The following is a 60948-nucleotide window of genomic DNA, read 5'->3' on the forward strand; positions in this document are numbered from 1 at the left end:
TGACTTACATCATATCTTATTGATCCATCCATTTCCAAGACCTCCTTTTTTTCTTCATTTTTTCCTCGGCACTCCAATCCTCGTTACACTCATTTGAATTCTTCTTTGCACTTACACTCATTCGAAAAGTTCCTCGTTGCACTTGCAATTGTGTTTAGAGAAAGAATTTGATAATATATGGAACGTCTCACATCACTACTTCACTGCTCAAGAGCCACTGAGCGAATGATCGTAAGTCAGAAACATTACGTGGTATTGTTTATATCGCCAAGGTTGACTATGTAAAGAAAGAATTTGATAATATATGACGTCACTACTTACTGCTTAAGGTTACTGTGCGAATGATAGTAAACCAAAAACATTCCCGCGATACTGTTTATATGGCCAAGGCCATACCATCGACTTATACTATGCTATAATTCGTTGAAATATTCTACGAGTAATTGCCGATTAAGAAAATTTAAAGCATTAGTCGAAATTGATTTAATTCTAATAAGTATCGTTAGGGAAATTATTATAATAAGCATCAATAATCGAAAGCTCATAATAAAATTAATTTCTTTATCCCCTTTTATATATCTCCTTTTTCAATTTTTATTCGCAGTAATTAATGATTGCGATTTGATAAAGATTTATTGTTGCGATAAATTTTCATATTGTTTATCATAAGTTAATTAGTTTTTAATTATTAGTAATTATATTAAATTATGTTTCGATACTAATCGTAATCGTGTTTAGAAAAAAAATTCGAAGCGTTTCGTATCACTACTTTATCGCTCGAGTATCACTGTGCGAATGATAATAAAGCCGTAACATATTAATAATAGCGCGCTATTGTTTATATTGCCAAAGTCGAACACCGTATTATCGATAATTGCCGAAATATTTTACGTACTATAACATGTACTGTTATACATGAAAATATTAAATTGTAGATGTTTTTTAATTTATAGAAGAATTAAACGATTATTTATTAAACAATTAATTAACATACAAAACATTTCATCATTGTTTTACTGTTCGAATGTCACCAAACAAATGGTAGCAAAACTGTAACGTATAAACAATAACACGCTATTGTTTACGTCGTCAAAGTCGAACATAATGTTATTCATAATTTATTGCCGAAATATTTTATATATTATAAAATATACACAAGCATAATATTAAATTATGGAAGTATTTTAATCTATTGATTAAAATTGATTTATTACATTAAACAATTTATCTATTTATTATATTAAACAATTTATCACGGAGCCTTTCTTTATGCTAATTATTTGCATCTATAATTCGATTATTTTACTTCGTGTTCTCTCACAATCCAAATTATATTTAGATTATCAAGTAGAACGATAAAGTAACGGATAAAATATATTTGTGATTCTAAATATTAAAATAATAATTATTGTCCGTAAAAATCGCAACAATCGAAGTGATTATTTAATATTTTGGATTCCTATAATTTAATCGATTTTTGATTAAATTGTATATTGTTTAAATAACAAGGATTAAGAAAATTTGAAGCATTGTTCGAAATATATTTAATTCTAATATTGTTAAAGAAATATAATTAGCATCAATGATCGAAAGATCATTATATAATTAATTCTCTTATCTTTTTTTATGTATCCCCTGTTTCAATTTTTAATCGCGGTAATGAAACATTACGATTTGATAAAGATTTATCTTTGCGATACGGTTTCATGTCGTTAATTATTTTTTAATTAATTAATTTTTATTAATATTTAAAGCAAATTATGTTTCAGTACTAATCATAGTTGTGTTTAGTAAAAAAATTACAATATTCAAAGCGTTTCTCACCACTACTTTATTATTCGAGAGTCACCGTGCGAATGATGATAAAGCGGTAACGTATAGCGCATTGTTTATATTTTATATTGCCAAAGTCGAACGCCGTATTATCGATAATTCGTTGCCGAAATATTTTATATATTATAAAATATACATTAACGTGGAATATTAAATTATGAAAGTATTTTAATTTATCGATTAAAATTGATTATTTAGTAATCAATTTATCACGGAGCTAATTATTTGAATTTATTCGATTATTTTACCGCGCATTTCCGAAATCAAATTCTATAATATTTAGTTTTGTATTTTAAAAGATTGACTTATAGCGAGCTAAATAAATAAATAAATGATGTTGAGAAAAAAAAGAAGACACATAAATAAATAAATAATATTGTGAAAAGAGAGAACATACTAATATTTTTATATAATAAATTATTATTAATTAAATTATTTATATTTTTATTTATATTATTTATATTATCAGAAAGACATATATGTTACCCTCTGAGAACATTCGTGGACATTGGCTTTGTAGTTCATGTTCATGTTTTTATGTTTATAGAGGATGCATCGCTTTCAGGGATCACCTAAATGCGGACCATGACATCTCCCGTTTTTCTCTGTCAGAACTCGCGCTGGTAGTCAATTCTACTTTTCACAATTTCTACTTTTTGCTCTTCTAATGTACTGCTTACACACTGCTTATTACCAGTGTGAATGCGCCTTAATGAATTCACAATTAGTTTGGAAGTGATTGGACATTTAAACGTACAAGGATTGCACTCTACGCATATATAAATTTCGTAATTTCTTTTTTATTTATACAGTTATTTAAATGTATATTAATATATTTTTGAATTTATTTTTTATCTATTTAAATTTATTGAGTCACTTTAACACGTACACACATACAACTCCGATTAATTTAATTAATTTCCTACCTCGAGTAACCTGCATTTTGTTGATCTTATCTTATTGAGATCTAGGTAGAATTATTAATTTTTCATTTCATACGTATTTCATACAGATAAGAAGATTAGATTAAAAATTAATTATATTTAGTTCTAAATAGATTGCTGTAATTTTATTAGTTGAATTAATCGCTCAAATTATACATGTAATTGAAATTTGATTAAATTGGTTCTGATTATAGAATGCAGGTGCGAAATTCAGAAAAATTCAAATGCGTATTTGATAGATGCCAAAATTTATTTAATGTATTGCAGTGAAAATTGGTGTTAAACGCACATTAATTAAACTCCAGCAATGTATTTAGCGTAGTTGAAAACGAGAAAAATATAAATTGAGCTCGTGGGAATTTTAACTGACTATTTTATCATAAAATGCAACGCGCGCAGCGTTAATAATCAAGCGGGATAATTAGGTCCGCAAGAATAACGCAACGAGGAAGGATAACATTATCGTCATTATATACCGCTGATACTCGCACGGATAACAGATAAAATGTTTCGCCGAGAAGAGATAAATGAGACGAGATATCAAATTGTGTGTGTGTTCCTGTGCTATTTCTCTCGTAATTTTGACCACGATTCGTACCTTTATACATGTATCAAATTATCAATTACATCCAAGTTGATTATAGCGTTAGCGTTTCTTTCAATCAGAGAGTCGATTATGTATCACACAACTTAGTAAAATGTACTAGAATATTTATAATTCCATCAATCTAATAAATTTACTCACTTTTGTAATTTTCACTTAATAATGTGATACACAATTGAGCCCCTGTATCAAAAGAAATGATCATTTATTCATATAACTCCATAAATTTGAATGTTAGATTAAGAAATTTTTTTTTTTAATTTATTCTTTTTTTAAATTAATTCTTTATATATAATTAATTTTTTTAATAATTATTAAAATTCAAGATTCGATTGGAAACTAGCTAGAATTTATTTTAATGATTTTATCAATTTATTTAATTTATTTTAAAGATTTATTTATTTTAATGATTTTTAAAAAATAACGAATTTTCCTTTTCATATAATTGTTTCTTATTAGATCCAATTAGATAGATAAAAATAGAAGGAAATATAAGGAAAATTATACTAGAAAGATGATTTTTAGTTTCAAAAATAAAAGAATTTATATATAAAATTCTTATCACACAAATTTTAATAATTTTAAATTTTATTTCTTTTTAAATTATGGAGAAAAATTATGATAATATAAAATTCGATAAAAATATTTGACATCTTATTGTGTATTTTTCAGAAAATCGACATTTTTTAAAGATTCCTTTAACAAATAAGACTCAACACTACCGAACACTGATGAAAGATGAAAGTGCCAGCTTTGGTGATGATAATAATGTTGTCGATGTCGAAGTAGTAGGAGAAAGATGATGAAGGAGTTGATTAAGAATGATGGAAGGTCGCCAGACAGGTAAAAGAGCCATACAAGCCATTATTACTATATCCAATTGCACTGGCTTCATTATTCGATTATTTGCGGTTTTTTCATTTCTGGTACGTTTTTACCATCTCTACCGTCTCGGTTAATTAATGCTTCGATTATTGGTTTGAATAACATATCGAATACATTTAATAAAATACTCGAGTCTACAATGTGCTCCGAATTTTTCGTAATTTCTGTCATTTCATTCATAAATCTTCAGCATAAAGTACACTTTAGTCTGAATCTCGAGAAATTAATCATTATTAAGTGTTATCAAGAATTATAAATTCAAAGAATATAAATAAAAACAAAACAATTATATAAGAAAATTAATACAAATAAAATTTAATCTTTATAAAATTGAGAAACTCTAATCAGATTTTTTTCAAAAAAAAAAAATTCTTTCTACTCTTTACGATTCGACCTTTTCTTTATCAAATTCACATGTAGATGCGAGAGAAAAAATGTCAAGAACAAAACTTGCAAATTTTCAAGTCATTAAAGTTTCTGCAAAAACTTTAAATTTTAATTCTTGAAGAAAAACCACAAATTTTCTCGAGGCTAATCGTCTTTTTCTCTTAATTCCGGCCATCGTTATGTCGAGTTTCTCCATTTCATTGATTGCAAATGCAGACCACGAAGTGTATGACGCATACGATAATAGACACTAAAAGGTGCGCGTAGAATGACGAAGAAAAAAAAATAGCGCGGCGCTTGACCCACGGGCGATTGCACCGATGCACGCGTCTGTAAAGGCGCAACGCAGAGCATTACACCGTGGGTTTCATGAATGTTTCATCGATGCGCGATGTGTATAACTGTATATCCCCACGGGCCCTTGGATATAACAGCCACCCGGCTGTTCCTCGCGCGTACAACACCTAATGAGATTTACGATTCGTCACGCCGCCGTATTTCACGGATCCGAACGCGACTTTTCGTAAGAACAACACAGAGTGACACTTTATTACCCCATCGTATTTACCTCATTGCGCATCTTGGTGGGCCCCGGGTTTCCCGTTACGAAATAACACGGTGCGTCTCGTTTCGTGGCCACTCACGTGGAATTTTCGAACGACGACGATAACGACGATGTGACGGCTGTGCGCGTAATACACGTTATTACAGATCAGCGACAACATGGAAAGCGGTATAAGCTATCATATAAAACCGCGTCGCGTTTTTTTCGCGATGTACGACTCGTTGATTCTTTGCGATTGTTCCTAGAAGTCTAATTCGATGGACAAATCTCGTATTATTCGGTATCAGAGCGACATAAACAAATGTTAAGAGCAAGAAATGATTATTTTTCACACTCAAAAATATACGTAGCAGGTGCGCCAAAATCTCAAGAAAATATTACTCTTAGTACTTTAATTATATATTATAAAAATAAAAAAATTTATATTCTATAATTTATAAATTTATATCACAGGATTCGAATCTTTATAAATTTTTTATATAAATTCTCATATATATCAATAATTTAAAGATTCGAACCTTTATAATTTAATTAATTTACTTCTAATATTTTAATTATATATTATAAAAATAAAAAAACTGACAAGACTTAGTGATTATTTTAATATGATCATGATTAGACTTCATGAAGTGACTAAAGACCTAGATTTAGATTAGAGGATCTCTAGAAGTGACAAGCACGTAGCTTTTATACAGCCCGTAAATCATCTGAAGCTAACTCCTGCGACGAGCGGATGGACGTTTGTCGCGAAATATCGAAAAAATGTGTGTGATAAAAAATATGAGGCGAACCAAGGCCATTAAGTCGTTTACGAGGATGTCGTCGGGATAAGAAACGGTAGCGTCCTGCGGTTCGCCTGGCTATTCGATTCGAGGCACCTGCTCAGCGGGCACTGAAGTTATGGGTGAAGAAAATTGCCGCGCGGAATGCCTATCCATTGAGAAGAAACTCTTCGAGATCGTTTTTCATGATTGCCGATTTTTCCCCGTTTTCTTTTTCTTTCTATAACGCAGGAGGCGATAGAGTTTTAATCAGGTACGGATCGGAAGCAGATGAGCGGTAATTGTCCCATCGGAGAAAGTCTCATTTTCTTAAAAACGTAAAGTAATCCTATTTTTAAATATTCTCTAAATAACAATCAAAAGGGCAGAAATAATTTCGGAAATAATTTTTCAATTTTTGTGATATCATTATCAGTTACTTAATGATTCTGTAATAGAGCAAATGCACGTTAATGAAAATAACTCTGGTTAAGGACTATTTATATAAAGTAATTTCTTTTCTGAATGGAAAAATATAAATAATTTTTCGTACCGTGTAACATGTAGATTATTAGATGCGAAGTTTACTAAATTAGTAATAAAATGACTATTAGATTTAATAAATGACAGCTTTTTAAAAAATTTAACTAATATAAAATCATCAACTGAGATAGAGTATCATATCTTCATTTGAGAAAACTCCACTTTTATTATTTTATGTCATAGAGATACGAAAGGATACAAGAGCTATTCGCTAATCCCTGTTAAAATATTACTTAGAAGTATAAATTAATAAAAAAGTGTAAAGGTTAAAATCTTTTTTAGATTTCGCGTAATGTCAAAGAATTTTCATTTCACTGTTTAACATACGGTACCTTCTCACTTCTTCATATTTACTTTATTAACGGGCAATCGATTCCGAGACGAAATGATACAGTAGAGATGCGGCACGGTATGGCACACAAACGGGAGAGTGGAAAATGGGGGAGGAAGGGGTAGGGAAGATAGACTGAAATCAAAATGTAATGGACTGAACGGTACAAGATATTAATACCACGAGCAGAGGTAAAAATATTTTCCATTAGCGCTCATTGAGAGCGCAGGACAACCGCCGCCGATCGTGATGCATCGCATCCTGTGCACGCGCCGTGATGACGATTCGCATTAAATGGGAGTACGTGTTTCGTCAGCTCGCAAAATCATCTGACCACGAACATGACCGGGGTAACAGTCGGAAGTGCCGTCTGGCTGACTGACTGGCTGCTGGAGAATAACATTTGTTTGAAATCGTAACGGTGTTTACGGCCGTGTATGTAACGCCGTGCAAACCGCAGGCTACTGCGTCCATCGGGGGGCTGTTATTATCCGCATCGAGCGATCCAAGGATTAGCCTGGATTCGGCGCCGTCGCGAATTATAATGAGAGATTAAGAGAGATTGATGAGTCCTCAAGACTGGAAGATCAGACGCGGCATTGAAGACGCGACAGCGACAAGAAACGATTAATTCGCATTTGCGTGACAGAGATTCGTAGCAAATGCTTTTGCTCTTCTCGAGATTATTTGCCGAAGAATCGATCGGCTCCAGGGGGCTCCCTGTCCTTTTGCAGCCCCAAGTTTACCGTAATTGTTATCATGCCGAGATAAGAATCGCCCGCGAGAAGGAATTCGATGGAATCGGGACTGGTGCTTTTATTGGCGCTAAAAACGACTTGTTTAGAGATTACGCATACCTAACCGGCAATAGGACCGAGATAACCGTTTATTTATCTTATGCGTAATGAATTGGTTTCGTTTGATACGTATCCCGAGGTAAGGATTATCGGGGCAACGTCCTGGAACCTGGTCAACGATCCGCCACTGATGATCCGCACCAAGATTCGTTGACGGGATAGATCGCGATCGATGACGATGATAACCGTAAGATTCATCAAAGATCTATGCCTTAAGACGAGATTGCCAGTCAGCCCCGCGCCAACTCTTTCCCGAGCGATTTATCGATCAATTTTGCAAACGCATTTCCTTGCGCGCTCTTGGCTGTTTTGTCCCTCTATTTCTTGCGGCACATTCTCGCAATCCGATTCTCCATTTACATTCCGACGTAGTCCATACCGCGTCACTTCCTGTTCGCCAAGGCGACGTTTCTTCGCCTTCCTTTCCACGCCTTTTCGATCGCCGTCTCCTCGCAACGCTTCGTAAAAAATCAGCGTTCAAAAGACCATCGGCTTTTTTTCGCCATCTTCCGCGGTTCTGTGTCAATCTTCTTGCGCTCTCGAGCAACGGTTATCATTAAAACGGATTAGATCTCACCGACTTTCCAAGCGCAACGGCTATATTTAGTATTTCTCAAAACGCGCGATATGTTTACCTATGTAAATAAATAAAAGATAGTTTTGCTCTGTTTGTTATTGTGAAAAAACAAAAAATGCGAAAGAAATTACCTATATAATTAAAAAGAAGATACGAGAGATTGTGTTGGTCTGTTTGTCACAATGCAAAAAATAGATTGCAAAGGAGGAAAAATAGATTGAAAAAAAATCAAAGAAGAAATAGTATGGAAAAAAAACAAATTTTTGACGCAATAAACTACATATATTTCCAGAAGATTTATTATAAAATTGTACACAGAAAAAAAGAAGTCAAATCAAAACTTATATACTTAAACTAACGCGTTCATTGTTTCGTATATAGGCAACAATTTATAGTCTTCTTAGGAGAATTTAATAATTTTAAATTTCAACGATATTATAGTCTTATTTTAATATTGTAATTGTCACCTTAAGAATATATAATTATTTAATTCTACTTTAAAAAAATTATAATCTTTGATTTAAAAATATTATTTTCTATTTAACATTGTTTCTTTTCCATTCAAAAAAATTAAATCTTGAATCATAAGAATATATTTTTCTCGATCAAACTGTATACAATGGCTTTCAAGTAAGCAATTGTTCAAGCAATTATATTTTTCTTTAATTAACGCGATATAATCTCATTTCAAGATTTCCATGTTAAAACTAAATATATTTTCAAAACAAGACTGTCCTTTTTTTCTGTGTATAATTATAATTTTAATTATATCTCCAGATGTTAAATTATAAAAGAAATATTTGTATAGTTTAATTTAATAATTAGAATATTTAAAAAATTTGTCATTCGAGAGGCTGATAAACGTTACCCTATTGACAGCTGATGAAACTTTAAAGAAACAGAAAGAAAGAAAAATGGAGAGGTAAGAAAGCTGAAGAAAAGTGTGCAAAAACTGATCAAACTAAATCAGTAAGTAAACTATTCATTTAAATATCTCTATGCGAATTACTTGAAAAATATGTCAGAACAAAGTATCTATCGCCACGTGACTCTAAAGGATTGCTCTGGCAACAGCTTCTTCGCTCGATTGAAGAAAGAGAATCAAAGAAGAAGAAGAAGAAGAAGAAGAAGAAGAAGAAGAAGAAGAAGAAGAAGAAGAAGAAAACACGGGGAGTCTAAGACCGTGGCGAAGAGAAGGTGGGGGCCCCACGCTTTTGCTCCGTTCCAGCTCCCGCGCCAAAAGCCAGACCGCCGGGGGTCCGTTTCAGTCTTGTTTCAGTCATCCTCATGTACGCGTAGACGCACCGCGGAGGAGGCGTTCGCCGCAGCTCGTTTACATCCTCTGCCGTCGTCACGCAACCCCCGACGCGCAACGCTAACGATCGCGCTTGTTACATCGGCGCGCGCTGTGATACATATACGGTCAATATATATATATATATATATATATATATATATATATATATATACGGACGCAGGTGAAGCAGGAAATCGACTCGACGGAGGAGGCCGCGTGGCCAGCAAAGCGGAAATAATGCGCGGAAGTCGTGGGACGATCCTCGTCCTGTGCACGATGATGAATTGCCTGGTGAGTCTAAATCGCTTCGTAATGAATCATTCCACGAGAGTGTCCCCTCTTGGATTTTAGCGCGGATCCTTCCTCGTGATATAAACACGAGCGAGCGCCGAAGCGTGGGCGACTTTCCTTTGACATGTGGATACGACTCGCATGACGATATGATGATTTTAATATAGATGTATATCTCGTGTGTAACATGACGCTATAATCTCTTTGCGTGAATCCCATTTCGAGATAATTAATGGGTTATTCAGAGAGAAGGCATAATCGGCATACAATCAGTAAATGTCACGAAGGTCTCAAGGACAAAAAATATAATTATTATATATATGAAACCGATTAAAATACTTATTATATTATTAACATTAGATTTACGAGATCAGATTCACGAGAAAATTACAGAAATTATTACTATTATTTCCTAGCAATTTTTGCTGACTTTTATTAATGGGATAATACGAAATATATACATATATTTAACATTAATAAAAGTCAGCAAAAATTGCTACGAAATAATAGTAATGGTTTCTGTAACTTTATTCGTGAAATCCGTCAAATTAATTCCATAAATCTAGTATTAATATTAATCTCTTATATCAATGGAAACTTATATTACACAAGTGTGTCTTAAATTATCGCACGTAATGTCACGTGCAACATTTTCTTTGAGCCAAAGTTTGAATAAATGAAACGATTAAATTGCAATGTTAAAGAAAGGTCAGTTTTGCTCTTGGAAAAAATTATATTCGGAAGTTTAACTTTACACATTTTTTTAACTACTATCACAGTTCTCAAACCTGTTTCAATATATCCTCCTATTTATTTTCTACGCGACGTATTATTCTCTTTTTGCTGGTGCGTGAAATAATTATTTCCCGTTTACGGTGATCGACAGCTTAAACGAATCATCATTATCATTCTTATACATATTCATTCACGCGTGGGCCGTGTATCGAACCGTTGTAGATTCTTATTAATACACAAGCCACGTAATAAACACACACAGGTGGAAGTCCTTTTCGTGCTACCGGTAGCTTTACCCTTCACCGAGTCAAGGTCATGCCTCTCGGACAGCCTCAAATTAAAATTCTATCAATGTCTATACCGTCGAAGGATAAAATTCTTTTTCTAGGAAGCTCGACTAGAAATGTCGACCGTCAATTGTATAATTTTAGGAGCTTGTCGGCATGAAGTCGCATCTTCCGGCAGAACATTAATTTTATTGGCGTCATCTTTTACGTAAGTAGAATCACGATAATTCTTCCGCCCGACCATCGTCCAGGTCGTTGGACTCTGACTTCATCCAACGGCTGACATCGTCGAGGTGTCATTCGTTGAATATGCGAGTGGCGTTAAAGAGGAATGCATTCCGGACCGGCATAATCCCCCGTTGGATTATCGCGCTTGAACCTCCCTCCTCCGACGAGAAGTAAATATTTTACCTTAAACGCGCGCGGCTAAAAGCAAAACGTAGCGTCGTCTAAATGCTTAAACCCCCTTAACTACCGTCATAAAATATCGCGCGTATTGATGGCCGCGTATGGCGTCATAAAGCCGCGATTATGTCTCGCGTTAAGGTGTCACGCCCTTTTATATATCGCATGCTTTTCCCGCGAGAAATGGACAAATTGAAAAAATCTCCAGGAATTTGTTTCGAACAACTCGATCTTTGATACCTTTTCTATGTAATAATAAAATTATAATCCAAATTTATGACTTTTGGAAAAAGTAGACAATATGCTACATCGTTCATTTTTTATAAATTTTAGATTATGATTTTATTATTATATAGAAAAGATATTATTTTTAGGATCTAAATCTCTTAATTAAAGATTTAAAAGGAAAATTTACATCCATAATTATTTACTAGAAGCTGTTGCCTATCGGAATATCACAGTTTTACTTTGGTGTTTTTTTTTCAAACAAATGGCTTTTAAAAAAGCGAAAAAAATTGAAACATTAGTTTTCAATTAACATATAAATGCAACGAACTTTATGCTTTTCGATCAGGTGCCTCCAATATATTATTTTATATTTCTATTAATGCAACGTGTGCATATGCGATTCATTTGCGATTCGGTGTACCGTGTGGAATATTGAATTAAACATTAGCCGTTCTTTTATTAAATCGTGAGGGACGGAGCAGGAAAGAGAAGCGTTCGTGCGTGACTCGACGAAATTTAACCGATGAAAGAGCACGATCAATTCCGTTTTTCCGCATCGTGAAGAAAAGTTCAAAGGCAATTGCTTCCAACGAGGGTCTATCTTTTCAATTGCGTATTTTTGTTTAAAATGCACCAAATGTATAGCGCCAGTCTTTTGAAGGAAAAACGAAAGAGAAACAAATTTTGAAAAAAAGAGAAAGGTGTGTCTCTGAGAAGCGACAAAAATAGTGACTTTATAAGACTTGAATAATTTTCAGGTATATTACTCTGCACAGTACTATAGAATATTCGAGCAAACAGACGTTAAAAGGTTCTGTGCCTCTCATATCCTAAATAAATAAAACACGTAATGTGTGTGAACAGAACTATCACATACAGATCAGAATGTACTTTGACTTTCCTTCTCGTTTAGAAAAAATTTACAACTGAAATTTTATGCTAATGTTTTTATACCGAAATTAATTACAATTTGATTTATATTATAACACGTTATATTTACTAAAAAATATACTTTTCAAAATTTACATTATTTTAATAAAATTCTGAATTTTATTTAAATAAAATTCAAAATTTTATTAAAATAAAATTCTGTCATAATTGATATCGAAATTAATCATAATCCGATTTAAATTAAATTCTCTATATCTTATATCTTACTAAAGAGCATATAACAACGTATGAATACACATTTTATAACAACATATACATATGACCTTTATCTTGCAATTCAGAATCAAAGATCTCATTGTCAGAAATACAATCGTTTCAATATCGCATTCTCGACTTCTTATTGAACAAAATTATTCTGTGATGCTTCTCCGACCTCGTGCTCATTGAACTCGAGTTTCATTAGTTTCCCGCTCTCACTAACAAGAAGAGATCTATTGTTTTCGTGGACGAGGTCGAGGAAAATAGATCAGCCACGACGACCATGGAGGCCAATTTGCAGGCAAACAGAACCCGCCCCTTCCTCCCATCGCAGGTTTGCATGCGGCTATAGTTGCAATCCTATCTGCAGTGTCGATACAGCTCGTGTCCTTCCTTTTTCCAACATTATGCAGCATATACCTTCGCCTTTCGAGTCTTTCTTGCTGTCGCGGCATCTCCGTTATTGCGAGCGACTTCATTCTACGTTCGAGAGAGAGCGATTTCACGAGATTAATGTCGGATATGCTCGAGGATGTTCGAGAAAATGTCTATGTAGAAAGTGTAAATAAGTAAGATATAGTTTTTTAGAAACTTTGTCCATAAAATTTATCGACAAACATGAAATCAAATCATTTTCTCGAAGGCTATCTCTCTACACCAAGTCTATGTTTTTGACATTAAGAGATTAAAATTTTGTTGAAATGAAAATTATTTCCAATAGAGATTAAATTTGCAAAAAGTTGCACACTTTTACTTGTTTATAATTCGGAAATTGTTCTTAGCCTTTTGTTTTATTTTTGTGACAAAATATATAAGTCAAAAGATCTCTAAAAGATCAATCAAATAACCCTAAGATGAAAAATATGTGATAAGATTTTATTCTGATACAGATCTCGAAATATCCTGTATAAATGGAGAATAATTTTCAGATAAACATGAATTTAATAAGAGAAACATACAGTACGATTTGCATGCGGAAAGTATTGACAGGAATGTGAATGATTAGTACAAGAAGATTAACGTTCGTTTCGAAGAGATTGCAGATGTACGAGCAGCAACTACTAAGAGTATCGCGAGTTGCTCGCTCTCGTAAATTTTTGCGGTTTTTCTTGCTGACGGGTTTTTCCCAAGTGCGCAAGTCTGCTCTTTCCATCACGTCTTTCGTTTTACTCTGCATATAATTCACGTACATATAGGGCGCAATTCCCGTGAGTCGAGAGCAGATGACCGGAAAATGTTCGAGTTTCTGATATACTATGTGAGAATATACATGTATATCTCCTATAGAATAATTATGACCGGTTCGATATTTTTATGGAGAAAATATCGTGACACCTTGTAATAATTAATGCTCAGTAATTACTCTCGCGGCAACGATTCGATTTTTCGACGCGATCTGCGACGAGAGCGCACTAATGACCGCTAAATTGATAGATGCGCGTCACGGAAAATTAACGTTGTCACGGGCCACAGTTATCCGAAATCGATAATCGATACGTTATGTGTAAAAATATCTCACGCTATTCGTTTAGGAAAATATCTGTTACACAGTTCGATAAAAAAAATAATGTTTTTTCCATATCCTGAATAATCCTAGTAATTGATCGATTCTAATTATTTCTCTAACTTTTTATAATCGTAAATTTTTTTAAATACAATCCTATTTTCATCGCATTGCAGTTCTCAGAAATTTAAGATTCAAGTTGCACATTAAAGATTATTCAACATACTACAAATATGGCATAACGCGTTGAAAAAGAATAAAATAAAATTTCTCTAAGAAAAACACATCACATGTATTATAGGAGATATAGCGTAGTAAATTGTTATTTCTTGAAATTGCTTTTTTTACGTAACTTCAATCTCAAGTTTTTTAAAATTATGATACTAGTATGCAGTTGTGAGAAAATCGTATTGAACATTGAGAAATGATTATAAGAATAATGTTATTCTCTTTTGGAAAATTTTTATTTTTAGAACTGTATATTAAAATATTAAAAATAATACATTAAAATCCTCTATTATTCTAAATACTTATAAAATAATATGAGTTATTAATCTGGAAAATTTTGAAATTCAAGTTTAATTCTACTTAAAAAACTTTACTGATTTCTTTAAATTCAACAAATGCAAAAGTGTCAAAAAAATATATTTTACGTTTACTAAATTTTTATTATAATAAGATATCAAGATATGCAGAATCGATGCAGATTTCAATCGGAATAATAAAAAGACATAATAGCGATGTGACGGTTCTTGCACACGAAAGATCGATCTCAAATAGAAAAATTGTGTGGGTGAAAGCTAGGACAAAGCTTTTATTAAATGGAACGATGATAATCAATCGATTCCAATTCCGCGTGCGAAACATCGCGGTCATCGCGACGTTTACATGCGGAATAAAACGTTATCGCGTGCGAAGGCCTCGAATCGTGAAAATTATTTCGCGCGTTGCCGACCGTGAAATCGTCAGCGTGACAGTTTGCAACACGTGCTCATAAATCCTATCACTCGGGACGTACGAGTATGTATATAGTACATTGTACATATCCCTCTCGATACGATGTATCGCGTGCGACGTGTCGCACGTGCAGCTGCGACAGAATTTACAGCGTCGCGTAATGTAACGTAACGTAACCGTGCACAGCGATAACTAACGATATCGCACCAGATTATTTCGCTCGATCCCTCGCTACCTCGCCGTATTCGATCGATTCATAAATTATCGCTCGCGATATACCCCGCGGCTCTTTACGATCGTACGAGATCTCGCCCATCGAGGCTCAAGTGATCGATCTTCTTCCTTGCAAAAAGATATTGCGAAATCGAATTGTGAATGCAGATATCGATCTTATACACGAGTGTTTTTTGATTTCTTTTGAAAAATCGAAACATAATAATTTATGCGATAAGAATAGATTAAGTAAATTTATAAATAAGTACTTATTTGTTTATGTATAGTCATCAACTTTAATTTTAAAAAAGAATTAATACTTTTTTTACTTTTATTTTTACTTTAAAATATTTTAAATTATTAAAATTGTAAAAATATATATATTTTTCTTTTATCGAAAATTGTAAAAATATATATATTTTTCTTTTATCGAAACTTTATAAAAATATTATTATAGATAGATTATATATAACAATTATTTCGCAATTTTTATACACAAAGTACAAAAATATAATAAACTGTTCGATGGAATGATATCAATATTGCATTTTAACTTAGAAGGATATCATCAACTTTTACACTCTTAGAAGGATATCATCAACTTTTACACTCGCTTCCTCTTTGAAGGAAAAAACATCTCTCGTATTTTTTTTCTATTAACGACTTCCTTTATTCGCGTTTTCTTATCAACGCGTTTCTCTCTGATACTTTACACGCGTTTACGATCGTTTTCAAGGAGAAAATTATTCGATATATAATATAGACCACACGCAAAGCAACCACACAAGAGAAAATATACTTCATGTACACGGGATTGTGCTTGTATGTGTGCGTGTGTGCGCATTTGTGTGCATACCGCAACAATGCGATCGCGGAGAAATAAGCAATTGTAACAATCTGCTTCGATGGAGAATATCAAGCGTATCTTGATAGTAGCGATTAATATGAAATATTGCAATTCCTTGTTATTATTATTACATTGTTAATTATATAAGATCATTTGTATGTGATTAACAAAAAACGCGGGCTTAATTGTATGTAATTAAAGGAAGAACACATGCGATAATACCAGCAAAATGAGAACGTTCAACGATTAAGTAATTTTATCACGATTAAATAATTTTAATCGAGATATCTTCCAATAACGCACCTCTTATTTTAGATCTCTCTTCCATTTTAGAAATTTACTTACATGAGACTATGGAAATATACTTCTGCTTCTATGTTTGCTCATCGACGACTGACTACTGTGTTGACACTTACTACTACCTACGTTTTGCTTCTTACCAATACGTGTCTATTGAAAACAAACACAGAAGATATTTAAACCATCTTACACGGATGAAAACATAGGGCGTTCTCCGGCCTGCGACACAGAGGACACAGTGTAACACAGTGAATCATTTCATCCTTGTTTACATTCGGCAACCAACAAGGATGAAGTGATACACTGTGTCCTCTGTGTCGCTAGCTAGAAAACGCCCATCACATTTTGTTCGTTTCATATAAAAACAAACATTACAATTATTCTATTTATTGAAATATCAGTTGAAAAGAAAGAGAAAGAGGAACAGAGAGACAGAGAGAGAGGGAGAGAGAAAGAAAGAGAGAGATGGGAATAATATTAAATTATTTTTGGATAGTTGAACCGATGTTGAAATTTAACATCGGTTTTATAAAATTATTCCGAGTAATAAATGACAATTATAAAATAATTACTATCATTACTAATCATTTTATATCATTGAAAAATTTACATAAAACATATTAATTTAGCGTTATTTAATTCAGAGAGAAAAAGATATTGAAAAAAATAAAAGATATTATATAATACATTTATATTATGTTTTTATATTAAATGTTTTTCTTGATTACATTCTTTTTATTAGACAAATAATAATATCATTGGTCCTGCATAATGCGCTTATAATAACATATGTTAAACGTATTTTAAAATATGAAAATTTAAAATATGAAAATTTTAAAATATAAAAACACAATATAAATGCATTACATAGCATCTTTTAAACACAAATATTTTTCCATGTAGAATATCATTTGTTATTATAATCTTATTGAATATCTAATGGAATATTTAATAAATATCATATATTATATCTATATGCAAGCTGCATGTGGCGATTAAACAGTTTACTCTTCTCACGCTCACTCTCTGTTGAAGGGAATCACGTTCGGAAGGAAGCATACAGACTCAGTTCCCATTTCCTATTGGAGCATCTATGCAATTATATCTGCAATTATAACTGAACTACGATTTAACTATCGTTGCAGGGAGACTCATGAGAAAATTGCAAAATCATTACGGCATCTGTAATACTACGTTTCATAAAAATCGCTTAAACTTATCTTTGCTCTTAAGGAACCGCCTTTTAAAAACCGCCTTTTTCCTAAAAATAAAAATTAAATAATTTCTTCTTCAATTTTAAACTTGAAAGAGAATTAAACTTTTTATTTGAAAAACAAAATAAATAAAACAAATATATTTTTATCTATCTGTACAAAATGAAAGATAATTGCAATTTTACTTTCCACCGTAATTAAAAGTGCGATTAATGTTAAATGCTCGTTTTACGTAATTTTTATCTATCTTGGCTGCTTAGATTATTTCTGGGACATATATACATTTTGCCCAAACGTATATGCTCACGTCCCGTCATCCTTCGAAGCCGATAAAAGCGCGAGCGGAATTTTGCAGGAAAAGCCGACGTCCTCGACGCGCTTCTTCTCGTAGCACGATCGAGCGCGGTTGTTCTATCCAACGTTTAAATTGGCTCGGCTCGTTAGACATAATTAAGAGCCGGCGGGAGGTGATGAATATAAAATTCCATCCTGCCGTCCCTCTGTGAAATTGCAGCGCAGTTTTGCGCGCGCTGGTCTCGTGCGCTGCGTTTCCACGTTGCGTGCAACACCCGATTAAGCTCGCCTCTCCCTCTCGAGAGTGGCGGATTAATTTTCTTTCTGCAATATATTCCGCATATGCGTGACTACGCAAACTGTGTAATGAAGATTTTGCCAGAAAAGAATGAAATGTATATGTGTATTTTGCATTTTTTTAAAGGAATTAATATAGATAACAGACAACATTTCTCGGAGATTAATGAATAATGACACGCACGCACCCTGGGAAAATCAAGCGTGACGCAAACATGTCTTCGCTTCGATTTTTCCTAAAGGCACTTTAAGCATCGTCGATACCGTGAAATGACGTGTCCATTCAAGAAAACTCATCTATTATTCATCAATGTACGAACGTCTGTTCGACGCGAGAATCTGCGGTTCCGCTCGAACGTTTACGGATTATCGTCGCCAAATGTAAGACGTGATTCAGAGTATACACGGTAATTTTGCTTCTCGGCTGCACACGAGACGCATCTCAGAAACGTATATCCCGGTTATGCGCAGACGCGTTCGATCGACCGCTTTATAGTTTGATTAGAAAATAATAAATTCTGTCACATGTAGGGCAAGAAGACGTAAAAGTTTTACTTGCGAAATCGTAATAAATTGAATCGTGATATTTTTGGGAATTTATTATATGATATTTACGTGAAAATTAAATACCCAAGACCGCATATCTGAAAATCTTAATGATAGCAAAAAATTTATCGTCATTTCTTAAAATCGTGCTTATAATCGTTTCTTAAAGAAAAATAGAGAATTTGGTATTTATTACATGTAAACAGATTTGCACGTCTTTATAAATAAAGACGTTTCTCTTAAAGGATTTATTAAAGAAATTCTTAATATTTTTATTAATATATAATAAAATTAAAATTGATCAATATAATTAATGTGATCAACATAATAGAGTAATAAGCTTTAAAATGTATAAATATACATACTATACACATATATGTACATTTCATTGAAAATGTAAATAGATAAAAAAAAACGCATTCACGCAATTTTTCGCTTCATATTTTATTCAGATAATTTATGTACAATTTTCTCTATCTTTTTCAAAGGAATAGCATCTCTACTCCTGGGAAAGCCCAGGAGATATGTTTTCTCTCGTACTTTACGTTTCCACTTGTAAGAAGAGCAGTAAAACGGAAGGAAAGACCAAAGATTCGAGCGAGATCGGTGGAACACAATAGTTTAGAAAAATGCGAGGAGTTAAAGAGCTCTTGGCGCGATTTTTTCTCTTCTTTTAGAACAGGATGCGTATCTTCTGGACGATAAAGTCTCGAATATCTCGATACATCAGCGATAAATCAGTTGTCTCCTCATAAAGGGGGCGATTTCGCGCTTCAACGTTCTCGTGCGCGACATCGCGCGCGTTATTTGTTCAAGTCTCTACCGTTGGTGCGAGATTCGCAGACGATTCTCCTCGAAATAAAATTGAGCGAGCCGAGATGCACAGTGCGCTAACGGTGCATACGCGCGCAACGGATGTCGTGTCACCTTGCGGTGCTTAAAGCGTGCAGCCGCGAATCTGCCGCGAGAGCGATTTCCATTTCCACTTCCACTTCCACACGTTTCTAGTGTCGTGGGTACGACTAGGGTCGACTGGGCGATTTAAGCGATGCGCTACGTTTCTCGCAGCGTCCGTGTATTTCCGCGTTCCCGCAAAAATAAACGTCGTGGAAGAGAGCAGGAAAAGAGAGCACGATCTTTTAATTATGTATCATTAGATGAAAGAGATTATATGTAAATTTTATGAAAATGTGAGAGGGGCAGGATCTTATCTTAATGGAAACTTTTTCAACGATAAGGTAAGATCCAGAAAGTTATGTATAAATTAAATTCATATTCTTAATATAAAAATAGATGAATTTGTTATTTCAAAAATTCTTGATGATTTACTTTATGTAAATTTCCGATCTAATTTCAAAATTAATTTTTTCTTAGAAATATCCGGGTTAAATTCAAATGTCCAGATTAAATTTCGTAATAAATAGATGATAAAATTTTAATCGTCGAGAGAGAAGGATCTAACAATATTTTATATATATATGTTGAAAAGATGCATTAATTTTTATAAGACATTAACGAAATAATCATGTTGCCTCAGCGCACCGGACTCGTGCATATACGCAAAAATGCACAGGCATTGTTTGCAAATCGTGAGAAACCGGGAAACGACTAGGCAGAGAAGAAGAGAGAGAGAGAAAGAGATGGGCAGAAGAGAAAAGCAATGAAACTATGTGCATACTTGTTGGGCATCCACCCAGCAATATACGTTCAGCGTGAAAGAATAGCAATGCACGGAAGCAGCTTCTGGAAGATCACGAGAACTCGCTAGTAAAGCGCGCCCACCTAGTGAAAAAAACCGCGATGCACACGAGGTGTTTCGATTTTGATACCATCAAAATCGAATAACTAATTTATTAGCGTTCTCAAGTGAAACAAATCTGATCGATTAATGATGACTGATTCTGAGAATGATCAACAATTTGATTTTATGAGTTCTGTTTACTAGGGGTACTTGGATTATTAAATTATTCAATGAAATACTTAAGCTGGTATTCATAGTCCGGTCTTACATTTAAGATCATCTTAAGCTCTCATTCCACCAATCAATAGCTGCATTGTAGCTATTTGACTGGTTGAATGAGTTCTTAAGATGATCTTAAATGTAAGACCGGACTATAAATACCGGCCTAAGCGTTTGATTGATTAATCAAAAGAAAAGGACAAAGAATTTTGTATTTTAAAGCCAAAATAGCATCGATATATTTTACGAGATATAATTATTATATCATTAATATATTATGTATTAATCAAATTCAAAACTAATCTTCGATCGAACATATGCAAATTGAATTTAATTGCTCTCAGATTAAACTTCACTCGTTTTATAAATTACGAATAATCGAGAAAATGAAAAAGCACAAGTTCATTAACTTGATAATTAAATATTCAAATTATGCATGTGAGATTAATCGATCGATTAAAAGAGAGAATAATGATATATCGTATAAAAAATTAAGTTTATTAATCTCAATATATCATGAGATGCATCAAGGTGTGTAAAGTTTATTGAAGAGAAAATTTTGGTTTTTATAAAAATATTATCTTTTCAATTCGCGAAAATATGCATTTGAGAAATCTATGAAGCATATATAATTTGAATTGGACAATATTGCAAATAAAAATTTGTAAAAAAAGTATATAAATCTTCCTATGAAATATAATACATCGTTATGCTTTGAAAATGTATTCTAATGACGAGAAAAATATTGAAATCGTCGTACTATTAATCGCAATCGATCATTGTACTATCTGATAATTTCTGAAGTTATTATATGATGACATTGTTAGATAGATTCGAAACGTATCATTCATCAACTTAATGCTGTGCTAAATAATTGATTTGAACATTCTATGGCAGCTTGACGTATTTGTGACATTTGAAAAAGTAGTATAAATACATATCCTCTTGAGTATTTATTAAGCATTCCTGAAGAAAAACATGTAATATAGCTTAGAATCGTAGCTATAACAGTAATCAAGCTAAGTATAAGGAATAAACTGTTGAAATTAAAATTCAAATTTATTCTCTTTTTTCGTAAAAAAGAAATTAAGGCTATGAAATTCAAGAATTAAGAAAAGAAATTTTTAATTAGGATCTTAGAATTAAAAAAAATGAATTTATTATCAAATTATTTTTTTGTATTATATAATTATTATTATATTAGATCTTTTCTCCCTTAAAATATATATACATGTATTATTATATATGTATATTTTTAATTTATTTAATTTTTATAGTGTTTTAAATTGTATAGTATTAAAAAATTTGCAAACCTGTAATACTCACTAAACTAAATAGAAAATGCTCAACAATTTATTATTTATTATTATTAGTTTTTTTTAATCAATAGCGATTTTCTATATTTAGATAAATAAATTACTTATTTACGTCTGTCCGTCGTCTTTAAGAATTCTAGTTACGCTACTGTCTAAAGAACTTGTGAAACTAGGTCATCCGAAGGCACAATTCATTCTCGATTTTCTTGTAGAGACTGACCTCATCCTCGCCCACTTCGACAAGTGTGCGACTTGGCGATGAATGCAACCGAAATCGGGACTGCGAAGCTGGCATCCCTAATAGCGAATGCCACTTAGGTTATTGCCAGTGTCAGCCCTTCTTGGCCGGCTACAATGGCACTCAATGTCTCGAATGTAAGTCCCGCTAAAGTATCCTCTTATCTTCTTCAACCATATAGCTCATTCTTACTGAAATAGATGCTCTTAAGACGTTCGCTTTTATGTCTGTTCTTGCAGGAAATATCAAAGTAAAAATAAAAAATTAAAAACTGGGATTGTGTGATGAATTCATACATGACTTGAACAGTTATTTGAAATGTATATAATGTGAAGCTAAAATCTAGCTAAAAAAAATTATCTTTGAAAACAGATCTTTTATTAATTTTGTTATTGTTTTTAATAAAAAAGAAAAATCATCATTATGCTATAGATAAAAGATTAAAGACTTGTTTAAATCTCTCTTTTAATTTTACAGCAACTCTATTGGGTTATGATTGCCTCGTGAAGGAACAATGTTCTCTGAAAGTGGCGAACAGTGACTGCCTCGAGGGCGTATGCAGATGTGAAGAGGGACACTTGCAGTTTCACAGTCACACTTGTCTGGGACGTAAGTGTATTTTACAATAATTAACACCTTGTAAAACTTATAACATACTTATAATTTATTATTCTAAAATAAGATTATACGATTATAAAAGTAAAAAGTTTGATTACGTATCACAAAATTATATAAAATGAAATCAATTAAAACGCGTATGCGCGCTTTTTTTTATGCGTCACATTTTTTTACCTTATTTTATTTATAAAAATATATTGATTAAATTAAATGCGTAAAAAATGTTATTATTTTATTCGTGATATGGAGAAATTTTAATCAAATTATGACCGATTTATTTCTGTAGATAACAAACTTAAAATCGTAAATTAAAATTGCAAATAAAAATCGACTTAATCATGACGATTGATAGCGAAGCAATGACATCATATTGTACTAAATACACTATATTAATACACCGCAATGCGGATACGATGGGTACCCATAAGCTAGTCGCTTGAGTTCCTCGAGGTTACCGCTGGAAGCTATCTTGGCATGACATTAAGGGGATCATTAGCGACGTGGAGCAACGCACATCGGTGAAAGGATCGATGATGAATAACCAGACGAAGCGTAGTTATAATATCACACGAAGAAAATTCTCATTTATACAGTCTTATTCTTCTCGGCTCATCGAACGCGCATATGTTATGATAGTTTGTCATGGAAATGATATCCTGAAAAAAATATATTCTTCTGCTGTCATTTAATTTATCGAGAATCATTTTCGATCATCGGCAACTGTTATTGTGCCGTTCCGATATCTGTGACTTCTTACACTAACAATCTTTATTATTATATATGCGAAAATATGTGGGAGAGGGAAGAGAAATTTTACGCGTAAATTACAACGTTTATAATTCAAATAATGATTTACATTATTTTATCTAGTTGTTCTTGTTTTTTTTGTAATAAGAAAAAATTACAAAATAATTATAAAACAGAAGAACAAAAATTACTAGGGTTGAAAACATTTCAAAGATTACGAGAATTACAAAAGAAATGATGGAAATTATGAAAAAATTATAATAATTAAGAAAAAAATGCAAACTATTTCTGATTAATATCTCTTATATACTTGTTAATCGAAACTACAATTTGTTATAACTTGAGAATTACGAATGTGGCTTGATTATATCCCATCTATCAAGAGGTAAAAAGTTTTATTGCTTCGGGGGAAGTTTGATAAACAGATGTGAAATTGACTCGCGATGTGTGTAAATGTTTCGTGAATCGAGAGACTAATTCAATTTGCAGCGGCAAAACTCGGCGAGATATGTTACGAGCACGCTCACTGTCGTCTCTGGGACCCCGAGTCGCATTGTGATTTTCTCATTCCGGATTTATTCGGTCGCTGCCAATGTACCGCGCCGATGCGCCGCGAAGGTGACGTATGTCGACCCGATAGTCTCGTGAGACCCGCGCTGCTTCCGGAACACCTGCCTCTTCCCCAGGAATCGATAATAGAGGACATCACCGAGAACGAGCATGATAAGGAAACTAGCACCGAAGCACAAAAAGGCGAGACTCAAGGAGAACATGATACAGGTATATATGTCTTCCAATTGAAATTCGATATCACTGAAATTCACTTAAATTAATATAAAAGTAGTTTTATGAATTCCTATGTTAATATGTATATGCAGATAATTATATAAATTAATATCTACAAATGCACAAGAAAATAAAGATAGAGATTTTTTCTCATGTTTGGGAGTCTTCTGTCCAAAAGTCGTTTTTTCATTAGACTGAATTTCACAAATTATGTGTTGGCAATAGCACATTATTTTAAATGTAAATTATTGAAATAAATTATTTCGTTTAAGTAAAATAAATTTTAAAATATTATTTCAAAATTTATTTTTCACAAAAATAATATAAGAGTACAATATGTAATTAACATTTTGCTTTTCCAAATAAATTAATATATTAATTATATTTTATATAACATTGTTTAATTACATGAAATACAAATATAAAATTATAAATATTTTATTTTATATAATTAGTTAATAAATCTCTCTCTAAGTAATACTTTTGTCAGGAGATTTATTCCTAGCACAAAAAAACACTCTATCACTACCTTTTTAAGAAAAAAAGCACTACGAGACTGTCGCAGAATTGGAACTGCGTCCTAAACTTCGTACTCTGTCGAGTGCGCAAACTTGTACCTGGTAACGAGCAAACATTTGGTACCTGACTTCTCCATAAGCCACTTAGCATTCCCGTAGAGTAATCCTCGAGCGTTGTATGGGAATTGTATCAGGCTGTATCATCGCTTCCCCCTCGCTTTTCCCCTTCCCTGTTTCACGCGTCTTTTATCCGGTAATCAGCTTTTCCGTGTGCACACGGTCGCAACGGGAATTTGCGGAGACCGTGTGCGATTTCCAGCCCGAATGCACTCGAGCGGATTAACGAGATGAGGCGATTCGCGCATTCTTAATTAGCGCGATCATTAGCGAAACACGAATGGCACTTCCCTGCGAACGTGAATATACAAAGAAAACTTGGTGCTTTGCTTGGAGTCTACACCGAATACGAATTGTACGATACAATCAAAGTGTTATTACCCCCCCTCCCCCTATTATCGCTTTTAAGGATTCTCTCATTCCAGCCTAAAATGCGTTAATTAGATAAAGACAATAAGCAATTGTTATGCATTAATCTCTAGATGAGATTCTTCGATATTGTCTCTGAACAGGCGTTCAAATATCCTGGCTGAAAAACGCATCGATGCTTCTATCAACGGAAGCTCCCAATCAATTGATACCGGTAAACCTGGTGACTAGGCCATCATTCAATATGAGACCCGGAACCAACGATCGTTTCGGACCGAATGAGCTCCCCGATGACGACGATAGCATCATCATCGAGGCAGAAGTCACCGAGTCCACTTATGTCACAACGTCCTCGACGTCTGGTAAGAAATAAGAGAGATTTTAACATTCTTATATTTTGAAACGTAACTTTTTTCGCGACAAATACCACAAGTTAACGCACACCAAGATGAGAATATTAAAAATTGACGGATCAAAGTGCTCGCGTTCTCCATCTGTGATACCGTAATTCGATCTAATTCCCGCTCAACCCCCGTCGCCTTCCAGCACCAATAAAGACGGATCGTCACGAGAGCACGATAATGACGGCCGTCAGCCTGGGATTGTCGTGCATCGCCGATCTCGAGTGCCGTATGGCCGATCCGATGTCGCGTTGCATCGGCGGCGTGTGCGACTGCACTTTTCCGACGAACAGCAGTTGCAACGCCCGTCGAACCGGCTGCGCGCCGGGCACGTTCCAGTGCCGATCGTCCGGCAGCTGCATCAGCTGGTTCTTCGTCTGCGACGGCCACGAGGATTGCGCCGACGGTTCCGACGAGGAATGCACCGGCCACCGCTGTCCGGTGCAGGCGTTCAGATGCAACGACAGCAACGTCTGTCTATCGAGGGCCGTGCTGTGCGACGGCAATCGCGATTGTCCTCGCGGCGAGGACGAAATCGGCTGCAACAATCGGCGAAGTCGGTATCCTCGCATTTGTCTTTGAAGAAATTTTTCTAATTTTACTCTATTGAAGTTTAATATTTTTTGTAAATATTGAATAATTTCAAGAGAGATGATCATTTTTTTAAAATCACAGAAAATGAAACACGAGCTTATTTGGGAATTTTTTTTTAAATCATAGAAAATGGAAATAAAAACCTTATTTCTATGTCATTTTTTTCAACATTTTTAAAATTAAAATTATAAATTTGCACAAGTGCTAAATTATTTAAAAAAGTAAAAAAAAATTATTATTTGTTATCAAATTAATCGCTATTCTATTATAAAGCTCTCGAAATTGAATATTTTTTGATATTTTCTTGAATATTGTTTTCTATTTTCAATATAGAAAATTATAATTTTTATTATATATAACTTATTTATTTAGAAATAAATAATTTAAGAAATATATCTTTTTTAAAAAAATTAAGTCCATCTATCCTTATCATAAAATTGGTTCAACTTTTGCATTCTCTCTTAATAAAGTTACTATGATCATTGCGATTATAATTATTATCGTATTCTTTTCCAAAAGGAATGAACAATTTTATACATTGATGCTTTAATTTCTGCTTTAATTTATACTCGAAATTTTTCCGATCCATGTTCGCAGAATGTCCCGAAGGTTCGTTTAGATGCAACAATGGTCAGTGCCTACCGGCGTACGAATTCTGTAACGCGGTGGTGTCCTGTAGGGACGGCAGCGACGAGCCCAGAGGTGCCTGCAGGACGCGAGATCGCTGGATTAGCGCGAGATTTTGCCCGTTCAGATGTGACAATGGTAGGTGTCGTTCCGACGCGATAACCTGCAGCGGCCGGGACGGATGCGGCGATGGTTCCGACGAGAAACACTGCAGCGTCTGCAGTAAGTAATCTCGACGTGAAAAATTAATGACATATAAAAAAATCACTCCAACTATAGGCGCCGCGTCTTCAAAAAATTATTTCTCATTGAAAAAACGTGGTAAAATCTCAAATGGAATATCATACATATTTATATAATCATCGACTTCTTTCCTCTCGATGTTTCCTATTTATAGCTGTTTTTCCGTCTAGTCTTTAATTTGCATTCGAGAGGCACGCTAGTAATCAGTTGGGAAAAATCACATATATTAAAGTTAATAGCCATTTATATAAGGATATTTCTCTTGGAAAGAACGTGAGAGGTATCTTTTTTCCGCGTTGTCGAATAAATAAAGCGTTGTTTGTACAAACGTTAGTTTATTTCTCTCCAAGATTTTTATTATTGGCAATTACCGTCCTGTCCATGTTGAAATTTTCAATGTACATACAACAAGGAGTAATCGTTTGCGATTCGATGCATCGAGCCGTCATGATCCGCGTGCTCCTTTGTTTCCTAGAACGCAAGACGGGGTTACGCTCGCGTGTAATTAGAGCAGGATGCATCGATTACGTTGCTATCTTCCGTAATAATCTCTTTCACGCGCATCCGGAAGAATGTACAGTGAGAAATTATATAAATGAATTAATCATAAACGAGAGCGTGCATATATCCCGAGACGGAAACAATTCGCGCGATTCGGAGGCACGGCCTCGTGGCGGGTTGTTTCACGCGACCGAGATAGGGGATGACCGTGCATTCTTGCGAACAATAGACGAAAGAATAGCGGAAAAAAGTGGAACGTTCGCAGAAAAAAGAAAGGAGACCAAAATGTGGGACGTTGCTTTCTTTCCGCTCTGTAAATAAGAAAAATAACTTCTTTTGTATCTTTATGAGCGAAAATGTTTCTTCTCAAAAGAACATAGTTATAATATATGAAATGTAAAATATTATTGTTCAAATCGATTCTAAAATTAGAGCAAAGATGAGTTAATTAGAGAGATGTGTTATATCTAAAACAGTAATATCCGCTCCATAGAATTTTTATTAAATTTGAAGTCTTATTAAATTTGAAGAATCTGGAGATGTTATTAAAAGCGCAATATTGATTTCAAAAATCTAATCCTCTTAGATTGAAGAATTTAAGTCAACATTGAGTGCTATTATTTAACAGATTTATTAGCACTATAAACATATTATATCAGAATATATGTGAAATTAGATAATGAAATTCTTTAAATTGTATTAATTTATCATTAGTTAAATTGTATTAATTTATCATTAGATTTTCAGTTTATTTCCTCGTAAATTCATCAAACTCGCGAGACAAATGATAATCTATTCTTTTTCGCAACTTATCATTCTCAGCGTAGGCACGATGTTCTACATTATTGTTTGCGATAAGACATTGATTATCAAGCTGGCATATTGCAGGATGCAGCGGAAGGATTTAATCTCGACCGGTCGGCCGATTTCTTCATCATTTCGCGTCGCATCGTCGGATAAGGAGAAGAAAAAGAGAGGGAGAGGAGAGCAAGTTACCACCTGGCTCGCGTCCATGGTTTCGCGAAACAAGTTGTGCTCGAATAGAAAGGCACAGAAAGTAAGTGTGACCAAAGATCGTTAAGCCGTATCGCGGTGCAATTTAAGCTTTCGATCGCTCCGCGGTTTCGAGACTGAAACACCGTTTTTACTCGGGCCGGCTACTCACCGACACGAACAAGGAGAGAGACAGAGAAGGAACCTATCGTCGCATCTTCTGCGATCTCGCTCGTTAAATCGAACCGGTCCAGTGACTGATGCCGAGTCGCGAGTAGCGAGTCGCGTACTCGGGAGAAATGATTGCGCTCGTGTAATAATGGAACTTAATCGCGTATAATGATACCATAAGAGACGGGGATAATTTGCGCCGAGGGATAGTCCTGGTTGCCCCGTGATGAGCACAGCATTCAGGACTGATCTTCTCAGTGTTTGAATTCGAGGCAAAGTACTGTGTCCGAGGTCTCTATTTTAACGGATAAAATTAATTGTCATAATCAAAGATTTAGATAAAAGATGTTAATTTATATTATTGAATTATTATATTATTCACGTTGTTGTTGGACACGTGTGCTGGTTTGCACAGAGTGTGATGTAAGACAAGCGTGAAATGTACGATTGCTGGGTATATTTCTAATAAAAGAGAATGGAAATATCAATATTAGTTTTGAATCTACGCTCATGCACCATGTTTGTAGCACGGAAGACGCAACATCACAAGTAAAATTTTATTAAAGAGTACCATATATGTATCGACACTGTATATTAGTATTAATTCAGTTCTCAACTTCTCTGTAAAACTTATCGCATATATTCAAATTTAATATTATCGACAAAATGGACGAGAGTGATAATGTCTTCCGTTGAATTTCAATGACGCACCTATTTATTAACCCCTAACCTCCTACGATTAAGTTCGACGGCGTGTGTCACTCAACAGCAAGGTCGAGCCATTTAACGGTTCGGCCGAGCGCTCAAAGTTGTATCAATCGCACACATTTCTTCTAATATTTTTAAGAAAATATATTTGAACGTGCGAATGTGGCAAGAATAACACATAACTGAGACAGAAAGACATTGGCGACAATTAATCATGAGTCTGATCCGTAGTTCTTATGTTTGGTCCGATTTCTTTACCACGACTCTCTACACGATATTGTAGGCGAAGGGGTTAAAGTAGCTATCAAAAGTCGTTTGGAGACAAGAGTAGATATCTTATAAACATTAAAAGTGTACAGATATTATAAAATTAACGAGATGTAATAAAATATGTAACAAAATATGAACAAATATTTTTGTACAATTTTGTATGACTATCAATTAGTTTTTTATCTGACGTTTTGTGTCCGATATATATCTAATTTATAATCTATATCTAGAAACATCAAATAAAAAAATGTAATTTAATAAATTTTAATAAAGTCTTAAATTATCTATATTATTATATTTTTATCTGCGTAATAAGAAACCACCTTCTCATCTGTAATTTTGTGCCGCTTGTTTTTTCTGGAATATGATAGTATATAATAGTATATAATAGTATATAAGATAGTATATAATAGTAAAGTAGCTGACTCGATATAATATATTTAAACGGACAAATACGTCACACAAATATGTTACATAACGAATGTATTTTGCAATATGTCATAAGTATAAATACCGCGTCTTGTTAGCGAATTATCGACGATATGCGATGCAAATCTTATTATCATCGACCTTGTGAGAGATTTATATTATAAATTATCCTATCTCTCAATAACGTCATATAAACTTTAGTACATCAAACTTCTTAAATTTCTCAATAATTGTAATATAATATAATCGAGCATATATTTTAGAAATTGAAATTATATTTATTATAAAAAGATTATACGTAAAAGGATGATAAAAGGATTATATATAAAAATGTGATTATTTTTTCTCCTAAATTAAAAAAAAATTTTATTGAATTGTGTAATAGATAAAGTAAAAAAATTTCTCTATATAATAGCAATAAATTATTATCGACATTTTTAAAGATTATTTATATTTTATTGATTATAAAGAGAGATAAATTTTGCTTTACTGGTTCACCAATTTTTGAAAAAAAAACGCATAAAAATTTATTGGACCGAATTATTGTACTAACAGTATAATATATCGGAGACTATATATTCGGGAGAATTATGGAGGTATATTTTAGGCGGGCGAAAGTAAAGGAACAAAAATTCCACAGTGCACCTCGTGCACCTCTACGCAATCCAATGTTTCCGCGGTATGGCATGCTTTGGTCCCGGGCAATTCCGCGACTGCGTGCCTGGCTTCGTCGGTGCTCGTCGATAACTGTCCGTACGATATATCCCAGAACAACGTGCACGTGCCGCAGCATCAGGTACCTCGTCCAAAAAGCGAACTCTAAACTCTAGAGAGAACGTGACACTGAGATTGAATAAATTCATCTGTCTCTTTAGAAACTTGGATGTGAAAAACTTCAACGCTGGACATTCCCTTCGCAAAATATTTTTCCGACATTTTCTCGAGTCTCCTCTTTGGTGAATAAACTCCCGAAAAAAAGAGAATTAAAACTCTCTATCAAAGTTGCTCCGAATTTATCGGATTCCAATACGATGTTCGAGAGTTAATCTTATCGCCGGAAATCGATGCCGTGCGTGCCCAAGTAGCACATTCGCGGTCTCTTCGAAAGACGGAAGTTAAATTAAGTTAAGGTTTAATTAACTTTTAGTCGTAATTGCACATTCGTGTCTTTCCTCGCCTCGTTCCGACTTTTAATCCGCAATCATTAGGGCGCGCATCGACGTTGAGGACTCATTTTTCATCCCTTTAACATCGGAAGTTCGGAACTCAGAAATTACCGTGACGTTTATTAATGGCACGACTGGAGGATTAATCGTGTGCTTCATGCGTGTGTTTTTCTATAATAGCGCTTTGTCTCCAGGCGCTTTTCATCAAGATGAAAAACATGGTTATTAGAATAATAGCGAGGAATTGATGTAAGAAAACAATTATAGGCAAGAAAAAATTGTATATAACATTAAGCAAATACAAAGACGTTAGTAATCGTTACTGATGTTAAAAAAAAAAATTAAATTTGAAAATTACAAAATAAAAAATAAAATAAAGACGCAAACGTTTCGATCCGCTTCGGATCATTTTCAATGCTTATAAATAAACGCTATAAATGTATACAAAAAAATTTGAAAATATCGAACGATAGCAAGGTATAAGCGCAAACACAAGAGACTTTTTATTATAATAGCAGACAAAAAACATTCTTTTAAAAGATGTTAACGCAAAAATTAGGGAATGCAATGGAAAGCATAAGGAGTGACGAGCCACTTGCGCATATTAAACGGTGACATATTCAAAGGCGGACGCAGAAGAATACGCACGTAGAGGCGAGTTCAAGTATTCTTTTATTGTTGCAGCTTCTTGGGGGCTTCCTTGCCTCTACGTGCGTATTCTTCTGCGTCCGCCTTTGAATATGTCACCGTTTAATATGCGCAAGTGGCTCGTCGCTCCTTATGCTTTCCATTGCATTCCCTAATTTTTGCGTTAACATCTTTTAAAAGAATGTTTTTTGTCTGCTATTATGATAAAAAGTCTCCTGTGTTTGCGCTTATACCTTGCTGTCGTTCGATATTTTCAAATTTTTTTGTATACATTTATAGCGTATTGTATACATTTCTTGTGTTTGCGCTTATACCTTGCTGTCGTTCGATATTTTCAAATTTTTTTGTATACATTTATAGCGTATTGTATACATTTCTTGTGTTTGCGCTTATACCTTGCTGTCGTTCGATATTTTCAAATTTTTTTGTATACATTTATAGCGTATTGTATACATTTCTTGTGTTTGCGCTTATACCTTGCTGTCGTTCGATATTTTCAAATTTTTTTGTATACATTTATAGCGTATTGTATACATTTATTTATAAGAATTGAAAATGATCCGAAGCGGATCGAAACGTTTGTGTCTTTATTTTATTTTTTTTTTAACATCAGTAATGATTACTAACGTCTTTGTATTTGCTTAATGTTATATACAATTTTTTCTTGCCTATAATTGTTTTCTTATTTGGTTGGTCCTTAAAATAAGCCTGTGTTTATATTGTTATTTGATTATTATCTTTCGACCACTTCTACTTGTTAGTCTTTTTTATTTTTTAAAATACATAAAACTTAAATTTGTACTTTTCATAGATAAGCAAATACTAGTTTTAATCAACATTATATGCTAATTATATATTAGATATGTTCCAAATAAATCATATAGTTTACATGACGTACACTATAGATTTTCAGTACTGGCAGTGAATTTTGAAACACAGTCATAAAAGTAAAATTATTTCGTTTGTTCGACATTCCTTGCTATATTTTCTGATATAAAATTTTTATTAAATACTATTAAATATCATTTTAATTTTAATATTATTAATTCTATTAATAATTAATTTCTTAATTGTTTACACTAGATATAATTACGGATAAATTTATAATTTAATATTATTGAACTACATTGTAATCTGATTTAAAAGTCTAAAAATATTTGCACATATAAGGTTAATCATCGGGAAGAATACTGACTAAAATATATTTATATGGCTTAATAATGAACTCGATAATGATTATTTGATCATTGAAAATAAAAATTGTTTATTAAATACTGAGAAAAAGCAGTTATTCTAGAATAAAACATCATGATTTATTTGGAACATATCTAATTTTGGAACGCAGTCTATATGTGCTTCATATTGAATTCTAGCGTTAAAAATAGTTCTGTTGAAACTAAATATTTGCATACAAGATATGAATAGAGAAATGGAATTTGTCAATATTTAATAATACTGATATTAACGGCACGAGCATAACTCTTTCTAACTTTTGAAAAATTATTTGTAATTCCTTTTTTGTAAAACAAAATATTCAATTAATTCATATAATAAACTTTACTCGTGAAATTACATTTTTGTTTTTCTCTAAAATAATGATTTTGATTAAGAATTAACTCATTAATCTAATGAGTTTATTTGTTACTCTAATAACAAAATAATTATTATTTGATTCTACAAAAAAGCTTGTTTGTAGAATCCAAGAATATCTTACAAATTTCACGACAGAATATTAAAATGATAATTCCAAAGCATACGTATTTTTTTATTAATATGCTGAATAATTTATTAATGCTTCGTCTTAATAAATAAATTTATCACTTATTGAAAGTATCTATCTCTATGAATATCTGCAAAACGTATATCTGTTGAGCATATGGTCTGTTATAAAAATTTATGCGACATAAATATCCTGATACAATGTCTTAAAGATCTGATATATCTTAAGCTCCTCGTTGCTTGAAGTTCCTAGATAAACCACAAAGCATCGAGTCTAGAATTTATTTAAACGGTGAATAATCTTGTAAATTCATTCAGAGATCATTGTAAATCCATCCGGAGATCATTGTAAATTCATTCGAAGATCATTATCGGGAAGTCACAGTGTCTGAACAAAGCAAACTATCGATTTTAGATTTTTGTTTAAACGCTTTAACTTGTAAATGAGAGATCTTTATCGAAAGCACACAATTGCGTTTCAGTAAACAGACGAGACGCGCGCATCGCGATGGCGCAACGCGGCACGAGTAGAGGGTGGTCGTCGACGACGACGACGACGGCGACGACGAGGACGACGTATGCGCGAATCTCCGTCAGTCGGCGACGGAGTTGCCTGGTTGCAGCGTGGGTGGCACGTGCGCGCGTCTCGTCGCATCTCGTCGACCCGGCCAGTTCGATTCGATTAAAGGCTTTCGCCGCAACCCTCGCTCGCCGCGCGAGCGGGGTGAGACCTCGTGCCGAGGGTCGTTATGCGTCGAGCATCGTCCTCCCTTAATAAGCTGCGTACGGAAGCATACGCGACGCGAGGAGATGCGATAAGCGTCGACGATTCGTCCTGTAACACGTCGACGAGGAATTGTGCCGCGATCAACCGCTTATCATTTGATACGTCGACACGCGCGTTCGAGAGGTAATTCGAAAGGACCGAGTGATGGTTTCCGTGATCGTTTGTGTGCTCCGATCATGATTCGAGATATCGTCACCCTTGTCCCGAGAGCGCGGAGAATGCGAATCTCTCGTGTGTCGCTGCTGCGTAAGAATTCCCGGAGCTCTTCATAAATTGCAATTTAATCTGTTTGCGTGTGTCGGGATTTTTTATTCATTTCTTAAAGAAAGGTTCGAGCAAGTGAAATTTTGACCAACTTGCATAATCGTGAAACTTGTCAAGTTTGCATATATTTGTGCTCCTGTCATCGGGATGTCATGTCATGTCTTGATAATATAAACTATACACATGCACATATTCATCACTCAAAGTAAATCAGAAATAATACTGTTATTTATCTGTGCATCCCTTCGTTCACAAAAATTTCAAATTTTCGATAACGACGATTCTTTGTTAAGAAAAAATCTAATCAAATTCATTCAAGAAATTTGTACGTAAAAGAAAATGTGTGTGCGTGAAATCTTTATTTTATCGGAATTATTTTATGAATGACATTTCAATTAAATTTTAATGCGAATCAATTTTAACATAATATTTAATTTTGCAAAATTTTCTAAAAAGTGTACCTTAAGACACACATAAGATTATTTGTCAAGTGTATTCAATCTTTTCTCAACTGCTTCTCCGTCAGGCCTATATTATATATTGATTTATCGAAATTCGTTCCTGACATTTGCGAAAAACAGGTTTACCGCATGCTTTACATTTTAACGTTGCTCTTGTCGATTTCTGCAAGCTACTACGTAGCTCATCATTCAATGTCCGATATTCAATTACACACACCTACGCTTTCTACGCGGAAAGGGAAGAACGGAAGGGAAGAAAGGAATCATTTTATCTGCTCTTCCGTTCTCTTCAAATCTACAGTGTGTTGCCGCACATCAGAATTGTCATTTCAAATAATCTTGCACGATCAATTATACAATCGAATGTTGAATTCGTTTAGTTTATTACTCGAGTAATAATCAATTCTCGTTCGAGATAGATATATTGTTTCAAGTGTTCTCGGATCATACTAAAATAGCTTTTATGTATTGTTCGAATGATTTTTATAAATTTTCCTGCTCAATTGACACACACATTATGCAATCACAAAGTATTAACTTACGTATTGAGATATTTAAGTATTCTGTTGTTTTTCAATAAATGTTTAGCTTCAATGAGCATAATTATTTTTATTACCTTGTCATGCATAAAAGAGGTAATAAATGGAAGATGCGCAATTAATTCACACAGATTGTCTGCGGTAAGAATGGAAGAGTTACAGCGCGAGCTAAGGTATTCTTTTGCATATTAAAAACATGACGAAATATTAGATATATAATATTTGAAGAAGAAAATTTTTATGGAATATTTTTACATTACAAGGAATTAATAATATAATAAATGAACAAATTTGTAGTGAAATAATTTAGAAATAATTGAAAAGAAATTTTCCTAAAGACAACTATTCTGAAAGGAGAATACTTATACTGTTCATATATTGTACGAAAAATTAAACAAAAGCATTTAAGAGCGTCTGTTGCAAATGCAACAATGATGATCATTATCGGGACCGGGATCTGTTTGAAAATGGAATTTACCGGAAGCATAACGAGATTAGGTTTTATCAGAAATATATTGAAACAAAATTCATGGTCAGCTTGCGACGACGAACATCTTTGCATAGATAGCTCTTGATCGCTGACACATGTCGAGAGAACATACAACAAGCATTTATCTAATCAGTTTGATACTTTGCCACTTTAATCCTTAATTGATAACATGAAAGAAATTTTATGCAATTGATGATGAAGGGCTCTTTGGAATTTCTTATTTTTCTTATTTTATTTATAAATTTTTTTTTAAGATTTTTGAAACGTAATAATTTTTTATCACTCATGTAAAATATAACTATGAATACAAAATATATAGAAAAAAAACTGATATATACTGTTGCATTAAAATCAATATTTTCAATGATTTATTCAATTTGCATATAAATAAAGAACTGGAAAGCAAAATTCAAGCTTCAGAATAGCGAGAAATCACGTTTATTTCATTAAAAAGATTAAAATTTATTGCGATAACTGTTATCTATTTTATTTTATTATCTATTTTCTCTCTCATTGAAATTTGATGCGGTATTTTTATAGAACAAGATGTTTATTACTCGAGTAATGATCAATGATTGATCAATTGATTGACCAATTCTCGTTCGAGATAGATATATTGTTTCAAGTGTTCTCGGATCATACTAAAATATTACAGTTTTATAACATATGAGTTTTATTGACATATGAGCAAATTTTCGTTTAAAAAATATTTTTTTATAATTGCAACAGAGATCATTCATCAATTCATTAAAGTCGCAAATATTCCATTTTATTTTGAAATAATAGTTTAATATATTTTATATTAGTTATTAGATAAAAATTGAAAAAACGCAATAGATATTTCAAAAACATCACAAAAGATATTTCAATAATATTTTTAAATATTCGTTGATGATTTAACGGGAAGAAAAAATTATAACTTATATTATTTTCGCAATATGTCATATAATAATATATGTAAGAGTACTTACAATAATTGTATAAATTACCCAATAATATTTCAATATTTTTATAGTATAATTTTAAATAGATTATATGATACATTTACATACATGTCAGTTATTTTGAGCTTTAAATGCACTTTTTTATTGAGTTTAATAAAGTTCAATTTATTTTATATTAAGTTATTTTTATCACATTTAAGATATTTGTTATCACATTTTTTATTAGAAGCATAAAAAATTTAGTTGAAAAAATTTAACTGAAAAAAATTTGAAAATTAAAAGGATAATTAGATACGATAAATAGGACCTACTTTATAAGAATTCAGTAGAAGTAGTGCATATTTATTGCGTGTCATAGATAATTATAATTAAATGTCTTTTAGATTCAATTTCAAATTATTTGTTAATACATATTTCACTTGGCCAAACTAATACAAAGGAAAGAAAGAAAAAGTAGATAAACACGAAAAGATGAAAAAACCTAGATATGTTTATAAAGGACGTCTAAAAATTGCGTAGGATTTTTGTATTTATATTTTATTCTTATATCTAATTGTAAGATCCTAAGGTTGTCTTAAGATTCTATTTAGCTAATGAATGGTCGTAAAACATTTCCAAACCTCATATTTAAAACAATCTTAAAAATAAAAACACACTATGAATACCGGCCTTAGAAATCTTTTATCTCAGTCGTTTTAACACAAACATTTGATCTTTTTCTCAAAGTAGGATAGTTGAAAACTCACTTTCGATTTCAGAACAACTCTTGAGATAGCGAGATAGTTGAGCTCGTCTCAGCATCCTCGCAAAGCACGGCGGCCACTCGATGATCGCCTTTCTTTTTCGAGAGGACGAGGAAGCTGAGGACGAAGAGAACAGAGCGAATCGCGAAAGGACGAATGTGATCAGCGATGCCGTGCGAGAAAGCTGGGCGACGAGGGACGAACAGTCGAGGCATCCTCGAATGAGGGTAAACCGATCGCGGATACAACGAAGATTAAGATTAAGACGCGAAACCGGGATCTTTTGTAACCCCGAGAAAGGCGTGACCTCGACAACATGATGTGGAAGGCAAAATGGTCACGCTTCACCGAGTGCTTCTGCCGCCGACCCGGCCTCGTTCTGGTTCTGTTACCATGCCTGATTGTCGTCACCCTCTATCTCGTTCCCGACGACAGCTACGAATTCGACGTACAGTATCCGTCCTTCAAGTCGTATAACATTACGGAAGGTGAGAAAAAATTCGTTCTCATATCTCACGACTCGTTATTTGAGTAGATAAAAGCTATGAAACTGTCATGCTCCTATTTTTCTATTAATGTAATTAATGCCGTAATTAATGCCGTAATTTATCACCGAGCTGATATGAATCCACGCGATTATTATGCAAATTAATTCTGTACTTTTTTAAAAATGACATGCCATGTCATTAATATAATGATATAATGACGTAATATAATGATTTTATTTCATGTTCTCTTTGGAGCAATTGTTTAATTAATGCAAAAATAATTTTTCAAGTTTCTAATCGGAACTTGGTTACTTAAATCAAAGTTTCCAAACTTTTAACATCACTTTTTATGACTCAGTGCAGTTTTGCCGAGAACTAATAAATCAGTTTTGTGACTGAAATAACATTTTCTTTTCGTTGAAACGCAACAAAAAATAATGCCAAATATATATTTTATCCATGACCTTCGTGTTTATTATGTGTTTTCTGAGTCAGATTGTCCGCATTATCGTTTTATATAGTATTTTATAAATATTAATAACAGCAGTTCAAGAGATCGCATTATATTTAAATTTAAATATATAAATATAAAATGTTTTAAAATGGATAAAAGCATCAAATTAATTTACATACTTAAAACTCTTTTATTCATTAGCAGACTGGAAGTTAGTGCATTCTTTGTGTTTGTTTATGTTAAATCAGATCATGTATAGAAAAAAAGGAATTGTAGAAGTCTTAAATTTCTATTTTATTATAATTTTCTTTAGCGAATTAAAGAATCTAAATGGCGATAAAATATCTTATTAATATATCTTATATAGTGAAATCTCTTATTTAATAATGTAAAGTTATTCTATATTTCTTAGATTTTTAAATCAGTTTTATTTTTGTCTTTATCTTTTTTACTATCATTTTTATCATGCTTATATATTTTTCAACGATCGCTTTTATATCGGATTTATATCGAGTTTTAATGATCAATATTCTCAAATCTTATATGTTTTACGCTAAAAGATATCATTTACTCGAATGAAAAGTTTGAAATAATATTATTAAAAATTTAATTTATGATAAGAAAGAGTCATTGTTAAATATTTGCTTATAAATTTTCCTTCATTGTCGCATACTTTCATTATGTTATGCGGGATATACATTAATTAATTGATATACATTAAAATTGATATGTAAAACATATATAAACATTCAACTATATAAATGTAAAAGAGCTCCTTGTTCATTCTAATATACGTTAACACGTTCACACCTCGCTGACTCGCGTAATAATAATATTACTCCGAGGATCTATAATATTGGTGACAATAGACATAGTGTTCAGAGTGAAAAGCTAAAAGCAGTTGTCGTTGATCTTATCACTTTTTTAGACGTATGAACGATACACTCATGCTTGAAAATAAGAATGTGCTAAAATTTCACGTATCTCGCAATAACTTATTCAACGCTGTGATATTATAAAAAATTCACGGGAAAATCCATCAATACATTTTACGCTAGTATTTAAAATATATATTTTAAGAATTGACTGTATAGTCTCTGTTTCGATATTCTGGAAGTCTTGAATTAACAACTAGTTTCGTATCATCGATCGTTATCTATTTATAACGAACAATACTATATCGCTCTTGGCATGACGAAACAAATAGTTTACTAGAAATATAACAAAATAAATATTTAAATTTAATATATTTAGGTTTAAATTTTTTTTATTCTAAAATATTTTTTTAATCCTATAAGGACATTCCGTATAAATTTTATTTAGATGTCTAACTATATATTGAATTACTTTGTAAAATTGCCATTTTTTCAAGACTTTGTTCTTATTTTCAATCTTAATTTTCTTATTTATCAGTTCTAGAGAATTTAATAATAATTGTTTAATTAATGTAAAAATTAAACTCTTATTTTGCATTTCGAAAAGATAGTAAACAAACAATTTTTTATTTAGATATTTAAAAAAGAAACTTTCAAAAGAAAATATTCGAAATAAAATGTAAATTAAATTATTTTAAAAGAGAAGATGATTTTTTTGATTGCTTAAAATGTCAAACCAGATGTCAGATTGAAAATTGAGATCAAAAGTGGGACGAAAATTTCGACTCGATTTAAAATCATCAAAAATATAACAATTTTAAATTGGTATGGGCGACAGGCATGGTGGACGGTTACCTCGTATGGAATCCAAAGTGTCACATGCTGTCCAAAGAGCCTCTGGATCCGTCCATCACGAAATTCGTGAGGAAGGAAAAGTTGCAGAAATGCCCGAACGATCTCGTCCTCTCGCAAATTTCGAGAGAACCTAACGGCAGCGTTTTTCTTTCTCTCGATCCGGCCATACACAGCGACACAATCTGCTGCTGGTCATCCATAACCAGGCCCAAGGTGGATAAGTCCAAGAAGAACAACTACGATTCAACGATATCGTAAGATTTGTCATGATACATGATACTATAAATTATTATTTTAAATTGCCAATTTACTTTGCAAATTCCATAGTTTAGTAAACAAAATTTAACTTGCCTTATTCGCAAGAAAAGAAAAACTGCCTTTAAAACGTTATTAAAGTTAAAAGCTACTTGGAAATTGATTCTCTCTTCTCAATAGAGTCAAGCAGTGCGAGAACTTCACGAGGCAAGTGGTACTCCCGCGCGAAGTGGAAGTAGCGCACGTGTCGTGCAAAGCAAAGACCAAGTCGAAACCTAAGACGAAGACGAAATCATCAATGAAGACGGTGTACGAGAATGTTCACGCGATCTTGAATCCGGAAAAGGTGCGCGATCGCAACGGCAGCCAATCTGGGAACTTCTCGAGGAAGCTGAGCGTGCTTGTCCTCGGCATCGACAGTGTCAGCCGACTGAACTTTTACCGCGCTATGCCCAAGACCGAGAAGTACCTGAGCGAGACCGGTTGGATCAGTTTGAAGGGCTACAACAAGATCGGCGACAACACGTTTCCGAACCTTATGGCGATTCTAACGGGTCAGACGCTACAACAGGCGTACTTGCAATGCAAACCGACGGTGGCCTACAAGCTCGATAACTGTCCTTTCATCTGGCATAATTTCCGCAATGCCGGCTACGTCACGGCCTACGGTGAGGACGAGACTGCCCTCAATACATTCAACTACCTCAAGGTCGGCTTTGTCGAGCCGCCTACGGATTACTATCTGAGACCTTACATGCTGGCCAGCGAGAAGCTTCTCAAGGTTAAGAAAAGGTAAGATAATTTAATTTACTTAATTATCGTTCAAGAGAAATGAATCGATATTTCGCTGATAGAAAAAGATTTCTTACGCCATTTGTAGATTTAACCTGAAATACTGCACCGGTCCCGAGCTGAGCTTCGATCGGATTTTCGACTACGCCGTGAACTTCGCTCAGACATTTATTGGCGTGCCGTACTTTGGTTTCTTCTGGACGAACACCATCAGCCACGACAACATGAACGGCATCTCATCAATAGATAGTCGCATGTTGAAGAGATTTGAACTTTTGGAGCAGGACGGGAGCTTGAATGACTCGATGATAATCTTCCTGAGCGATCATGGTATGCGATGGGGCGAGTTTCGCACGACCTTCATGGGCTGGTATGAAGAGAGATTGCCATACATCTACATTTGGCTACCCGAGTGGTTCCGTCGAGAGAATCCTGAGGCCTATCAAGCCCTTGTGGTGAATCAGAATCGACTCACTTCTCCGTATGATGTTTACGAAACCCTGAGGGACATCCTCGTTGTTGGAGGCAGCGATGCCGATCCTAGTCCGGGATGTTCCACCTGTCAGTCTCTCTTCGCGCCTGTTCCCAGAGAGAGAGGCTGCCAGGACGCGGGAGTGGCTTATCATTGGTGTACCTGCACGGCCTTCAAACCAATCAATGTCAACGACAGAATTGCCATTGCCGGTGTGCAAAAGTTTCTGGACCACGTGGAAAACATTGTGAAAAACTACAAGGACAAGAAGGGCCGACGATTGTGCGCGCGACTCAGACTGAAGAAGGTGCATCGGGTGAACGAGGTGATTGATTTCGGCGCGGAAAACTCGTCCAGTGTCGTGTATTTCTACATGATCCAGACGACGCCTGGCAACGGTAACTTCGAGATCACTATCAGATATTTCGGCGATAGCAATTATACCTTGTCCGACAGCGAAGTCAGCAGAATCAATCCTTACGCCACCAGCGCTAGCTGTCTAAATCGTGGCATGAAGCAGTACTGTCATTGCTTGAAATAAATGTTGTGAATTCTCGAGAATTTTTCATCTTGCGCGCGTTGTACTTCATTAATTTCGAATGAATCAATCACTGCACAAAAAAGCCTGTTCTTGAATCAGAAAAATTAAAATATTCAAAAGTGTAATTGTATCCTCAAATAGCAAAGAGAATATTTAGAGAACAACTTTTTTGAAATGAAAAGCTTGCAAAACCATTGCAAGAAGTTTCCTTTTTTTAACGTATATTTTTTTACGACCGATCGATTTAATCAATATTTTTATTAAATATCTAAGATTACATTTATGTAGTTATTTTTAAGTTGTACACGCAAAAGCGTGAGGCATAGTTGCACTGATATGCTTAGTACATATCAAACATACCAAAAATCAATTGCCTCAAGGAACTAGGGACCTGAGTGGATATACATGAATATACCTTCTCATTCATCAAGAATAATTAAGATTAGATTTCTTTAGGCCACTTGGCACTTAAATGATATACAATAATTCAATAGTCAGTTCGATATTAATGAAATGAGAAATTTTTTTTCATCGATACTTCGAAATAAAATCATTATTGATGAATGAAAATTAAATATGAGCTAAATGTCAAAAATTTCTAGTTATGACGAGAAACATTTCAAGTTACATATTTTTGCACATGAGCGTTACTATAAAAAGCTTACAATATTAAATTAATAATAAAGTACTTTTTCAATTATGATATTTGAAGTATTGTGCGTATTCTATGCGTCACGCAATTCTATAAATATCATTTTTGACAATTAGCTGATATTTGTTATTCACTTTTCATCGTTATAGCTTAATAGCGAAAAAAAAATTATTCGAAAGAACGAGCACATCGCGTGGAAAATCACTTTAATAAATATCTCTGCAATTTGTCACGCAATTAATTTTCACGCATAATGTACTGCGGTATCGTACACATCTTGTACCAGAGAATGAGCATCGTTTTTGCGATAATTTTTTCCACGCATTGCGCTGCATCGATCGCGAATGTATATACATACGTCGTTCCGTTCGAAATCAATGTACGTTAAAGATGCATGAAAGCATAAGTGTCGGTATAACCATGCAAGAACATACTATGAACGTACGGAAGTACGTGAATGTATTTTTCGCAACGGCACTTGTTCCGTTTTACCGATGTTGTAGTACATGGCATTAGCTGTTTGTTAGTAACGCGTGCCTGTCTTACAAGAAGTGCCAAATCCGTTCTATGCTAACCGAGCGTTAAAACAAACTTCCTTACTTCCGGCACCGACAGCGATCATGACAATTTTAAGATAATGAAAATTAAAAGAAAGTTTACGAAAGTGAAAATTAAAAAAAATGAACGAGATCAAAATATTACTTTTATGATAACAAAAACAAAGATAATAGATCTGATGTGTGTGTGTTTGACAACAGTTTTTATTTTAAAGAATTATAAATTCTTGAGCGAACTCACTCATTTCTTCTGATGAAAAGTTAAAAAAGATTATTATCTGCTTGTTTTGATATATATAAAATCAATTATATTATTTATAATATTCTTTAGAAAAAAAAATTCCTATATATTTTACTATATAAAGCGTATGATCGCCTTCGTGTACGAGGAGTATGGAATTGTACGTATAAGATGGAAAATGAAGGCCAATGAATATATCGCAACATATATTTTACTACGACGTTACGCTTTATTCTGATGACGCGAGGGTGTAAGATTTAATAATTAGAAAACAATGTAATTAACGAGTACTTCAAGATTATTGGGATGGAGACTATTTGATCTCCGTCGAAAGTCAGCCAAGCTAGATTAAAACGAATTCCATAGAATTACAGAAATATAATTTAATTGCAAAAGCACTTTAGCATCATATTCTTCGAATATAAATCCTCGGCTATAAGAGGTAGTGTCAAAGATTTAACGCAAACTTAGTCACTTTACAAATGAAATTGTTAAAATATCGGAAACCGTCTATACAAAGATTTTCGTATATGTCTTTGAGAATAGATTGTTTTTACGATAAATCATTAGATTATTATTAAACATCACATTAATCAAAAATGTATTTTACTTTCCCTCTCTTCCAAATGTACTCTCTTACAGAATTCAATCGAATATGACACAATAATATGACTGGATAATCGCAACTTTACTAGGAATTTATCCTATACAATATTCGATTATTACTTAAAAAATTTTTAATCCTTTTTATTAATTTAATTTCATTTTTTAATCTTTTCAATCTTTGACATTTTATTTAACGCAATTGTTTATTTTAATTAAAACTGGAAGTTATAACATTAAATTTTGATTTAATCGATCGTGGAAAAGTTGTTTGTAATAAATCATACAATTAATAATAAATGTTTCTTATCTTCTCTTTGTCTCTTTCTTTCTTTCTATCTCCTTTCTTCCTTTGATTTCTAATTCGAAATTCTATAAATATCTTTAACTTGTAGGACTATTCTATCTTTTTTAAATTATTATACTCTTTATCACCGAAAGATTAATATAATGATTGTTCCCGTCATTCTTGCTCTCAATTGATTCCTTCTTCGATCAAGGGCAAATTAGTTCGATGCAGCATCCTCACTAGATCGCCAGATGCGTGCGCGCACATACTTCTCTCTTGTGGTTTGGCGTGATAATGCGACTGGATTATGCGCGGAACCGTGCTCCGGAGTGCCAAACAGCATCACGGCGACTGACTGTCTATGACTATGGCCAATATTTATGTTTCTGCGTGCCAGATACGAATCGAGGATCTTGATGCCCTCATAAAGACTATCTAGGTCGCAGCTGATGTGTTTAGGTCGACTGTTGCGTCGTCCATGCTGATTGACAACGCTCTTCGGTGTATCGTTCGGCGTGTTGGAATTTGTGGTGCTTGCCGTCTCTGACACAATCTCGAAATCATCTTGCAATTTATCATAGCTGCTGCACGTACTCATGGTCGAGATTTTAGTGATGCAATTGTCGCGAGAGAACATTCTGCAAGAATGATGCAAAGTGCCCGAGGGCGACGATGCTGCCGTGGAATTGGCGCTATGGCAAGATGGTTTCACTAGCCTAGAACCTAAAAGTCGAACGATGGTACTTTTCGAGACAGAAAAATCCTCTTCTTGATGCTCATCAATTTTTCCCACAGAAGAGGATGCGATCACCATTTTATCGCGTTCCAGTTCGCACTCATCGCTTATCGGTGTTGCAGAAGTTGATAAATTGCTGGCAGAATGATCTTGAACACTAGAAGAGCTGATGACGCAACCGCATGCGCCCTCGCAAGAGCAGCTCGTGTTCCTCTCGTCCGATCTGTCAACAGCTCTTGAAAGAAATGAAAAATAATTAAATGTAAAAAATGTATATATTTAATACATATATAAAAATTACCTATCGATAGTCTCATCTGTAACGTGTTGACAATTTGCTTTTAATACTTCTACAGTATTTTCTTGAACTGTGTCTGAAACAATCTGAATATCTTTTGGGGGACTTTCGAGTCGCCAATTCGTATTCGGAACGGTACAATCCGTCAAATATGTATCGAGAACTTCAGCGTCCATAGACGAGGATGGGCGATCCCTGAAAGAGGATTGAGGATATTGCGCGCTACGTCGGAGCCAATTACGACGAACAGGACACATCTGTTTCATCGATGCCGATAAACCAAATAAATTCATGTTTCGCAGTATGGTCCCCGGGGGTGTAATATATGGCGGTGGTGGACTCTCAGGTAGTGTATGTCGATCGTTTCCCGATGCCACTGGAATTGTTTGACTGCTACAACTGTTGTTTGCGCTTTCCATTACCAAGTAAGTAGATGAATTCGCGTCCTCATCGAACCTTGATCACAAAATTCCAAGATTTAATTTTTGGATATTATAGAATTTAATATTCAAATTATAGATCGATATAAAAAATTGTTTCAAATTATATAAATTATAAATTATATAAATTACGAAAGTATAATCAGCTAAAATAAATTAAAAATATATACTAATCGTCTTATGTACATAATCTATTTATCTAAATAATTTATTTTATTTCAAATAATTTTCTCTATACGTGTATATATCTGAAAAAAGTATACAGTATAAAATATATATAAGAAAATGTTGTTGCGACATAATTAAAGATAAGATTTCTTCTTAACCAATTAAATATTAAATGTATAAATAAAAAATCAAATTAAATTTTTTTTTAAATATTCGTTGTTTTATAAAAATATTTTAAAACGGAAAGATTACTATTATGTATATTGGCTATCATCGAAACTTCAAATTCATCAAATAATTTGTCCACTTAATACATCTATTTTAAAATATCCTGCTGTGTGTAATATAAAAGAAAGAAATAAGGAACATTTACTGATTTGAAGAGCTTCTGTTATATGATTCGCAATTCAAACATCGAGACTTTTTCGATACGGTGATTTCTTCATATCCTGGCGGAGCTTCGTAGCCTGGTGGATCATCCGGGATAGATATTTCATCGATTTGTGCACCATCTGTAATATCAAAAACTGTCCAAAGTGATATGAGAAACGTCTTGTTCCTAATAATGCTTAATTTTTGAAAATTAATAATCGATATGTTTTGACACATTTTATAAACTCGCTCAATATATTCTATTTTCACATTTTAATTTCACATAACTAATGTTATCTAAATGTATATAAAATATTATACAAATGTTATATAAATGTTATTTAAATGTATGAATCTTTTTCATCCTGTATAAAAAATATATTGAATTTATACAGATAAAAAGAAATTGGTAAATTTCTAATAAAGTGAATATAATTTTTTTTTCAAGGATAGTGTTAAAATGAGAGTCTATTATTTTTTCATATTTTTACAAAAAATATCAATTTTTATGAATTCCATAAATTTAAATATAATTTAAATTAATGGAATTCATATTATATTTTAATATAATTTATATATCGAATATCTTTGTTGTGACTTTCAGAATTAAACAAAAATGCATCATCTTCTTTAATTTTAACTCAATCTTTCAAAACAAATCATCTCTACCGAGATAATTTTTTGGACCAGAATTTAAGATTATGCTATTCAAAACTATTTTTTACAAAGAGATTACGGACGCATACCTAAAAGTTCGCTAATTGTTTCTAGACGAGATTGCAGTTCTCTTTGTCTCGCCCCTCCTATTCTGTACAGCAGTATAATGAGGGTCGTTATCAAAACAATCAGACCGAGACTGCTGGCAACAAATACCAGGGTGGCCGTTTTCAAATCAGGATATTGTTCGATCTTCGGAAAATAATAATTTGCTTTGTTCATGTGCCATTTCCGCTCGCGCGGCTCCATCTTCCAATCTGTACGCATATTTTATTCGAAATCAATTCATAAAATAACTGTACAAATTTCAAATATTTTATCGATATAACTAGTACATTTTAGATTTTAGCAAAATAACACATTTTTTATTTTGTTCTGTTTTTCATATACTGTATCTTTCAAAATAATATGATATTAGTTTTTTTATTAGTCTATGATTCTTCAATGACCTGACTATTATTATAATTTATGTTTATAAATATGAATAAGGAGAGAAGTTATTTTCCTTGTTTTAAAAGAGTTGCTTCTAATTATATAAGATATAAATGAGGGATATCTTTAAATAAAATGTATAAATTATATATAAAAATTCAAGATAAAAATTTTCTCTAAATAATATTTATTTATTTTAAGTAATTACATAAGAAAACATTTTTATCTGTAATGTTTTTATCTCTAATTATTATAATTTTAGATTAGAATATCAGATTTTTTAAAATATAACTTTTTTGCATAAAAAATAACATTATATTCAACACTATATGTAGCTCCTAAAAGCTTTTTTCAAATCAAATCTGTAGATTATTTTTTCAAATATTTCTTCAAATTATAGATACTCACTTTGGAAACACGTCGCTGGCTCATCACTATTATCACCACAGTGATCAAAACTGTCGCAATTCAACTGATTCGGGATGCATCTGTGATTCTGGCACAGAAAATCGGTGTCCGCAAAGCAATCTGCAATGTTCGATTCAGAGATGGAACAGATTTAATACTACATTCAATCGAAATAAAGCGATTATTCTGCTATCATCGTTCAGACTTACCCGTGTAGCTAAAGGCCGCATAAGCAATCGCCAAATGTGAATTTGGACCGAATGTACCACGAAGACTCACGTGGAATCCGCTGGTGACCGGCGCTATATGTTCTTGATGTCTGAGCGACTGTAACTGATTCGATGGATGTCGGATTACTTCCAATGACATCAAGGCCGAGGTTGGACCCTCTTTGATTATTAATTCCGTATTGCCGGCTGAGGAACAACAGCTTTATCGAAAAATCGATTACGCTTATTTTTCACAATTGGTGTTTAAAATCTTTATATTTGTTCCATCTCTTTCGTATAATTGTACTGTTACAATATCAGCTTAAAATCGACCAAGAGAGATAAGAAAGAATGTAATAAATTTTCAACATCTGATTTTTATTATTTTTACAAATTATTTATATTTTACCTGTTTTTCTATAGGACATTGAAATTTTAATTCAACTTTATTCAAGCTTGCTTGGTAATAAATCTTTTGTCCTCTTTTGCATACGTACCCATGTCGGCGAAAGCCACTACTTTCAAATACATGTGCGTCTTCATGTGCAGAAAGTTCTTGGGTGGCCTGATTAGCCAGACGCAATCATAAATTTTTACTCCTTGACCGACCATGTTCATCATTGTAATAGCACCGCCCAGATTCTCCACGTATCCACCGCAGTTGGTGATCGGTTGTATGGATTTGTCGTATGTGTGACCGATTACGAAGGAATAAAAAGCCTTGTAACCTAGACCAGTGCCACCATTCGCATAAAATCTTACGAGTAACGATGGGCCGGAACTCACTATAATCGGAGGCCGAAATCGCGCACCACTACTCACATCCAAGCGTTGTCCATTCCAATCGTAAAACTAATCGAGCAAACAAGCAAATGTCACGATATTCCAAATTTTTTAAAAATTAATTAAACGTAAAAATTCTGCGTCTTTATAATTTGTCATAATTTAACAGTTACTAAAAATCTTTTACGAAATCGAACACATCCTTGATCAAGAAATGACTCAAACGATACAAAAAATATTTAGAAGATATCTGGACTTACAATTATTTGATGAAATTAATTTTAAAAAAATATTACGAATAATACAAGTAATTGTAACGTTAAAAATATATAGTGGAAATAAAAATAAAATATTTGATATTACTGTAAGCAAATTTTAAAGAGCTTAATATTATAAAAAAACAGTTAAAAATGTACCTCCATGATAGAAACCGTCGCTAATTGGAAATCGCTAAATAGCAATCTGATGCGACAGGAGGGAGCTTCGGTGGGACACGTTATCACGTATTCCAGACCCAAATCACGGGGATATCGAGCTGGGAAAAACGGCGAGGTCAAAATGCCACTACCGGTGGTACCATTCAAATCCTTTGTCGGCACTCCCGATGTCATTTCCGTGCCTTTCAAATGCAGCCTGTTTCCTGCGCAGCAAAAGCATCAATTACCAGAATACTTTATGAATCGCGATATATATAACATTCGATTTAAAAAAAATTATTTATGCCACTCCATAGATAGCAAATGAATAGAACTGCACAATATATCAAAAAAATCGCGCTCTATGAAAAATGTGCAAACAGAATTAAAATTTTTTAGAATAACAAATAAAATAAAAAATTTTAACTCTGATCCAGTTTTAAATCTCTCAACAAATTATTTTAGTTATCTCAAAATATTTTATTTAAATACTCGGCTATTAAATTATATTTTTAAATTTTATTAGTTATAGTTTAGATCTTATATTCGTAGATACCTATAATAACTATATTTGTAGATACTTATAATAATAACAATATTATTAGTAGGAAATATTATTGACTATCTCTACTAACTTTCTGCCGTGTATTCAATAGTGAATGCGTGCTTATGCGACTGGCTATAAAATAGATTTATAGACAGGGTTCTCGTGCTCGATCTATATGTGATCGGTGTATATGATCCACAAAACGGCGAACCGGAAACATCCTCATAAGGTGGTTCTGAGAGCCACACGTAGTCGCACCTACAAAAGCGTACATATCTAGTTTCAAAGCTCATTAGTGTAATGTAATGTATATAACGTGATTTGTAAGCTATACGACGAGATATGCAAGCTATGATAGAATTTCATTTCATAACTGAAGAATTGAATTAAAGCTTAATGAATTAAATAAATTAAAGCTAAATTAAATAATATTAATACTCGCAAGAGCTTTCTAATTATTTTATTTAATATTAATTGTAATATTACGATCATTAATTACAATACTGAATTTAATATATATGACAACTCGACCAATTGAACACTTATAGCTAAATTATATGAACTATAATATATAATAATAATAATAATAATAATAATATCACTTTAATATGAATATGTTGTACATTTGTATCATATATTCTGTCTCTTCAGAGCTTTACGCTTAAAAATTAATCCAAAGGAATTCAATCCTTACAAAACAAACGCTTTGTCTCATGTATCCATCTCACCTGCAGGGATTGTCCATCACGATGCCTCCGTCGCCGCAATGATGCGACAAGGCGATGTTTTTAAAAGTAACAACAATTACACAAGATGGACAGGTCACCAGTTCAAGACTGCATTGATGATGGGAACTGTTGTTGATGGTGCTGGAATAAAGATGCGGCACCAGCTGCCTCGGCAAGTTCCTGATAAAGCTGATGTTTTTCGCATAAAGGATGCCTTTCTCACCCAACTCCAAGTATAGACGTCTGCCATTGTGGGATCCACAAATATCTTCATTCCGGACGATGTTTCCAGTCGCGAAGATCCACCAAAACGTCACGACGATCACTAAGTTTATGCGATAGAAAAAAAAATATTCAAAGTATCACTGATTGAGTCGCGAAAGTTCTTACGGAAGACTCAATTTTCGAAAAGGAATTACGATAAATATAAAATTGATGGATAGGGAGTAAAAAAGTGTGAATGAAAATATAAAATTTTTTTATAAAAATTAATATCCAATCCTCTCTAAGGGAGAATATTAAGTGATTCTTAAAGAATTATGTAAATCGAAAAACTTCATCAATTTTCATATTAAACTAAAATATAATAACTAAATATTTATGGCAATATTTATTACAATATTTGACTATTGTATTTCTTACCATATTTCAAACGATACATATTGGAAGAGAGGAAAGCAACCTTCTGCGTTTTCTGCGTAAGAAACCTGACGTGGTTGCGTATAATTTCGTTAGCGCGACAAGGGTGTTACGCTCTTGCTAATATCGAATAAAGCATTCTTATGGCATCCCTCGATCGCATGAGGATCATATTGTACAGTTTACAGGTAGGATTTAGTAAAGTTCAACGGATAACATCGTAACGAAATTGTAGCATGTAAAGTCATGTTATGTTATGTAATTATTTATTTTTACATCTTCAATCATATCTTTCTGACTATTCTCAAAAAAGCTCATCTCTCTCTTCGGTATTCTATTTTTAAAATTATCTAACAATTGAATACATAATTATATACGAATCAATAATAAAAATAATAATTCTTTTCTTTCTTTCTTCATGTGCTTCTCTCGTATCATAAATTTATTTAGACAAATATTAGGTAATATTAGGTAAATATAACAATGTTTTTTTCTTGAATTTCTTTACAATTCTTTTTTTTACGTTATTTTTTATATATTTTTACATATACATATATTTGTCTGTATAGTAGGGTGCCCGTCAATTTTCGACCTTAACGAAATAAAGAAGTAGATTGGCTCAAATTAAGAAGATAGGTGTAGATAGGTCCTGATAGATTTAGATTATACCGAACGAAAAAGCGAACCAGAAAGTAATCGTTCGATTAATTGATTAAATACTTATATATATCGAACGAAAAGATCTTTATATATAAATATTTATATACATAAATATTTTACGAATTAATCGAACGAATGCATTCCGATTCATCTTTTCGTTTGGTATATATAAATATTTATAATTCACTATTCGACTGATTGCATTCCGACTTGCTTTTTTATTCGATGTATATAAATATTTAATTAATTAATCGAACGATTGCATTCCGATTCATCTTTTCGTTCGATATATATAAGTATTTTAATCAATTAATCGAACGATACATTCTGGTTTGCTTTTTCGTTCGGTATATACATATATGTATCACATCAATCATAGTCATTTGATTTTTGATATTTCAAAATATATAAAATATAAAAGTTTAAAAAAAAATCAGAGTCGGAATTTCTTTTTTTATATTAAATGATTCTTTTCTATATTTCCAATATACTTACTTGCAGGTAATATTTTTTCTCAATAATTTTTAGAATATAAAATCACATTAAATTAAATATAAAAGAATTAATTAAACTTAATATAAAATAATATAAAATAAAAAATAAATTTTACATATATTCGCCCACTGTTTATATAAAGAACATGTAATAAATGAAAAAAATATGTACAGACATATACGTGTAAGAAGTTAAAATTAATGATTGGAAATGTGATTACTCCCAAAATGTTATTAATAGCACATACAAAATTGTAAAATTTAAAAATTCACATTATCAAACTATATACTGGCATATACTACTTGCAACTTACAATATATATGTCATACATGTTTCCTTACCATGTGACGGTAGCGCTGCATATTGTATGTTGTATGTACAAACGATGAGAGATCCCGATCTATTGACAGATATTCCGGAGCTATCAAATGATTCGCCCGAAATGGATCTTAGCATTTATCCGGAAAGGCAAAGATTCCCTTTTTGCATCGTTTGGACCCCTTTGCCATTGCTAACGTAAGTCAATTTCAATTACGCGTGTTATAATAACCTTGCCTTTTGCGCATTTGACATTTGTCAAAGTGCATTATATCTTTTACTATATATATATCAACAATTATATACATAAAGTGGCATAAAATAATTTGAGAAATTTTAGAACTTTTCTTTGAATAAATGATCACATTCTGTAAATTACATGAATTTAATATATTTAATTTTTAAGATACTTCCTGCCATTTATTGGACACATGGGCATTGCAACATCAACAGGAGTAATAAGAGACTTTGCTGGTCCGTATCATGTTTCTGAAGACAATATGGCATTTGGTAAACCTACCAAATATTGGCAACTAGATTATACCAAGGCCAAAGGAAGCATACAAGGATGGGACGCTGGTGTGGCAGAAGCTAGCGAAATTTATAAAACTAGAATGGTAAAATAATTTAATTCAAAATATAAAACTCTTATGTAGAATAACTATAATATAGAATTAATATTTTTACAGCACAATTTATGTTGCGATAATTGTCATTCACATGTGGCAACAGCTTTAAACTTGATGTCGTATGATAATTCAAGCAGCTGGAATATGGTGAAACTTGCTTTTTTTATGTTATTGCATGGGAAATATGTAAGGTAAATTTTATATATATATGTGTGTGTGTGAATAAAAATTTATATGAAAATTTACATATATACAGAACTCTATTTTATTAATATTATTTATTATATCTCTTTCAGTGTTCTGGGATTTCTTAAAACTTGGTTACCATTCTGCATATTTGTTACAGTTGTACTAATATTATGTCTGTGCATATAATTACATAAAATAGTCAATTTAGATTATATATTTAAGATACAATCTTATCTTCAGATACTTATTACAACAGAGAAGATTTGACGAAAACATATTTATAGAATATAAAAACAATTTATTATTAATTTTTACAATTTAAAATTATTTAAACATATATAATGATTATATAAGTGTTATGCAATAATAAAAGTAAATTTGAGTATGGCTTTTGACAATATTGTATCTTACACATCTAAAGGAAATAATTATTATTTTACTAAATAATTATTAAAGCTGTATAGTATGAAAGAATAAAAAACAACTAGTTTTGTTAATTTGCACAATATGTCATGAGAAATGTAATATTAAATATGCGCTTTAATCACATGTGCAAACATTATGGCAATATCAAAGATGAAACTATATTTCTTTGAGCAAAGTCAAATTAAAAGATACTTTTTTCATAATAATATATTCATTTTAATAAACCAATCTTCTTCTCAAAGATGTATAATTTCATTAAATATTTAATATATTCCTAATTTTTTATTGAAAAATCATATTTTTTTATATGCTCTAATATAAAGAAATAGGAACAGTTTTGTAATTTATGTGGAATTAAAAAATCAAACTTGACATTTATAAAACAAGTATATGACACAATCATCACTTTAAAAATATGACTTTATTATATATTCAAATAACTAACAATAAAAAATACACACTTAAGTTTGATTCCTTAATTCATAGAATGTACACTCTTATTAGACACAAATAGAGCGATCAAATTACTCATCAGTCCTACTAGCCATTTCTGTAATAACTCCTGTTTCAAGAGAAAAATCATAATCGTAATTTTGATTTTCTAATCTTTCAATAAAGGACAATATTTCGCTAATCCGTAGGTCATCTATTTCCAAGTCATTATTCATATTACTTTCCAAGTGTTTGCATAATTTAAATGGTACACCACTTAAATAATGCGGAGCATCCACCTGTTGACTTAGCTTTGGTAAATTATCAGCCGACATTGTAGGATACATCGGTGTTCCACCGATAAATGGATATAATCCACTGGGATAAGGTGTACTTGGACCATCAACATTAGGTGGCAACGATGTTCTTCTTCTTTCGATAACTACAAAGTCATCTCCTGAATTGGCAGAAGTTTGTTGCTCTTGCTCTTGCTCCTCCCTGGATTCGGGAGGTGAATCCTTGTGCTTTTTCTTGCCAAAGAGCCAAGACATCTTCTGCAATATATTTTGATCTAAAATTTTAAAACTATATACCACATATCAAGCTTTGTGAGACACGTTTAAAAAAAAAACCAACATCTTTATATAAAATATCCAATAAAAGATTAAGACTAAAAAATAATAAAAAAATAATAACACACTTTAAACAGTTAGTGTTCATCTACACATTTAGGCTATTAGTTGAAAATTAAAAATTAATCTTGTAATAATTAAAGTATAGTATAGGTTAATCATTAGTAAACAAAAAGAAAATATTTCGAAAATTTAGAAAATATCATCTATAATAATATTTTTATTTAACATAAGAAAGTGTCATAAATGACATATTATTGTGAAACATATGAAAATCTATTTTTAAAATGGAATATACTTGTCTAAATATTCAAAGAAGTTTTCTTTTAGACTTTTTCTGGCTTGACCTTGCAAAGAAAGATATTGCTTTTTAAGGTTTTCAATCTTAAAAGGATGAAATGAGCTCGAATTATTAACATTATCATACGTGACAGAAAAGTTATGAGCCATGTGATAAAATAGCGAGGAAAAAAACACAAAATTTACTCACATGCAGGCAGTTAAAGAACTAAAAAAGGGATTAAAATCACAGACTCAATGAACGGTCCACATTAAAGACTGACCATACTGCTATCGCTTTTGTGTCAATCGCTTCTTCGAGATAATTAATGCGCGTTAAAACACGCAGCACGATAAAACTATCACTTTAATAGGAATACAAAGCGAGAGGAGTCGTTATCGAAATAAAACAAGTTTGCTTGTCACTTCGCTAGATGTCAAGTTGAACCCCAGTCCGTTTCAACTGCAACTTCTGCACTTAAAATAAAACGGATGTATATTTAGGTGTATTTTGTCGCTTTTAAGGGAAAAAGTAAAGCGTAATTGACACGAAAAATTGCAACAAAGAATCAGGAGATAGATTTTGATTGATCAATCAAGCACTTTGCAGAGACCAGTCGATAATGTATAGATAGAATGTCATCAGTCCACGAACACGAACGCCATTAATTTCACTAGTGTTCACTCTGTTGTTTACACCAACCATCGCCAGATACCAGCACCATATCAAATTGTCTACCTTGCAGAAAAAGGCGACCGAAATTTTCATACAATAATTATCAACTGGATTATGTCAAAAGGTAATAAAAAGACGCCATTTTACTTCTAATCGTCCGATAATTGTTTCAATTATTTTAATTTTACTTTTTAACTCGTGTGATTAAGCTCGCTATTAATTTTACAATTTAATACATTCTGTGATATTGCACGGAAATAAGTATACTCTCATGCACATTTAATTTTATCATATACATTCCTACGAAATAACGTGTGTTTTAGTTTCACAAAACTGTCATCGATTGTATCATTCATTCGTGTTATCGCATTTCGATAGTGATGTTTCCCGATAAAGGCACGAATTTTTCGCGAACAACGCAATACCCTCGTACATACTCGTGTCTAAACTTTGCGCTATCTCGACAATAGCATCTCGTGCGATCTCGCGACGAGCGTACACGAGCGTCGACGGAAAATACCGACGGGCCACGCGACCTCTGTAGGTCGCGGCTGTGACGACTCGTGCGCGCGTTGTTTTCCTGCGCGAGACACCAGCTCCGACTCTCCGCTTCTTTTTCGCGCGAATTTTCGCGCAAAGGGACGCTACCATTCGTGTTTCCGGGGACGCGTGCGCCTCGAAGGGCGCATGCGTGCCGCGATATATGTGTGGGTACACTCGTAGGTACGCGTATGTGTGTCGAGTAGTTTTCCTTCGGGATCGCGCACGGCCGGTCGTGTCGTAGTTCGACGGGACGCGTCGAGGTAGCGGCGCGATCGCATTGTTTTTGTGTCGCACGCACGCACGTACGCACGCATGCACGTATCGTAATCCGAAACGCACCGCGCGAGCGAACGCGTATCCGCGTCGAGTCCGCGTGTTTCTTTCGCGTCTCTCGTTTTCCTTTCCTGTCGTGCCACTCGGATCGTCCTGGCGAGTATCCTTGGCCCGAGTCGGGAGCATCGTTTCCGCGAAGGACGACAGCACCGGGATATAGGTGTGGCGGGTAAGTACAAGATCCGTCATGTATGTACGAAATATATATGTATATGTCGTATGTGTGTGTGTATTATCGTGTCAACGGACACCGACACCCGCGAATTTTCTCTAGCGATTATCGCGAGTTTAAATTTGTACAAGTATGTGTACGTCATCGTAGTAAAATAACTCTGGCGATCGCGTGTCATTACGAATAGCGTAATTTTACGCTTTGTAATATGTTTGCGAAGAAAACAGATCCAAGACCCTAGAGGAATGTTATTTTGAAACGTGACTCTATTATGTGGAATATTATTTAAATGATTACTTTTGAATTTTATGCCTCAAATCGTACTTGAGTCGTATTGAATACTCGATAACAGGGATCTCCCTCAGTTGTTATTTGACAAGAATCGATGGAAGGGTCAACGGAAAATTGCGTTGTACGTAACGAGATTTTTAATCTCTCTATCGATATGCATTCACTATGACGTATTATTACATCGTGCTCGCTTCTCGAGATAATCGCACGAGCATCCGTGAAACAACTGACCTTTAACGAGTGATGTATAGTGTAAACAAAAGCGTTGCGCGCTTGGTCAACACAATTATAATTTTGAAATATTCAGATTTAAACGAGAGAAAGAGAAAGAGAGAGAGACGAAAATGGCATTTATGAAACTGGAATAATATTTGTTTAACAATAATTCTGTAATTCACGTATGTTTTGCATCTCTTTCCCTCTCTCTCCTATTTTGTTTCACAGAGATCCTCATGGATCTTCTTGGACTTGTGTAAACTTAATAAAACATATATACAAGATGATTTTGAAAAACATACTGTCACGTTTTCCTGACATTATGTATATTTAAATAAATATGCATGCCAAGTATAACGTATGTTAAATATTTTTGTTTATGTACATGTATATGTTTCAATGTATATTTTGCGAAGCCAAATGATGTAGAAATAATTGGTCAGATCTATGCATTCTATCGTGCGAATGTCATTAATCCACAAGATGGATTTATCTTTCGAAAATTAATAAACACAGTACGAAAACAATTATACGGTAAAAATAATTGAATAATTTCAAAGCGTATCGAAACTAATACACATATAACATATATAACATGAATATGTCAATGTGTATATATATTTCGAATGAGAAAAGGAAGACTATTTTACAGAAAATATAAATTAACGCAGATATATAAAATATAGATAAGAAATCTAAAGTAGATTACAAAATTGTTCTTGATTTATACAGAGAAAAATGCATTTTACTGCCAAGAAAAGCGATTACTCAATTTATTTTTCTTTTTTTAAGTAATAGTTTTCTCCAACAAAAATTATATTTTTGATAATAGTCTTAAAATATACTCATCACAAGTATTATAAAATCTCATTATGTACTAAAAGAAGAATTTATTCTCTCTTCAAAAATATTGTAAAGTTGTATAAAAAAATATCAAATTTACTTTACGTCAACTCTTGTAGTAAGCAAATCAAATTTTTGTTTTAATTTAATATTCTGATATTGACTAAGATAACTGCACTCACTAAAATTCAGAATATATTCAATTAAATTTAATGCTTGTGGTGAACTTATGATATATTTAAAAATAATATTTACTTGAATACAGTATACATTTTTCCTTGTGTATATTTCAGGCAAATCTTTGAAATTATTCTGAAAACCTTTAGTAGAATTTTATTTAGACGGAGAAAAGGAGAAAAAATAAATTGAAAAATCACTACAATTCGACAGGCAAGATTTCAATACGGTCATTTCGCATGTGGATCTGCATTTATAAAATACAGGATTTAAAATAGATTAAAATAGATTAAAAAATTGTTCTTGATCCATACCAGACAATTCTTTGAAATAATTTCGAAAATGTTTTAAGAAGCGTTTAAATGTAGAAATGTACACATTCAATTAAAAAAAAAAGAGAGAGAGAGAGAGAATTGAAAAGTCGCGAAAACTTGACAGGCAAGATTACGATACGACATTCGCGTTTGAATTTATATTTAAAGTCGCACGTCGATTCTCTCTCGTTTCGCATCATCGTCTGTTATCTCTCGGAGCGCGAGATAATTAATCCTCTATTCAATCCTCTCTCTTAATCCGCGTCGCGACTCACCTCGTGCACATCCCGTGGCCCGACTTTTAGAAGCGCGCATTACGTCGCGTTGCGTTGCGTCGCGTTACGTTGCGATAAAAAAACGGAGCTGCACTTTTTTTACGCGCGTTATCACTGGCTAGATAGATTCCGAGCATTTAATACCGGCGACAGTCCGGCAATAACGTGTGTTGCACCATGAACGGAACAAGAGCGAGCAACGCGCGTGGACTTAACCTTTACATCTTTTTTTATTCGCGTGTACCGCGGCCGTTATATTTTTAATATCCTTATAGGTCAGAATTTATAGGGAAGCTGGAGTTATAAATATATATATATATATATCCCGCTTTTATTAAGCAATGTGAGTGTTGCGTCCAATTAACTTCGTATAGAGGATCGATAAGGCTTTATCATTTTTATTTCCTTTCTCTCTCTCTCTCTCTCTCTTTCTCTCTCTCTCTCTCTCTCTCGCTCTCTCTCTCGCTCTCTTTCTCTCGAGCCTCATTCGAAAATGTTTAATTATACGTCACGATGTATTATTTTCTTATTTTTACTCGTAGAGAGATTGAAAGCACGCGCAAGAAATCCATATGCATAATACTCTCTCTTACAAATATAGCTGCAATTAAGCCGATCGATAGAAATTATGAGGTATGATATAAGATTTCATTTGGAGATTGAATTCATCGTTTCAAGTATGACGCTTCGCCATTTACATCCGCCTGCGTTTTGTGTCGTAAGAGCGATTATCGCGCAAATGATCGACTATAGAACTGAGATCGTACTGTTTTATCAGCTGTTATTACGCAAATGACCGATGGTATAAAATCGTGTAAATACTCATTGAAATTAATATAATTTCGATGCGATCGAGCAAATTA

General features: G+C 33.1%; 5 protein-coding genes across 13 annotated transcripts; 3 read left to right on the forward strand and 2 right to left on the reverse strand.

Annotated features, from left to right (window-relative positions):
- Positions 1-9562: 9562 nt before the first annotated feature.
- Positions 9563-30241, forward strand: LOC105250966. 2 transcript variants are annotated; one of them, XM_025406398.1, is made up of 9 exons: positions 9563-9709; positions 9766-9875; positions 22340-22502; positions 22843-22974; positions 24220-24510; positions 25664-25882; positions 26067-26477; positions 27113-27364; positions 28775-30240. In XM_025406398.1, the coding sequence occupies exons 2-9, from the start codon at positions 9822-9824 to the stop codon at positions 28792-28794; spliced, it is 1542 nt and encodes a 513-aa protein (XP_025262183.1). In that variant the 5' UTR covers positions 9563-9709; positions 9766-9821; the 3' UTR covers positions 28795-30240. The 2 variants fall into 2 exon arrangements, with proteins under 2 accessions (XP_025262183.1, XP_025262184.1); XM_025406399.1 differs by lacking the exon at positions 9563-9709 and having other exon boundaries at positions 9807-9875; positions 28775-30241.
- A 4346-nt stretch (positions 30242-34587) lies between these two features.
- LOC105250967 lies at positions 34588-45059 on the forward strand. 4 transcript variants are annotated; one of them, XM_011257393.3, is made up of 5 exons: positions 34588-35023; positions 38234-38706; positions 40874-41144; positions 41326-41937; positions 42026-45059. In XM_011257393.3, the coding sequence occupies exons 2-5, from the start codon at positions 38535-38537 to the stop codon at positions 42948-42950; spliced, it is 1980 nt and encodes a 659-aa protein (XP_011255695.1). In that variant the 5' UTR covers positions 34588-35023; positions 38234-38534; the 3' UTR covers positions 42951-45059. The 4 variants fall into 4 exon arrangements, with proteins under 4 accessions (XP_011255695.1, XP_011255694.1, XP_011255697.1 ...); XM_011257392.2 differs by having other exon boundaries at positions 34588-34900; XM_011257395.3 differs by lacking the exon at positions 34588-35023 and adding an exon at positions 35063-35246.
- Positions 45060-45262: 203 nt separating this feature from the next.
- Positions 45263-52236, reverse strand: LOC105250968. Of its 2 annotated transcripts, none has more exons than XM_011257397.3 (11): positions 52189-52236; positions 51547-51871; positions 50907-51076; positions 50272-50495; positions 49570-49924; positions 49073-49279; positions 48864-48983; positions 48053-48280; positions 47308-47446; positions 46330-46782; positions 45263-46263 (listed from the first exon to the last, which is right to left on the reverse strand). In XM_011257397.3, the coding sequence occupies exons 1-11, from the start codon at positions 52205-52207 to the stop codon at positions 45510-45512; spliced, it is 2994 nt and encodes a 997-aa protein (XP_011255699.2). In that variant the 5' UTR covers positions 52208-52236; the 3' UTR covers positions 45263-45509. The 2 variants fall into 2 exon arrangements, with proteins under 2 accessions (XP_011255699.2, XP_011255698.2); XM_011257396.3 differs by having other exon boundaries at positions 47308-47461.
- A 1455-nt stretch (positions 52237-53691) lies between these two features.
- On the forward strand, positions 53692-54765 carry LOC105250969 (transmembrane protein 222). Its single transcript, XM_011257398.2, has 4 exons — positions 53692-53856; positions 54065-54275; positions 54348-54478; positions 54584-54765. Exons 1-4 carry the CDS (start codon positions 53708-53710, stop codon positions 54660-54662), a joined length of 570 nt encoding a protein of 189 aa, XP_011255700.1. The 5' UTR covers positions 53692-53707; the 3' UTR covers positions 54663-54765.
- A 468-nt stretch (positions 54766-55233) lies between these two features.
- Positions 55234-57375, reverse strand: LOC105250971. 4 transcript variants are annotated; one of them, XM_011257399.3, is made up of 2 exons: positions 56530-57375; positions 55234-55888 (listed from the first exon to the last, which is right to left on the reverse strand). In XM_011257399.3, exons 1-2 carry the CDS (start codon positions 56530-56532, stop codon positions 55427-55429), a joined length of 465 nt encoding a protein of 154 aa, XP_011255701.1. In that variant the 5' UTR covers positions 56533-57375; the 3' UTR covers positions 55234-55426. The 4 variants fall into 4 exon arrangements, with proteins under 4 accessions (XP_011255701.1, XP_011255705.1, XP_011255703.1 ...); XM_011257403.3 differs by having other exon boundaries at positions 55234-55905; XM_011257401.3 differs by having other exon boundaries at positions 55234-55905; positions 56457-57375.
- Positions 57376-60948: the final 3573 nt, after the last annotated feature.

The sequence above is a fragment of the Camponotus floridanus genome, unplaced genomic scaffold (assembly GCF_003227725.1).
Source record: "Camponotus floridanus strain SB8 unplaced genomic scaffold, Cflo_v7.5 scaffold141, whole genome shotgun sequence".
Classification (NCBI taxonomy): domain Eukaryota; kingdom Metazoa; phylum Arthropoda; class Insecta; order Hymenoptera; family Formicidae; genus Camponotus; species Camponotus floridanus.

Bases quoted from the DNA above. Each gene is read 5' to 3' on its own strand.
- LOC105250966 (XM_025406398.1), top strand. From the start codon at position 9,822: ATGCGCGGAAGTCGTGGGACGATCCTCGTCCTGTGCACGATGATGAAT. The intron at 22,975-24,219 runs GTAAGTGTATTT...TTCAATTTGCAG, and splicing joins CAGTCACACTTGTCTGGGAC to CGGCAAAACTCGGCGAGATA. The intron at 25,883-26,066 runs GTAAGAAATAAG...GTCGCCTTCCAG, and splicing joins CACAACGTCCTCGACGTCTG to CACCAATAAAGACGGATCGT.
- LOC105250967 (XM_011257393.3), top strand. From the start codon at position 38,535: ATGATGTGGAAGGCAAAATGGTCACGCTTCACCGAGTGCTTCTGCCGC. The intron at 38,707-40,873 runs GTGAGAAAAAAT...TATGGGCGACAG, and splicing joins GTCGTATAACATTACGGAAG to GCATGGTGGACGGTTACCTC. The intron at 41,938-42,025 runs GTAAGATAATTT...CGCCATTTGTAG, and splicing joins CTTCTCAAGGTTAAGAAAAG to ATTTAACCTGAAATACTGCA.
- LOC105250968 (XM_011257396.3), bottom strand. The intron at 49,280-49,569 runs GTACGTATGCAA...GTTGTTCCTCAG, and splicing joins AGTGGCTTTCGCCGACATGG to CCGGCAATACGGAATTAATA. The intron at 48,984-49,072 runs GTAAGTCTGAAC...CGAACATTGCAG, and splicing joins TGCGGCCTTTAGCTACACGG to ATTGCTTTGCGGACACCGAT.
- LOC105250969 (XM_011257398.2), top strand. From the start codon at position 53,708: ATGTTGTATGTACAAACGATGAGAGATCCCGATCTATTGACAGATATT. The intron at 54,276-54,347 runs GTAAAATAATTT...ATATTTTTACAG, and splicing joins AAATTTATAAAACTAGAATG to CACAATTTATGTTGCGATAA. The intron at 54,479-54,583 runs GTAAATTTTATA...TATCTCTTTCAG, and splicing joins TTGCATGGGAAATATGTAAG to TGTTCTGGGATTTCTTAAAA.